This window comes from Sprattus sprattus, assembly GCF_963457725.1.
Source record: "Sprattus sprattus genome assembly, chromosome: 9".
NCBI classification, from domain to species: domain Eukaryota; kingdom Metazoa; phylum Chordata; class Actinopteri; order Clupeiformes; family Clupeidae; genus Sprattus; species Sprattus sprattus.
In genome coordinates, this window is record NC_137928.1 from 18,835,163 (window position 1) to 18,907,251 (window position 72,089).

At 42.4% G+C, this 72,089-nt stretch overlaps 3 protein-coding genes across 4 annotated transcripts; 1 reads left to right on the top strand and 2 right to left on the bottom strand.

The window, feature by feature from the left end:
- The first annotated feature begins 11,668 nt into the window (after positions 1–11,668).
- Positions 11,669–34,044, top strand: fli1 (Fli-1 proto-oncogene, ETS transcription factor). 2 transcript variants are annotated; one of them, XM_080844433.1, is made up of 9 exons: positions 11,669–11,797; positions 15,354–15,565; positions 16,293–16,444; positions 17,477–17,680; positions 23,853–23,921; positions 30,000–30,059; positions 30,542–30,604; positions 31,043–31,090; positions 31,397–34,044. In XM_080844433.1, exons 1-9 carry the CDS (start codon positions 11,780–11,782, stop codon positions 31,924–31,926), a joined length of 1,356 nt encoding a protein of 451 aa, XP_080700559.1. In that variant the 5' UTR covers positions 11,669–11,779; the 3' UTR covers positions 31,927–34,044. The 2 variants fall into 2 exon arrangements, with proteins under 2 accessions (XP_080700559.1, XP_080700560.1); XM_080844434.1 differs by lacking the exon at positions 11,669–11,797 and adding an exon at positions 12,066–12,137.
- A 4,581-nt stretch (positions 34,045–38,625) lies between these two features.
- LOC308370563 (ATP-sensitive inward rectifier potassium channel 1-like) lies at positions 38,626–39,750 on the bottom strand (the record flags this gene model as incomplete). Its single annotated transcript, XM_080845226.1, has 1 exon — positions 38,626–39,750. The coding sequence occupies one exon, from the start codon at positions 39,748–39,750 to the stop codon at positions 38,626–38,628; it is 1,125 nt and encodes a 374-aa protein (XP_080701352.1).
- Positions 39,751–53,934: 14,184 nt separating this feature from the next.
- On the bottom strand, positions 53,935–55,056 carry LOC308370354 (ATP-sensitive inward rectifier potassium channel 1-like; the record flags this gene model as incomplete). The annotated part of the gene is made up of 1 exon (XM_080845008.1): positions 53,935–55,056. The coding sequence occupies one exon, from the start codon at positions 55,054–55,056 to the stop codon at positions 53,935–53,937; it is 1,122 nt and encodes a 373-aa protein (XP_080701134.1).
- Between the last annotated feature and the right edge of the window lie 17,033 nt (positions 55,057–72,089).

Consider the following 72,089-nt stretch of genomic DNA (forward strand, 5'->3'; position numbering starts at 1 on the left):
AAAACACCACAAAACATCTCAGTTCATGCAAGAACTCCACCTTACTGATGCTAAAGTCATATTAAGTTGTTGCACCAGCAACATCTGGTGAAGATTGGAGAACATCCCTCACACAGAAGCATCCTCTTTAATCACACACATACACACACACACACACTCTGTTGTTCTGCCTACTGTACACACACACAGCAAGCTCAGATGTGTTTGTCATCACACACACACTGTTGTTCAGTCAACTCTACACTCTCACACATAGGATGTCCAGATGTGTTCCTGGAGGATAATCTGATAATCTGAGGGAGCGACTTTATGAGGGACTGTTCACCACAGTGTCGTCATCGCTGCCTGTTGTATTAGTGTTGCTCCCCACACACGCGATGAGTGGCGACGCATCAGGTGGCTCGGCGACCTCCTGTTAATTTACAAGGATGCCATTACCTTCATAAATGGCAAGCCCATAAAATAACTAGGGCGGTCTAATTTAATACTTCCCTCTGTAAATTATTACAACACACATGAGCAGACTAGCTCTTCACACAACCAGGGATTCTTTTCCAGGAGCCTTTAATAGACCTGTCTGTGGATTTACATTCCATACTATGAATCTTTGGGGCTCTTTTTCTCTCTCGCTCCCTCTTACTGTCTCTCTCTACAGTCTTCTGCCAGCTCTTCTTCCATTATTGTTTTCTCTCTATCTAGATCTGTCTATTTATGTATTGATCTATCTATCTGTCTGTTTGTCTGTCTGTCTGTCTGTCTGTCTGTCTGTCTGTCTGTCTGTCTGTCTGTCTGTCTGTCTGTCTGTCTGTCTGTCAGTCAGTCAGTCTGTCTGTCTGTCTGTCTGTCTGTCTGTCTGTCTGTCTGTCTGTCTGTCTGTCTGTCTGTCTGTCTGTCTGTCTGTCTGTCTGTCTGTCTGTCTATCTGTCTTTGCTTTTTTCTATCACTCTAACCTTACTGTAACGTATTCATATATCTCTGTAGCTTCCTTCTTATGTTTTTAAAGCCTTTTTTTAAAGCTATTTTGAAGGGTTTTAAAAAAGAAACAAAGACAAGCAGACTCCAATTCTACCATACTGATAGACCAGCAGCTCTCCCTGTAGAGTAATGCTGTCCCTGAGAAAGAACCTTTCTTCCCCTCCTCCACAGGGCTTGGCTATTACAGCAGTGTTTGGGTGGCAAGAGGGTTGACGTGGCTACATGCGGGCCTTGACGTGTTGGCGTGAAAAAAGATGCCGCCCTGCCCTGCCTTGGTGCCGCCAGCTCATTTTCCGTTGTCCCAAGAGGGCAGAGAAAAAAGGCTTTAGTGAAGGAGCTATCTCCATCTTCTCTCTATGTCTCTCTGGGTCGCTCTCCTCCAGTTAAATAAATAACAATTACAGTGAAGTGGTCCAGGCCTTCATTACTCAAGCAGTCGATGCCATCAGAGATGTCTGTAAGTTCCCTCAACTTTGTAAATAATGTTCTTAGGGGGAGTTTTATCTTTTCTTTTTTTTCTCCGGAACCCCAAAGGAGAACTTTTTGAAAAATATTTGGGCGAATGTTGATGTTTGAAATTAGCTTTCTGCTTGCATTAGCTAGATGTTTATGGCAGTGACATCCTGATTAGAGCAAAAGTTCTAACAATCTATAGATAAGGTTTAACAAAGACATGATATTACTGTAAAAGCATTACTGGTAGCTTCATCCTTGTGCACTGAAGCAGGGTCATACTTTGTGAAACAGTGAAACAGAACCTTCCCTCTAGCATCAGGTCTGTTGATATCTCGTCAGCACTGATGTTGATGTAGGTAATGGCTATGAAGACATGCAATTTGTTACGGTCTGCTGCCTTGTAAAGCCATTGTCACAGATGTGTTGCTTTCCTTTACTGGTTTCCCTCTAGGACCTACTAAATGTGTACGCTTCATCAATCAGGATTGGTCCCTGGTTCGGCTATAAAACCATTTACTTACTGGGCCACTGATTAGCTTGTGTCCGCCCAAAAACACTTCAGTGTCTCAGCAATGTTCTGCCAGTGTTTCTGAAAAACACCAGCTAGGTCATTGCACACTGAGCTTAAAGTAATTGAATGTCACCGTAAGCAAACACACTGCGGAGTCAACAATTATCGGACAGCCTTCCTGTCTGACTTGGGCTGCGATTTCCGGTCATTGTTCGTGGGAAATCACGTGGCTGTGCAAGTTCAAACGCAAAACATCTTTTGATTAATGAAAAGTGGTCGTGTTAATCTAAAGAATTTGCACAGAAGTTTCCTAAGGAGTGGCAGAGCACATGTCAAACCCATGGGCTCCCTTTGTTTAATATACGAATAAGAAGGACATACTATGAACTGTAGTCCGTGAATCCATTGAATATTTACCCTTTCCAATAAACATGACTATTAATGCTGTATATGTGCCCTAGCCAAAGAAAGCCCCTGAAGACCAGCCCAGAGTCTGACATATATAACTCAACAATGCATCTGAGTGCTTCATCTTGGCCTAACCTTTGAGATGACGTCTCTACAGCATAATGCAAAGAAAAAGAAGGGATTTTTAGTGTATTGGCATTAACCCCATCTGTTGGTTCCACTTTTGAATTCATAGCAGAACATGATTAAGTAACCTGTCTCTGATTCACAGAATAATACTACCATTACTGTATGATTTGGAAGTGATAATTGATGGTCCACAGCATTTTTAGTTGGGTAAGGCTGGTTTGTCACTTTACAGGGCAGCTGTAGGCTAGATGTTACTCATAAAAAAGGCTAATTAATTGATACCGATGTATTTACTTTTTATTTAATAAAGCACACGTATCTTGGTCTGACGTCGCAGTCAATGCATGTCCAGAGACTCACTTAATATTTTAGGCTCTAAAACGTTTGTTTCATCTGAAAACTGTGTTCAGGTAGAGAAAGGAGTGGTCTAGACCCATCTTACGAAAATATCTCTTACTGAATGTAGGTCTATGTATATTTCGTTAAAAACCTTCTGCTCGAAATAAGAACCATGTCTCTGCTCGAAACGTTTAGGTAGCCAATAGTTTAAGGTTTAACTTAAGAATGACGTAGCGTTGAGGGGGCTTTGGGAAACCCGGCCCACTGCCCAGAGTTTTTTTTTCCACCGGGGGTAGGTCCCAAACATGTAGGTAGACTATGAACATAACTCGAGTTTTGAACTCCAAAACAAAAAGGTGTATCTTTTGCATTATTTTTTTATTAAGGGTTATTTATGATTTTATTCGTGTTTTTTTTAACTTAACTGAAATAATGTCTTTTAGTATACAGTCCATGTTATCAATTATTTTGTAATCTACATAGGTCATTGTGGCATTGCCTTCCATTAAATACATGCAAAATGGCCAGGGCACCTAGATATATTCCAGTAGGCTATAATCTGCTTTATGAATCCAAAAACACTGTAAGATGCTTAACTGTGTGGTCTCAGAAGTTAGGTGAAGTCGACTAGGCCATGTTTAAGTCTAAAATCTCATGCTTGGGTAACTTCATTCACTGTAAATTGGTCGGTTTCCTTCGAAGGAACTCTGCAGTCGAGGATATGGGTACTGCGTCGGAAATGGAGTTAGTGAACTGAACAGGGTCAGGCGAACAGGAAAGGAAAGCTCACAGGAGACGCGTGTCTTCGTCACGAGGCCATGAAGTGGGGATCCTGTTGAAACTGCCGAGTCCTTGGGGATCCATCACGACGAAAAGGGATCGTGAAAAGAACTTCTAAGTGCTTTATCTGGCTTTTGTGATAAGACTGATGGTGAAGGTCCCATACAAAGCGTCAATATAGTTGAAATCGCTTCGCCCTGAAAGTAATTAAGTAGCCAAAACAAATACATTTAAGGTGCAACTTAATGAAAAGTGAACAATATAAACAAATTGCAACTTGTTGCCTTAATGTGCGTCTGTATAATACATTATTGCAATATTTTGCTAGATATCTAATCCGCCATGAGCAAAAATGGGAATCTTACTAAAAAACTAAAATAATTGATCCCGACCCATCACTGTTAAAAAGGCCTTTCCATTTTTTCTGACAGCTGAGAACTGACATCTTATTCTGATTTGAACGTTTAATCCCATTTTAAATCCATGCCAATATGACCTTTAGAATAGGTGTTTTAGCACTTAGAATAGACTGCAGATTATCTTACCATGGGAAACAAGGGGCCTCATGGTTTTTTTTATGGTGCTGTTACCATTTATGTTAGATTTCCCTTATTTCATGGTTCAATGGACTTGCAGCCTGGTCTGCCTCTTTACACTAGATGCAGGGGGAGGCTTGTCCCTCGTTCCTCATTGGTTGCCGACTGCTTGCTCTGTCATCGCTTAAGCATTCCCATTCATACATCCTCCTCTCCATACGGCTTCTCAAAATAACTTACTGTCATCCATGGTAACGACTTTTGTATACGGGACTTATTCTGAAATTTGGGACTAATTAAAGCAAAAGACTCGCGTGACAAGTAGGGGCAGGTGAGTGTCAAAACAAACGGTTTATGTCAACACGCTTCTAGTGTCCGGTATTGTGGGTTACAGTGAATGAATGAACTGCACAGAGAAAGTTTTGTTTTTAACATGTCATAGATGAAACGTTATGTTTTGCGTAGAACAAAGAACGTGCCTGTGCAGAGTGGCAATATGTTACACTGTATGTGTCGTTTTCTAGGTTATATCCTAGTCCTCTCCGGAAAAAATGTTGGTAGATGTTGTTTCAACATTCGTTGTATCTGGAAGGCAAAGGCACGGCATAATGTAGGCAATTTATTCGAAATAATCGCTTCGGTCTCGTTTATGATGGATAGCAGCACTCTGTCGTGAGAGGTAGGATGCTTAAAATGTAACACTAGAGGCTCGCGGCCCACGGTCTGTCTCGGAGGAAAGTCGGCGCAGTTATTTAACCGTCCTCCCGAGCCTCGAGCCGCCTAATTGGGTACAGCTGCGGAATTCTATGCTCTTTTACCGTTTAGAAATTGGATGCATTTGGAAAAGTTTATGAGGCGAACCCTGCCTATGCCTGCAGGAGCCCAAAGTCTAACACAGTGCCTCTCTGCAATATATATATATATATATATTATGTACCTTATAAGCCTCTAGAATCGTTTGTTTATGTTACAGGTTGGATGGCAGAAATGCAGAGGCTTGGGTTTTGCAATAATATTTGCAACAGTGACAAGTATTTTTTTTTTAAATTGGGGGTGGGACTAGGTGGGTTGGTGGAATGGTTGAAATGAGAAATGTGAACATATGTTTAGTCTGAACAAAGTTAGACTATAAGATCTCTTAAGGTTTTGAAAATCGACATATTTTCGATTGCTAAAATATCACTATGAGTGCATAATTCCCATTTTTATTGTCATTGCATTGGGAAAGGTGTATTAAGAGCATACATTTGAATATTGTTTTGTGACCATTAAATATATTATAGTTGTGTGGCATAACCCAAAACAAACTTAGTCTTCTGTATTTCAAAGTTGGCTGATTTAATCCTCTGAAAGGTTCTGAAGTTAAAATGGTGAAATCCTGTCATTACATTGTTATCAGTTGTAAAAGGGTGCCTCGTTTACAAGCATTGGTCTTTTTCCCATTGTGTTAAAATAAGGCCACTCGTGTCTTGTAGTCGTATCTCAAAGACACCTCATGAATTTAATACTGGGGCTTTCATGATCATTGTTTGGAAATTAAAAACGGTTTGTAGCACTGACCGACCCTGTGAAGCTGACGAATCAGTTCCACACTGCTCAGTCTGTTTTGCAAAAACTTGCCTATACGCCAGTACCGTGCAACCAGTGTAGTAGTTGTGGTAAAGTTAAGCCACAGCAGCAAATAAAACGTCCGTTCTTTTACATGATTCATTTCGTTGTGTTTTGTCAAGCAAAGATGTTATTTTCGTTTCCCTGGCCTTGTACGGAATGTTAAATACTGCTAGTGCCAGCCTGTTCATAACTGCAAAGCGAAGGAAGGGCTAAAGACACCGTCCCCGAGGTGCCCTTTCACCCCAGACTTTGTAAGCTGCGCTTATTAAAGCGAAAAGTGCTTCAATATGTGCTTACCCTCAGGACTAACAGAACAGGGAGCTGGAGCTAGTACTGCTCGTTTTTACTTTAGTTATGCAGTGAAATCGACCAATCCTACCACTGCACTGTTAGGAAAGAATGATCATAACCAGTGATGATTCAAGTTATTACTACTGTTAACACAGTTGTAATAAAGTAAAACTCATGATAGTTGTAAAAGAAAAAGAAAAATTGATATAACTATCATTGTGCCCACTTAAGTGATCTTTGAATCTTATCTTGCAATGTAGTGTCTTCAAATTTCAATCAAATTTAAGAGCAGAGAAAAGGGTCTATTAAACTGCTAGAAAGGGCGAGTAGGCTACAGCCTGTGAGTGCGTGTCTTTAATACTCTTTAGCCCAACAGTCTATGAACCAAAGATGACCCTTACGCTCTATTTTGATGGAAGTGGTCGCGTTGGATGGAACGCAAGGTGTTCCCGGTGCGTTCTTATTGCTCCCTTTGGCAGTGGATAGGCAGACAGTTATGGTTTGGAATTCAACTGTTTGCTATTAGGACAGGAAGAGTGCAAAATATTGCAAGGGAATACCAGTTTGTTGTGCACCGTTATGAAATAGAACTTGAATTGTGCACAAGCAGCAATCACAAAAAAATGCAGAGCTACAGGAAATTGCCAGGAAAGCCAGACATCCAATGGAGAGGAGATAGCCTACGCCCATCAATGAATGAATAAAAGCATGAATGAATGGAGGAATTAATACTCCCATATAATTTCATATTATTTTATATGAATGTGCAGTTTGTTTGATTATCCTATCCAATGATCTTTAAGATGACCCGCACGATTATATCCAACAAATGTGTAGAGTAGCCTAACTTATGCCGACTTAGTTGGAGGAGTAATGGCAAAACTGATATGGCCAGTGTGTGTGGTGACAATACATGCCTGCGTCTTTAAACAAGAGGAAGTAAAAGACGGTTAATCTCATATAGGACTCCAATACAGGCGGCAAAGCTCTATGAAATGAAAACATGATCCTTGCTTTTAACTGCTAAATATCTTTTGAGTAGCCAGCCATGTTGATATACCTATGTGTTTATGTGAGATGAAGCTCAAACACAGCGACATTGTTTATGATACCTTACAGGCCAGTGAAACTATTCTAATTGATTATCATTTCTTTTCAGGGCCGTTAATTGAAAACGTCACATTTCCGGCCTTTAGTCCAATGACAATGTTTCAGACCGTCCCTGATACTTCGTCTTACGTCAAGGTAAGACAGCATCGTCCCTACGACCAGGTAACGTTGAATAACAAGTTGGGGCATCAAAATATGTTTTGTTGCTTACACTGGCTTTTCGTTATTTAACTGATATGAAATTACTCAGGCATTTTGCTGCGTTTAACTGCATCACTGTGCTCTTGACAGTAGGCCTACCACGCAAAGTTTTGCATCTAAATGTATTTAAAAGGGCAACCTTTGACAGAGACTGTTTTGCATATGTTAGAAATCATTGTGAAATTAAAGTCTGATTGTGAAATCATCCATTGGACGTGGCCTTTGGACAAGGTGCATTTTTTCTTTCAAGTTCTCCACTGTCCTCATCTTTCCAACCTGATGAAAAGAAAATACTGAAATTAAAGGCTAGATAACCCTAACCCAGTATTCCCTCAAATGATCATTTATCAGGTGACAACCTTACCTTTGCCACTCTCGATGTCTTCGGTATTGTAATTTTTTACATTTTCATTTGCTTTAAACCAGGTAGGTTTATTTAGCAACAGGTCATATTTACACAGTCTATTTATGTCAGAGACAACACTGTTATGCAATATCCCATATCAAACTTCTTCTGGGCTAACCTACTCGCGTGCGTGTGGACTGCTCCATGAAAATGGACTATTGTGCATGGCAAAGCCATTCATTATATCTTTACAATCAACATATTTTCCAGCAGTGACTTGTTATGTTATGGAGACTTATTGCCCTCTGCATAAGGGATCTTTTCATGCAGTCATATCGTTTGTGTTGCTCTGCAGAAAGACTGAGTTTCAGTTTGGGCACAGCTTTTGAAACTCGCGAACAGTGTCTTATTTGTTTCGGGGGACACTGGGCCGCTAAGGAAAGTTTTAGAAGCGAATTTTCATTGAAATCATCTTTAACCACCCTATGAAAAGCCAACTGAATGACTTCAGTCAGCATAAATTAAGAAGTAAACAAAGCACAACTGTTCTTGAGATAATTATTTTGATTGGAAATAAATATATATATACAAGTAGAAATGCTCGATATATGTTTCACCGTGCCACATTTAAAAATTATACAAAAAGAAACTGAATTCACCAGAAACAGTCCCGTGTATGTGAAAACCATCTTAATCATATTCTTCTTTGTCTTGTATAGAGAGAGGGATATTGGTCAGAATGTGACCCAAGCACGCCTCAAGTCCAGTTTTAGAGAAATATTCTGCTTCATTCAAGCGAATCCACGGTCTAGCTGTGGTTTTGTTTGGTTAAGGCCAGGCGAGACTCGAGCTCTCCAATAAAAATAAATCTCAAATTAATTATGGCCTCGAGCAAGGGGCCAGACAGTTTGGACTTGTGTGCAGCAGTCTCCGTTTTTGCCTTCGGTATTTTTTACTTTGGCTCTGTCTGTGCCCAGGAGAGGGGAAGGGGCTTACTATAACTCTCAAGTCTAATGAACAATCTTAAAGGCGTGATCCGTATCAGTACTGTGTCGTGGTTAAAATAATACGTCTAAAAACGTTTGTCACAAAAGTGAATTTATTAGACGTCATTGTTGTGTTTTAGTTTGTCACCATCAGGCTTATTTTAATGTGGTCCAAGTAACAAACACAAATATTTGTATTGGATGGTTCACAAACAACAACAACAACAACAACAACAACAATAATAATAATACGTGTATTTCTATGGGTCTTTGTTGCAAGTTTGAAGTCGGCCTGGAAGCCTTTGTTGGCCTTGTCGCGAGCTCTTGCGGGTGACGAAGAGTAATCATTTTACATTTTAAAACCCAGCCCAACCCCAGCGGATTCCACCCACTTCACTGCGTTTCCAATAGTGTGGGGCTACTGGCTTCCCACAGGTCGTGGTTGGAAGAAATGTCTGGCTGTCAAATTCCAGCGTCGAGCCAGATGTTCTGTGGCTCGCTGTATAAACCAACGTGCATCTGTTTATTGGCCTTCGAAAATGTTTGTTACCAGTGCATTCATCATGACCTGCAATTGTGTACGGATTAAAACCTATGTAGTACCTGGAATTTAGGTTTATCCCATCAGGCTTTTTTTTTCAAAATCATATAACATGTAGTTCATACAAAGTACCTCAGTTTTACACAGTTTTATCATTATCTTCTCAATTAGTCTGTTTCGACTGAGGATAAAAAACTACTGGGCATCTATGAAAGCGCTCCTAAATCTAATAAGTGATTATCCTCTAGTGGGGTTGACTGCAGTTCACTTCAGCTGTGTATGTCAGAAGACTGTCAGATCAATAGCCTATAATTAATATGGTTGATTATGGTTGTTTTTTTGGTGGCTGGATGTCAAGCCACATAATCACAAGAGACCATGGTCAATCAAAACATTGGTTCCATTCAAAAAAGTAGGTAGGTCTGACGGCGTTTTATTTTTTTAAAAATCCCAATATTTTATGGTTTGAATATCCATGCCTGTCATGTGCTATTGAAATCATAATCAACATCTGCCACAATGGACAGAGATACAACGACTGACGTGCTGAAGTACCACTACTTTGAATCGTTTTCATTGGAGTAGCCTATAACTAAAGATGCGAATCGTAATAAGGTCATTGGTCACAGCAACTCTTTCATCGCCCGACCTTTCTTCTATGTAGAACCCGTCGCGCCATTTGGTCCGAGATAATGTCGTTTTAATTAAAACAATAGTGCACTCTCAGCTCCCCCTCTAGGGAAACACATGTTTCGACCGTTAAGACCTCCCCTCCATGAAATGGTATCACTTTTTCACAAATATACGTGCCCACAAAGGATAAACTTGTTGCCCAGGATGCAAAATTAAATAAGTATGTAAAAATGAACTGAATACAATAAAGGTAGATTTGATCTCAACAACCACTGATAATTTCTTAAGAATCCTTTTGGACATTCAGTTTATACGGATAGGAATTCAACAAGGCACCTATGTTTTTTTTTTTAAGTACAATGTAGATGAATAGACCTTTATGAAAGTTGGATTATTAAAATATTTTGAAAAGAGGAATGTACTCAGAGAAAAGAGACTGACTCTAAATGGTTAAACAAGGTGTCTCCCTTAATTACGCTGCGCTGCGCTGGCCTCAGGCAGGAGAAGCCTTGACCCCTAGCAGGATCCAGATGTGGTGGTCTCGGGGGGGCCTCTCCCCCAACAGACCCCCAAGTCGTGAGCAGACAGGCCGGGCCGTCTGTCAGTCGCGGCGGCGCAAGCTCTGTTTCGCCGAAGTGCAGCCGCTCCCTCAGGCACGGCCCTCTTGGTCTGGGGTCTGGTCACGTTCCGCGCTGGCTCCATGTCTAGCATCTGCGCTGAAATAATGTGCCTGAATTGATGAGGGCTATTTGAGAAGGTAGAGAGAACGCATGGGGGTGGGGTCTATGGACATATAAGACTTGCTTGTGAGAGGCTGGAAGTTTTTCTGTGTGAGTTAAGAAATCCTTTCTATATTACCCCATCGACATATTACATTTCTGCACACCACTAACTGAAAGTAACGGCAATGAGTTTCATAACAGTAATACAAACAGTGGTAGAGACATCTCCAATAATATAGACTGATAATAATTATTAGATGAATACTTTCATTTTGTTGATAGGTGGTTGCAGCTGCCACATAAAACCGTAATAGAAGGTGAGCATAGTTTTTCAGCCGACGTGCCGTTTTCCCATGCAAACCCTAGAGCATAAATCTTGGAAGTATACACTCCATCATATTTCACCTCCGTGCTTAATAGCAGACGCACACGTGTAGTGCAGATCTGTGCTCTTCTGTGTCTGGGGAGCTGCGTGCTTGGCTTTTATTAATGGTATTTCAAGGGAACTACTGAGCATTGGACGTCCTCTATAAAGGCTAGATCGCCAAAGTCTCCGCCACAGGTACCCTACATTTGTATTTCTCGTCTTTGATTTACGGGTCTTTAATCTACACAGTCAAGGAAGACATCTGTTGGTCTTGAAAGTTATATCTCTATCTTATCGTTCAGTTGTCGAGGAAACTGAGGAGAAAATACAATTCAGAAACATTAAAGGTCTGTAAACTAATGGGAAAATAACGAACCGTAACAAAATAGTAATACAATTTAATACAATCTTTGATTGAATCATGGAAGTGTTTCCGCGAAATAAAAAATAAAAAATATAATTAAAGTGAGAACTCAGAAACGGAATTCCTGATAGTTGACTCAAAACAAACAAGCGACTGTTCAAAATGCAAGGGAATGGCAAGCATCCAGTAAATATTTCCAAGTAAAAACATCTAAAGAGGAAAGCAACTCCATTGTTTTCGCCGCTTATCTCCTTGGGACAAGTATCCTGCTTTTTGGTGCCGTAATGAAGGCAGGGCTTGCAGTGACACACATTGCTTCCTACTCAAGAGCAGTGACTTCACTTCCCAAATTTAGAGGAAAAAAACCATCCGGTTAACTGTCTCTTTCTCTCCGCGACATACCGGGGGCTGGAATTAATTCAGGATCGTGTCATGTTTGGAATATTGTTGGGGTCCACTGAAAATTGCCCAAAATGGACGGAACTATTAAGGTAAGGGTGGAGGACGGGGTGTTCGATTTTGTGGGGGCTTTCTTTTCGGGAGTTGCGCCTCCCGACTGTACGGGGTTCTCTGTCGGCTAGCAGCGCAAAGCTCGCCAGTCGACTTTACTTTTACTCCTCACGCTACCGCCACATTTCCTCCCTTTTTCCTCTTTCTTCCATGTTTCCTTTTCCTTAACAACGAAACTCTGATGAAAGTTTGAAAAGCTGCGAAGAGATGCCGGACCGTTAGACAGGATCTACTCTCGAATTTGGATCAAGCGCACGGTGACGGTAGACGCACGTCTGGGATTAAGTGGGAAAAAAATGCTATTTTGCTGGAGAAATGGATGTACGTTCTTCACCGCCAGACATACACTTAAGTTACTGCAAAACATGGAGTAGCCTATGGGATGAAGCAGAAATATGCGTTGTGGCTTAAGTGATGTAGCCTAGATATATGCGTGGGTTTGTAAAGCTATGTAGCGTGGGCACAGAGATGTGGCTGCGCAATAGTGGTGGCACCGCGCCCGGGATCTGTTCACCATTCACGGGTCAAAACGCAGACGATCACGCCGAGCCCACCCACAATAAGCTAAATAAGATATTTGTCGGACATGACAAGGATAGGATTTTGATCCGAGACAACGTGTGCGTGTCTGCATGGTAGAAGTGCTTTGGGTGTCCTTAATGTAAAGCAGCCGTGTTTTGATGATTGTGGCGGTATTTCATGAGGGTAAGGACAAGACGTCTTGCGGTTGACAAATCATCATATTTTGGATTGAGAGGTGCGAATAGCGCTTTACCCTTATTTTATGAGGAAAGTTAGCTCCGCAGTTTTCAGATAGGGTACAAAACTTGTAAACGTGTATGAATAGTACAGACCGTGGTATTATAGCAAGGTATTACAGTGAATGGCCAGGTGAGACATGGGTCCAGACAACTTCGTTAAGGGAATACGCACTGTTAGCCTATTGGAATAAGTTGTTTCGATATCTATTATCTACTTGAGGTTGGCCTGCATCAGTCTTTAAGAAGTACATTGTGGCAGTTTAGAATTTCGTATAAAAAATACAACCAAACGTGTTTGCTTCAAGACAAGCGAGTTCCTGTGGTTAGAAGATATTTGACTCTTGGTGCAGTGTGTGTTAGGGGAGTGTGCATGGGCTTATTGGTCTAGTGTATCTACAATATATTATTTCCAACCACCTGTTGTGATTTAGTTGTAAACGTGTAACGATGTAATAGATATCACTGAGTACATTTATCAAACCACCTGAGGATAAGAATTCCTCAAATCAATCAATCTGTACCAACAACAATATTATTATTATTCATATTATAAACAATAATAATAATAACAGATTAAAACATGTGGTCAGTAAGAACATTATATTTTGAGGTAGTTTCTTTATGCTGTACTTTGCGCAGAGGCCACTCATGAAAAGGAGGGGGGTATCACGCCATTGAGGGTTTCCTGCTCAGCACAATCTAGTTTCCTGTCAGGTTTCCCTTTCCTCCCCAAACAAAAGACAGGAATGCCTCCTGCATCACCACTTGCATGCGTCCTGGGTGGAAAGGATGAATCCACCCTAACCTGCCCATATGACTCACTGGAAGTGCCTCTGTCAGGATTGGCAGCAGTCTAGAGGTAGGTATATATATTAGGTATATATATATACCTACCTCTAGACTGCAGAAATGTTTGCACAAGCCCTCCTTATTTCACGGGGACATAATATATTAGTAGACTTATAAGAAGATAAACCTTCCATTTCCTGGACCAATAGCTACACAAATGTTTATGACAGCAGGCGAGTTATATTTTTAAGAATTCTTCATTTTGCAGTTCCATAATGTTTAATCGGTCTTTTCATGTTCAAATATGTTTATGGAAGAAAATATGTGTGTGCCATCGCAATATTTTGGTAGGAAATACTCTGACACTCCAGGCTGTGATGTCTCTTCTTCTACTCACCCAGCCTTCTGGTTTTATAGTTTCATCAGCAAGTAGTCAATCACAGGATCAGACATCACACATCAGACAATCCCAGGACGCAGCAGTACAGAATGTGAGCCTGGCATGCGGGCCTTGTCTGAGCCATGCCAACGTTCAGCAGTTCTCCTTTCGGCCGTTGTTTTGCTACAGTGTGCATGTATGGAATTAGATTTTCCTATTTTTAAAAGCCACTGTAATCTTGGGAAAGCATGACTGCCAATCATGAATTACATGGTGGTGGCTGATATGTCTCTGAAAAGTAACGTGCAACAGTCATAATAGCAGTGTTGCCCTTATCTGGCACAGCCGAGGCATTCCTACACTTCTCCATACTTATCATGGACCAGCTTTCTGGCGTGGGCCACTGTGATAGTGGAGATGAGTTCTAATGTACCGGCAGGGTTGGCTCTGCCATTCAAATCAATGTAGTTAGTTGGAAAGTGAAGACGTTCCTAGACCAGACTGGATCACAAACAGTCTTCTGATTCAGCCAGAATGTTGACGATAAAGGGTGAAGACAAAGGACTAAGCCACTAACTTCATGAGTAGTGTTTCCATGGAACAGCGAACAAGATGAAAACTAAGGTTGAGTAAATAATGTTGTTGCCACCACTACTGCTAGAAAAGATAATTATGAATCGCTGAGTAAACATTTAAGTGTGTTGAGCTCCTTTGTACATGTTTGTATCTAATGCTGGAGTTAGCATGTATGTCTTTCTCCTGTTGATCACTGGTGGTGGTGTCTTTCAATAATGTCTGATGGATGAAAGTAGTTGGTGTACTCTGATGCCTCTCTTATTTGCACGACATGGAGAGAGTTATGGGCCGGTATCAGTCGGTAGATATGAGCAGGTGCAGGTTCTTGGCAGGTGGTTCTGACACAGAGCTATCAAGCGAGAGGAAATCTATTTCATTCTGTCTGGCTTCGGAGGGCTTCAGCAAGGAAAGCAGGTTCATGGAGAGAAGGGAAGAGGAATCGGCCAAAAGTTGTGAATGGGGTGGGGTGGGGGGGCTAAAAACCAAAAAGGAAAAAAAAACAGAAAATGGCCAGTTTCCCCAGGCAGTGGCAAGTACCCACGCACACGCGCGCGTGTGTGTGTGTGTGTGTGTGTGTGTGAAGATGGCATGGCACGGTTACAGCATGATCGGAAATCAGAGGGGGGAGAGCGTTGGGTCCGGAGGGGGCCTGTCTGTGCGTTTGTTTTCTTTAATAAAGCTACATCATTCCAGCTGAGCTCCTGCTATACAGGGGTCATCACACGGATGACCTCTGATGAGTCATCAGGACTCTGTTGTCTTTTCTGTCTTCGATTTATTTTTTTAGGTCAAAAACTGATCCGATGTTCAAGGTCTCTGTGAAAGCAGCCAGACCAATAGTTCATTACCACATGTAGAACAGACAGACAGACACAACAGAAGCCAGAATCAAAGGCTTTTGATCATGAATTTCTCTTTCTTGTGGTCTTTGTTCACTTTACAATAGCAAGCCAGAAACTTAGGATGTGTTTGATATTGTTTTTTTTCCTTCCCTGCTTTGCAGTCACTAACATTTCCATCTTCTGTCCCTAGGAGGCGCTGTCAGTGGTAAGTGAAGACCAGTCCTTGTTTGAGCCTCCTTACACTGCTGCTGCTCCCCTACCCAAGACAGACATGACTGCATCCAATGCACAGGACTACGGACAGCCACACAAAATCAACCCCTTACCCCCCCAGCAAGAGTGGATCAACCAGCCAGCCCGAGTCAACGTCAAACGCGAATATGACCATATTAACGGATCCAGGTAGGACTCGAGGGATGTTCATGTCATGTGTGTCAACAGCTTGAACCAATCAGTTTTCAGCTTTTTAGTTTGAGACTGCCAGTTTGAACGAGCATATGCCCACGTCGACAGCAGCCTCTGACCTATCTTTTTTTCTCACATTTGTGGTTAACCTGGCCATTTTGGTTCTTGTTTCTTTCTGCTTAAAGTCAAATAAAACACTGATCCAAAAGAGAATCACTGCCTTGTTATGCATGAGCTAATTAAATAAATAGGCTAGTATATTTTGGTCATGTTGTAAAGCAATTGTGTGGCTATTACGTAGTCACGTAGGGCCGATATATTGTCTAGATGCTACTTAGTGCTTTCTTTCTGACTCAGTTCTTGTTGAAATAGTGCTGAGCTTTAAATTCTTAAGTCCTCCTGACAAATCCCTATAGTCAAACTCTACCCCTTTTTAGGGGCCTAGGGTGTGTGTGTGTATGTGTGTGTGTGTGTGTGTGTGTGTGTGTGTGTGTGTGTGTGTGTGTGTGTGTGTGTGTGTGTGTGTGTGTGTGTCTGATGCACAGCAGTCATACCATTAGCAAACATCAGTCTTTGTATAGCGCTTGTACAATGTCAGAGCTCTGTGGCTTTAGTTCTCAGAGTTCCTACGGTAGGTATCTGTCTGGTTTTGATAAGTGTATATTATTGTGGTTAGTTATGCATCCACATGGCTGCCTGTAACCCTGTGGTATCCGTGTGTCAGGGAGTCCCCGGTGGACTGCAGCGTGGGCAAATGCAATAAGATGGTGGGCGGCTCAGACGCTACTCAGATGGGCTACGGGAGTTACATGGACGAGAAGAACGCTCCCCCACCAAATATGACCACCAACGAGAGGAGAGTTATAGTCCCAGCAGGTAATAACTATTTGATCATTTGTGTTTTATATAAACTTCAAAAAAATCTTAGACATTTTAGTCTTTATTTACTCTTTGTTTTATATGCTTAGCTATTAAACTTCATTCATGGATTTTAGTACCCTCTTTTCAGCAGCTCACCTCCAAACATGTCTAATCATCAGAAATGTGTTAATTTTCTATAAATGCTTTTATAACCCCAGCTTTGCTTTAGCAGGGTCGTGGGTTAATATTGTGTGATGCTTTAGCTAGTTTAATTTGCCTCTGGCTGACTCGTAACAGATTGGCTGAACAAACACACAACACAGCTTCAGTAATGTAGACCAAATGACACAACACACAGCAGGCCTCAGATGTTCATGTGTGATGTTTTGGGTTATATATTTGGATATCGTTGCTGTTGAAAGCCAACACTGAGAGAAACAAGAGCAGTTTGTTTGTAAAAAGTGATTTTGAGGCAAACTGTTACATTTGTAAGCTGCGTTAAAGCAAAGTGTTTTCGTTATCAGTATTGACTTTGGTGTCATAGGCCACAGTGCCCCAAAGAATGTGTTCTTTGTGGACTGTTTTTAGTGTGTCTGACCATCATTCCTATTCTTAGCGAGTCTGTTTTGGTACCATTTATGTTTTGGTACTATTCTCCTGCTTCGTTCAACCATCTAGAAATCTTTCCCTATATTCTTAGTTTAAACAAACAGCCTGCCTCCCAAGTCAAAAAGATACAATTTATAGATTGAAATGCTTTTCCCAACCATAGTGAAAACACAGCGGCACTTCAGAGATATTCAGGGCAGGAGCAGAGGTGTGGGGGCTTTCTGAAATAAACCCCTCCCTTCATAGACTTCAGCATGAACAATGGCTGATTCAGTAAATGCACTATGTATTCAGTACAGTTACTGTTCAGAAACAGACGCAGAACCTAGATTCATCCTCCATCTGCAAAACTCTCCATGACCAAAATGTGTGTTCATGTCAGTGCCTTGACCAAATACTCTAAGATAAATATATGTTGTTTGTTTGTTTGTTTCTCAGATCCATCGCTGTGGTCCCCGGACCACGTGCGGCAGTGGCTGGAGTGGGCCATTAAGGAATATGGCCTGGTGGAGATCGACACGGCCATGTTTCAGACCACGGATGGCAAGGAGTTGTGCAAGATGAGCAAGGAGGATTTCCTGAGGCTCACCACAGCCTACAACGCCGAGGTCCTGCTCTCACATCTCAATTACCTCAGGGACAGTAAGTGTGAATCATCATCTCTGCCCCCCCAATCACCACTGTTTAAGATTACTGGGAGTGTTTTCATTTAGGGTTATGACTCGGACTCAGACTCAGACTCAATGGAATACAATGGGTGGACCATTAGTAGTGGCAGTTTTTCGAGGAGATCTTCGAGGTTCTGACAGCGTTCCTCCTCAGAGAGAGTTACTGGCCTTCAGGGGTGTCTGTGCAGCATCGAGTCAAAGACACATTTTATAGTGTCTTGTAAGTTATCATGGATTCTTTGTCTTGCTCGAGTTACGCACTAGGAAGTGTCCGTTTTACATCCCGACTGATTCCTGCTTCTTTCGTCGGGAGGTTTTGCTTTCTTTGGCAAAGCAGACACAACCATGAAGAATTTACCCCCCTCCGCCTCCTCCGCCTCATGCTCATGCTAACCCCCCCCCCCCCCCCCCTTTAGATAACCATCCTGTCCAAGCTCTCTCCCCATCCGAGTGCCCGCAACCACATACTGCTCTGCACGAGGGGGCCCAGGTGCATAGCCTCAGGAGTGCAGTGAGGCCCTCGTCCTTGCTAGGCACGGGAAAGTTTATCCCTAATTTACAGTGGAGGCAACTCCACCAATTTCAACTTTTTTCTCATCTTCTCTTTTTCTTCTCCTTTTTCTTCCACTTTTTTTTTGTCCTTCATTTTTTTCTCTTTTTTTCTCCTTGTTCTGGCTCTTGTTCTACCTCTCTCTCTCTTCGTCTTCTTTTCTCCAATTTCTTGCGAATTCTTCTTCCAGAGTCTGCTCTTGCTATTACGGCTATTTCGTGACATTCAACAAAGAGTCTCCGGCCGGAGGAAAGCAGCCTCGGTCCAGCTCAGCATGCTAATGCAGTCTGTAAGCAAAACATCCAGGAGACGCGGTGCATCTGTGCGTATGTGTGACCGTTTTCTGGGAGCGACATGAAAAAGGAGCGCTGATGCGCTGCCAAAAGCTGACCCACGGCCCTCACCAGTCACAGCGGATTTGTGTTTGCATTAAAACGCAGGCATCGAGATTTGTTTGCATTAAAACGCAGGCAACGTGGGAGAAGCTCCAGAAGCTTGCGCTTAGGCTACGCCTGGGCCAGCGACTGTGTACTGTATGCCTGTGAAGGTCAACCTCTGACGCCACGCACTTCAGACAGGCACAGGCTGCAGCTGGCTGCCTCAAACATTATGACATACACTTAGCACGGGTGGAGTCCCAACTTCAGCTGACGATTCTAGCTGGCTCCGATGAGAGAAGAAGCAGGAGAATAAGGAGAAGGAGGAAGAAAAAAAACATTGATGGGCAGGGCTGTGATGTAATGGGAACTTTATTCCGTGGGTGTCAACGGTTTTCTGCCGGTGGCATGGGCCAAGAGCGTGTGGAAGCGCTGCACGCATAACGGGCCCATTGTGAGGAGTCAGAAGAAGGTTTGGTGTCTCTGACTACCATCCTCCTCTTGCTTTTTGGAGGAGAAGGAGGGGGGAGGCGAGTTTTCATTAGGGACGGTTGCCGCAGGACTTACGCCGGCTTAGGTGCAGTGCATTGTGGCTCCCGCTGCCACTCTCCCTTTGATTTAGTTATTGTGTGTTTTGGACAGAGAAGAAGTGGCTCGGAATCCTCCATTCTGCGATTGAAATTGCCTTGGACTGCAGCCCAAGTGGAATGAAATAAAAAGAAGGGAGGAGAAGGAGAAAAAAAAAGCTTTTCTCTTGTCTCATGCCTTGCTGGCCAGGCACTCTGTTTTGGAGGAATATTTAGGTTCGTTGGCTGAATGTTCCTGTGTGTGTGTGCGTGTGTGTTTATGCGTGTGTGTGTGTGTATATATGAATGTGCGTGTATGAGAGTGTGTGTGTGTTGTGGGCATGTTAATGTGGATGTATGTGTATGTGTGTGTGTGTCTGTGTGTGTTGTGGGCATGTTTATGTGTGTGTGAATGTGTGTGTGTGTGTGTGTGTGTGTGTGTGTGTCTGTCTGTGTGTGTGTGTCTGTGTGTGTGTGTGTGTGTGTGTGTGTGTGTGTGTGTGTGTGTGTGTGTGTGTGTGTGTGTGTGTCTGTGTGTGTCACTGTGAGTGAGTGAGTGAGTGAGTGAGTGAGTGCGTGCGTGCGTGTCGGGGTGGGGTCTGCACTTGGACCCCGGGGATTGCGATTTGAAACCGAAGCCGATCTCTTTTTCCTCCCGTAACACAAACAAACACAATCAGAGACAAGCAGCAGAGCGTCCAGAGCAAAGACCTCTGGCTTTGCTCATGTGGGGCTGGAGCTGCTCCTAGCTTACTCGCTGAGACACCGCTAGGCCGACCCTGGAAGTATTTAGTGATTACCGGCCCTGCAAAGTGTCTGGTCCTGAGGCTCCCACTTGACGCAGGCCTGTGTGAGTGTGTATCTGCGCTGGGCTGTGTGTGTGTGTGTGTGTGAGTGTGTGTGTGTGTGTGTGTGTGTGTGTGTGTGTGTGTGTGTGTGTGTGTGTGTTTGTGTGTGTTTGTGTGTGTGTGTATGAGTGTGGGTGTATATTAGCATATGTGTTAGCAGTGTGTGACTAATCTGTGTGTGTGTGTGTATTTGTGTGTCTAGAGCGCAATCATGTCACACACATCTGTGTACATTATGCGCGTTTACTTGTGTTTATTCAAAGTCTGATTATCATTCCTGAGTGTCATTAAGCTTGTACACACTGGAGCAGGGCAGGGTCGTTCCCCCACCTTCCCCCCCTAACCCCCTCAGCCCCACCTTGAGCCTCAGGCCATACTACCAGCAGCCTGGTCTGTGCTGACTCACGCGCCAACTGAAGGTGGAAATATGAAAGCGATGTGAACAGCAGGCTTTTCCCTGCTTTTTGTTTCCAGCTGCAAACAGTAAGGTGGGGGGAAGGGGGAGAGAGAGCGAGAGAGGAGAGAGCAGCGGTTACACTTTTGCTCGAGTGTGTGTGTGTGTGTGTGTGTGTGTGTGTGTGATTTTGCCTTCATTGCCGGTCACTTATCCAGATTTTTATAAGCGATCGCCGCCCACTCGCCAATGTGCTTTCAATTTGGCCGCAATTTGAGAATTTGCTCAAATTAGTCTGTCGGGGAGAAGGCGGAGGACTATGGGTTTATCGCGCCCGAGCGAAAGTCCGGGGTTTGATACCACATGTGCTGGTTCGCACAGCAGAGCCCCGTCAGGGAGCCAGAGAAGGGCGAGGGTGCGGGCGCGGGCGTTTTTGCGGCTTTAGACGATGTGGAGGACCTGCGGAGGGAGGGAGTGAGGTGTGTTTTATGGCAGGAGGTGGCCGTGATGAAGGGGCCGAGAGCCCTGCCGAGCACTCGGTTTTCCATGGCGCGGCAGCGGCCCACCGGCTGGCCTTTCGGGAAGCAGCGACTGGGGACGTTGGGAGTCCCTCGATAGTTTATGCAGACCATAAACATGTGTGCTAAGGGGGCTCTGCTGTTCCCTCCCTCCCACTCCTTCACTCTCTCCGCTCCCTCTCTCCACTTCTCTCCCCCCTCCAACTCCTCTAGCCACTCTGTCTTTCTTCCACCCTCTTCCACGTCTGCCATTGCTCTCTCTTTCTCTCACTCTCTCCTCGGTTCCTCCCTTTCCCTCTCTGCTCGTAAGGAGTTGAGGCTCCCCAACTGGCAGATTAGCACCAGAGTGTGGGGGCTTTGCTCCACTGGCCTGTTGCTGATAGATATTCTGCTACTAGGCTGTGCTTTCTCTCAGTGCATGTTTGTGTGTGTGTTTGTGTGTGTGCAAGTTAATATATATCATATGTGTGTGATTGTATCACATTTATATGTGTGTGTGTGTGTGTGTGTGTGTGTGTGTGTGTGTGTGTGTGTGTGTGTGTGTGTGTGTGTGTGTGTATGTGTGTGTGTGTGTGTGTGTGTGTGTAAGTGAATATATATCATATGAATATGTGTGTGTTTGTGTGTCTGTGTGTGTGTGTGTGTGTGTGTGTGTGTGTGTGTGTGTGTGTGTGTGGGTGTGGGTGTGTGGGTGTGTTTGTTAATATAGTTTTAGCACCAGGCGTGTGGGTCTTCTTGACTTCCATTTAGTCTGCATGTGGTGTGCAAGTGTTGAGAACAGCCTCCCGACCTGGTTCCGCAGAGTGTGAATGGTATGCTCTGCATATTCTAAGAGGTTGCGGTTTTGGTCTGTGCCTCCCCACTGTCTAGAGAGTGATGACAGGGCTACCCAGCCCAACAGTAGGCACTGGGCTGATCCCACTCCAAAATCAAAGGTTCTCTCCCATTACTATGACTATTATCCAAAACATGTATTTCTCTTATAGTTTCAGAGTGTTTCTTATAAGAAGGAAGAGCTATCCGAGAGGCCATCATTCACAGAGAGGCGCAGTGGAAGAGAGGGGGGTGGGGGGTGCAGATGGATGTGTTATGTAATGAAACAGACTGCGTGCAGATGTGAGGGATGGAAGGAAGAGCAGCCGCATCTCTCTCTCTCTCTCTCTCGCAGTATCGCTCGCTCCCGTCACATCACCCAGATCTGTTTGTTATTTTTGAGGGAGAGCGTGTCCAAACAAACAGGCGAAAAGGCCAAATCTTCCCCCCAAACACACATGCCGAGACACAAGGGTGTGCATATACACACACATAAACACACAGGCGCACACACACACACACACACACACACACGCAGAAACATATATAGATATAGATATAGATATGTAGATATAAAAGTAGACACAGATGCATACAGATGTACAGTATGTATTTCTAAGCTTACACTGTTCACACACACAGGCACAGCAATGAGGAACAAACAGGTGTACATTCATATCCAGTAATCACGCGGTTTGGTGTGACAGTTGCAAAATGGGTTTCTCTGTCCAACTTAATAAAACACCGCTAGTGAAAGGCAGAGAAAAGGGGAAGTTTCTTTCAACTCCTTTCCACATACCACATTTCATCTTCTCCGTTACTCCTTCCTTTACTTTTTGGCACTTTTTCACTCTTTCTCTCTCCCTCTCTCACTCTCTCCATCCCTCTCTCTCTTTCTCTCTCTCTCTCTCTCTCTCTCTCTCTCTCTCCCTCTCACGCGTTGGGTGTGTGGTATTATTCTTGTATGGGGGTGGGGGGGCAGCAGCAGCAGCATTTGATTGCCGTGTGGGGAAGGCGTCTAACACAATGCTTGCCCTGTTCACTGGCCTCTGGTCGGCAGCTCTGGGGGCGTGGGGGCTGGAGGTTAAAATATGTGTGCTGTGGAACACCCCCCTCTCCCCCGCTCCCCCCCTCCCTCCAGCCCTTCTCCCTAACCCCCCACCCCAAAACAAAATACAAAAAAAAGCGAAAACAGACCATTGGCCTGCCGAGGGGCTCCCCTCACTTCCCCAAAATCAGGTCCTGAAGTGGAAGGAAAAGAAACTCCTCCAACTCTTACCTTATTATTCATCCTCTCCCATTCAGAAAAACACGGCCCTCCTTCCCACCTCCCGTTCCCCAAATCCCCGTCGTGTTGCGTCTCGCACTCCCCTCATAGTAGAGAGACTGATGTTTTCCCAGTGCATTTTTGCGCTCTGTTTTCTTTGCGAGCCGACATAAGCCTCGCAGCAGCTCCAATTGAGACATGGCGGCCAGACTGCAGCCGTAGGTGCCCATGTCTGACGTCTGAGGCAGGGACTGTGGAGTCACGGTCCATATATTTAAATGAATGTCTGTCCATTTGGAGAGATTTTTTAGGGGGATCTTGATGGAGCCCAGTTGGGATCCTGAAAAATGCTGTGCTGTTACAACAGTCTGATCTGCCTTTTTTCAAGAGTGTATTTTGGAGGGCAAGCTAAGCTCCGGTGATTTATTGTCACTGATATGGTTATGTCTTATAAAATCTCTTAAAAGAAAACAACTGGGTTCTTTTTTACCTATGGAATTTTGCAGTGCCACCTCCTGGGTGTTTTGTGAACTGCTCTTGTGAACAGATTAGATGTTCTCCATTATTGCTATAAAAGCAAAATATATTTTACACCACTAAAACGCTAAATAATGTATAGAAATAATATTTGTAAGATAGGCAATAGAAATAGAGGTGAGAATGGTAATGCAATTGAGACACTGAGCTGATACGTACAATTAGTCAGTTGTCAGTTTGGTAGAATTGTTTGTTAATGTACACATTAGAGTTGTACAGTTTTGGTATATATTCCCATGAACAAATCTAACAGTATGCTGTCCTTGTGTATTTCAGGTAGCTCATCTTTATCCTACAATACACCATCTCACACAGATCAGTCTCCAAGACTCGCAGCCAAAGAAGGTAAGATGGCTTCATCATCAAGCATTTATATAGCAGCAGAAGCCACATGGTGGACTCGTTTCATTTGTAAGGGATAATGTATAGTCCGCCGGTCGTTATCAAAGAAATGAATCCTGACAGGACAAATAGGACCCCGACACGCAGCAGAGCCGTATAATAAATAAGCTTTGGATGGCAGTACTGATGCTGATGTTACTTACACAGCAGTGAGCAGACTTCCTATTATTGTGTAATGATTTAAACGCAAGCTGTATGAAGGTTAACGGTTGGTATGGAATAACCGTGATAGAATAATACACTACAGATTTGTAATTGGTTACGCTTGAACGCCTTGGCTATCTGTCTCTCACACTCTCTTTTTCTCTTTCTCTCTCTCTCACACACACTCTCTCTCTCTCTCACACACACTCTCTCTCTCTCACACCTTGTTGTATTTCCATGTGTTTGTTATGGCATCTGGGCTTTTGCCAGACACGGACTGCTTGGCAGGTGTTGTCTTTGTGTGTGGGAATAATAACATCCATTCTCCGCTGGCCTATTCAGTGCCTACCTGAGTGTGGGCACAGCACACGGGGGGAAGGAGAATGAAGGGAATTAGCAATATAAAAGACACGCGCCGGCCAGCCAGCCTCTAGGCCAGCGAGGAAATAAAGGAGGACAAGCCAGGTTAGGCTTTCCCTGGCCAAGAGGAGAACGTGGAGGGCCTTGTTGGAGAAACAGGTGTTTCACAGAATAATGCCTCAAGAGGGGGGACTGGGAGAATAGGGGAACATTTGGGTTTCATTGTTATAAATTAGCCTTATCGGTTATATTATGGGAAAAGGAAAAGTGTGTGTGTGTGTGTGAATAATACTCCATAGGGCATGCTTTAAAGAAAAAAATATGCCTGAAACAGAATTCAGAAAAAAGCAGTTTTGTTTTAAACTCATCCATTTGTGATGGAAACAGTCCATTTGTGAGAGCACCGACCTGTGTCCAAGGTCCTTTACATTTCACACCGCCATCTCTTCACCATCTGACCCTGTTCCCACTGGACATGTCCGTCTGAAGTGCCACTCAGCTCCGCCTCAGTCTGCTCTACTCCCTCCAGACCCTCGTCTACCCCCCCACCGGATCAAGGAAGGGCTCGCTGCGCCACACACTTAATAGGCTGGAATAACACTGATAGGGCTCCTAAGAGGTCCTGAGAGCGAGCCTATCAAGGCGGGGTGGCAGTTAGAAGAAAAGCTGCCCAGATAGGTGCCTGCTGAAAAAGCCCGATCTGTCCGCACAGCTCGGAGGACTCGCAGTGTCCATTAGCTCCATTAGTACCAGTGGGAGCAGCCAGATAAGATAGAGAAGCTTAGGACATTTTGACCTTTGACCTGGCTTGTAGTGGGATCAGTGCTTCTGTGCGAGCTACCAGAGCTACCGTGTGGCTAACAGATTGATGGGCTGATGCAATTTGTGTTTAAATGGTTGGACGTTGTTGGGGAGCTAAACAAAGGGTTCGTTCAGCTCTTCTCTGCTGTGTGTGGGTTTTTTTGAGGAAAGTGCTGAGTCTGATATGCTGGGAAGAGTAGGACCACAACTAATGCAGGGGAATAAAACAGTTATGGATATCTACCGTGAGACCTGAAAAATGCTTTCCAGACTGTCTGGTGTCTAGGACTGGGAAGGTTATACAGCAATAGGTAGAGCAATATTGTGTGGAAAAATGTGGAGAGATGTGTTAGGTCACTCAGGTGTGTATGTTCATGTCTGGTCTGGTGTGTGTGTGTGTGTGTGTGTGTGTGTGTGTGTGTGTGTGTGTTATGAATGTGGGTTCTTTTTTCAAGTTTATTTCCCTGATGTGTATTCACGCTAGGGATACAGAGGCTTTGTTTCATGTGCCGACTATGTGTGCGTGTGTGTGTGTTTGTGTGTGTATGTCTGTGTGGCATGAATCCGAATGTTTTTCAAGTTTATGTGTGTTATTTGTCTTCATTATAGAGCCTTTATTCTGTGTATAGAATGTGTGAGTTAGAGTCAGTGTGTGTGTGTGTGTGTGTGTGTGTGTGTGTGTGTGTGTGTGTGTGTGTGTGTGTGTGTGTGTGTGTGTGTGTGTGTGTGTGTGTGTGTGTGTGTGTGTGTGTGTGTGTATCTGGCGTGTGGAGCCATCACAGGGATCTAGAGCTAGTGCTTTAGCACATGGGTGTTCAGTAGCTTGCGGGTGGAACACTGTGAGATTGATGGGCTGTGCTGTCTCCTCTCCCCAGTCTTTTATCTCAGCTCAGCGCTCTGTGGCCTCCCAGGTGGAGCACTGCAGATTTATCCTGTGTGTGTCTGTGTGTGTAAGTGTGTGTGTGTGTTTGTATGTGTGTGTGTGTGTGTGTGTGTTTGTGTGTGTGTGTGTGTGTGTGTGTGTGTGTGTGTGTGTGTGTGTGTTTGTGTGTGTGTGTGTGTGTGTGTGTGTGTGTGTGTGTGAGCGAGATAGAGGGGAGAGGAGAGCCAGTGTGTTTGTGTGGTTTAGATGTTCTTGTGTGTGTATGTTTGCGTCAGTGAATCTGAATATGAACGCACATATAAACCTCTGATGAAATGGTGAAGATGCATAGTTGTGCAGACTATGCATTTATGGAATAGCTATTGTCCATCATCACTTCTTTTCCTCTCAGCTCATATGATTTTTCCAGTGTATCTGTAACTCTGATACAGTAATTCACTTTACTTCAATTTACTTTCTAAACTGATTTTACTGGGTGGCCCACCCTCTGTGACGATGTCTACACAATCATGTGAAGGTTGACATTGGTTCAGACATTCCGAAGTTTGACAATATTTGTCACTCACACCCTTAACTCACAGCCTTACTGGCCTGATCACATCATAAGCAAACATAATAGAAGTGCTACACTGCACTGTATGTCCCCTCCGCATACACCCTGTGAGAGAAAGTGATACTGAGGAGTCATCGTCCGGGCCGTTCCCCCTCAGGCAGGGTTTGTTGTTGGAGCGCCGCGCTGGTCTAGACTGGCGGTACAGCTCCGCTCTTGTTTTGACTAGCCGCTCCGCAGTCGGGTCTCGGAGGAGCAGGCACCACACCCAGCCTGGAGTGGAAACTCACTGCCGAGCTCGAAAAGAGTGGGCTGGAGTGAAAAAAACGTGAAAGAGAAACGAAAAAAAAAGAGAAAAAAATGAAACAACACACAGAGAGGGATTCAGGCTTCATGCTTGTGTCTGCGTTTTTCAGAGAATTTGGCCCCCGAGTCAGACCTGATCTACGTGTGCCTGTTCTGCGCCCACCTGCCGATTCCCACCGGGGTCTACGCAACCGACCCATCTGGTCGAGGAGATGCTCTGAGTTTTGGCTGGGTCACCCCTTTTGTTGCTTTCTCAGGCTGATTTAGCGTGATTGGATTAGGGATAGCAGCCTAACTCTTCTTATGGCCGGAGGTCTCCAGAAAAAGAGAGCGACAGCAGCAGCTACGTGCTTTAGTGTTGTGTCTCGAACGAAGAAAAGTTTATTCTTCCTCTTCCTCTTCCTCCCTGGTATGACAGTAGCAAGATCAGCCACCACTGTTGTTTTTGCTCCACTCCCCCCACCCAAGTCCCAAAAAAGAACAAATTCCAAAGTTGTGTTTCGTCTGTGCGGGCCTCACTTTTTTTTCTTCCCTCAACTCACTCTCGCTCTTTCTTCCCCCCACCCCCAACTCGACTCTCTCCTTCTCCCCCAGTTTTTGGTTTGTGACCTTTCTTCTCCTCTTGGAAGGAGGTAGCCCCGTGTGTGTTTTTTCACAGTGGAAGGGGGTGAAAAAAGCGGGGGGAAAAGGGCCAGTAAAACAAAGAGAGGTTGTCTGCAGGCGAGGCGGGCAGGAAACGCTCCTCTCCCAGGACTAACCCCCCACCCCCCCAACGTTTAACCCCCCCAAACTCAACCCCCACCCCCATCACCAGGCCCTACTCCTTGGCTGTCCTGCAGCGCTGCTTCAGATTGGAGCTGACAGGCTCCATGGCGCTCAACTCTAGAACCACCACCAAGACACACACACACAAGTATACAAATGCTAGCCCCCCCCCCCCAAAAAAGAAAAGAAAAATAGAGAGAGCGAGAGAGAACGATGGGGGAGGGTACCCTTCTTGTCTCCCTTTTGAGTAGTGCATCCAGTCGTTTGGCAGTCATCACCGAAATCTGTCTGACTTTGACGAAAATTCCTCGTCTCAGCACCCCTGATTTTGTGCCACTGCCGCACTCCTACCTGTGTGCCACCCGGGTGCAACAGCAGCAGTCTCTCTGGCTGGCGTCTGTCCTCAGGAGCCTGGGTAAAAACACACAGCCACAAAATGCTCTTGCAGCAGCATATTTATGTGCTTGCAAAGCAGAAAAAAAGGGAGGGGAAAGATTTTAAAATGAACGATAATTCAGGCCTGATTGTTACATTGCCAAATGACAAAATTCACTTTCTTCTTTTTCAAACCAAAGCTGCTGTAGAGGGACTTCATATCTGGCAGAGCTCCTCTTCCTCCAGATTTATTTAGGCCTCCGACATGTTATGATACAAAAACACATGAGCCGTGTCGTTTTGTTTTATGACAGCGCTCCAAAAGCCTGTCCAAGCTCAACATTTTTCTTTGTTGTTGATGGTAAATGTGTCATAAATCCACATTAACAGGGTTTCCGGGAACGTGAGTGTCTTTTCCAGAGGGGGGCAGTGTTGATTCACGTTTCTGGGCCCCGCTCATGGCCTGTCGCTGGCAGTTAGTTGAGATTGGTTAATGTGACGACACCGGATCCCTGTGAAAACACGTAAAACGCCACTGAGGAATTCAATAAACCTGTAACCAGAGAAGTGAGAAGCTGCTCCAATCTGGACCATACAGCATAATTACAGATCACATCTTCAGTTTCCCTGTCTCTGTTCAGAGATCTTTATATAAATAGAAGAGAAAGCCAGACGGAATGCCAGACAAATCTAACACTGAAGAGGTTTTTGTCACTTTCTCCTTAAAAACCCAGTCGTCCGCCACTGATTATATCATATGCAAGTTGGAAAGAAACATTGAGAAAATATTCAGAAAAAAAACCTAAAAACAGCAGAGCTTAGTTTCATCACTTCTTGTCTCTGTAATGGGGAGCCATGGACTTTAGTGGGCGTCCCGGTGGGTCAACCAGTCAACCGTAGTTGCCCAGAGTGTCCCCCCAGTGACCCTAATTAGGGTCAACGGGTCAGCTCCACATACTGGAACATAAGTAAAATCATATTTAGCTCCATGGAAGTTGCAGTAATTTCCGTATGGGAGAAGGGGATCAGTGTGGTGCTTGGAGGCATGATGGCGTGATTATAAGAGCGAGCATGAGAGCATGGTATGTCGTATAGAATGCATGGGAAAAATGCTCCTGTTCAAATAGCTTGTGGCTTTCCGGGTGCGCGGGGACTTGTTTAAATGCCCTGTTTTGCCTTTCGACAAGGATTCTGCACTTGAGTGAGTTGTGCTTGTTGTAGCGCTGATTTACACGACAGTAACCAACATTTATTTGTGTGTGTTGATTGCGAATGATCTGCAGATGGTTGAACATGATTGACTGCTACTGGTGTTGCTGGAGACCACAGTCAATCAGCATGCGGGTGTGAAGCAAGAGAGACAAACGCCTCGCATCTCTCGCATCGCCAGTGACTATGCACTGGCCCGGGTATTGCAACCTGCTCTCGACAACTGTAATTTTATTGAAACCATCTTGTGGGCCCCCCCCCCCCTTCTGCCTGAGACATGCGTGCCTGCCAGCAGAAAACCGCACTGCTTGGCCAGATATCCTGCTCAGGTTCTGTGGGGACGGCGCAAAGACAGACAGACATGCAGACAAGCAGACAGGCAGGCAGATGGACAGTTTTTAGGGTTGTCTGCTGGCAGTTATCTTTGGCACTGAGGTCTCTGAGGCCTACATTTAATAGGCAAATAGGTTGATTTATGGATGATAAACTGAATTCAAGAATACCTGAAAAGCAGTCCTTCGGCTCTGTGATGCGATTTGAGACAATGTATATTGTTAATGGTGTTATAAATCATTACTGTTAAATTGAAATATATAACCAAATATATGCATTTGTTTGTCATCCACAGACCCGTCTTATGATGCTGTGCGGCGGTCAGGCTGGTCGAACAACATGCACAGCAGCAAAGGTGAGTGAAGACTCGAGCCGTCAGTCCTGCCTGCCTGCGGTTAATAAGTCAACACACCACTGTTTATGGGTGGAGTGACAGAGTAATATTAATGTGTTCTGCAGATATTCAGCTTATTCGTGTTTGAGGACAGAAGTTCTGTCTCCCTTTATTCTGTGCGTTTTGGCCCGCATTCTTGTGAAACCAATACACAGGTAGAGAAAGGACACGGCAAAAGCCAAAACCCAGGCCCCAGGGCAGGTGTCCAACGGTAGAGAACTCAGAGAAGGGACACAGAGAGCTTTAGAGCCCCATTAAACACTTAGTGGCGCAACCAGCTACTGCAGCTGTTTTCTTTGGACTGGGCCCGGCGTGTTGGGGGGAAAGTGTACTTGATGTCTGCCTGCTTGCCTGCCTGGCCTGGCCTGGCCTACTTTACTTTTTTTCCCTCTCTAACTAAATGTTCCCTTCGTTTTTCCCTCGCTCTTTTTCACTTGTCTCAGGCTCTCCAGCCGTGGTCACACAGAATGTGTCCAAGACCACGGAGCAACCACGGCCTCAGCCTGGTAAGCAAGAGCTCCTCAGCCCGTCGTGAAACACACAAACAAGCAAACAAACCAACAAACCAACACCACACCTCTGACCATCTCACATCCATATGCCATCCATCATTTTTTGCATTTGGACATTGCTAAAGTTAAATTAAAAACACTAAAATATCCAACTTGTACTTGCAAAATATACAAAGGGACCATGCATGCATATTTGACTTATTCAAAGGACGTTAGCCTATTTACTGTGTCGTATCTTTTGAGTGTGTTTGATGCCTATGCTTAGTATCATGTGATGTGTGCTGTGTTATCATTACTGTGCCCCAGCCATTGTAACTCCAAGCAGCTGTTAACAACTTTGCTCAGATCTTGTGAGCAACTCAGGTGAAAAGTTGAATTCAGTCCAGCCCTTTTAGTGACTAATTCAGTAATTGTCTCTGCCCTATTTTACAGATCCATACCAGATCCTGGGGCCGACAAGTAGTCGACTAGCCAACCCAGGTAATGAACAATTTCAGTGTTCTTTCAAGGGCCCGGCAGGCTCCTGGGTTTTGAACCAGCGCCATAAAGCACTTAGCATAAAAATGACTCTGAGTAAAATGCAGCAGGTCCTAATAAAAGCATCTAATGTACGTGCAAATGAAAACTTGGCTGGAAGTCAGGTCTCACCGCAGTGATTTTATTCCATCCTGAGGGGATTAATCATCCATATGTTTAAATGAGATTTTAATTGCCTCGTTGTTTATGTGTGGGGCGAATGCCTCTGATTAACATGCCTTTTTTATTCGCCTCACCCTCACCCCCCAGGCTCCGGACAGATCCAGCTGTGGCAGTTCCTGCTGGAGCTTCTGTCGGACAGCGCCAATGCCGGCTGCATCACCTGGGAGGGAACCAACGGCGAGTTCAAGATGACGGACCCAGACGAGGTAGCCCGGCGCTGGGGCGAGCGCAAGAGCAAGCCCAACATGAACTACGACAAGCTGAGCCGCGCGCTGCGCTACTACTACGACAAGAACATCATGACCAAGGTGCACGGCAAGCGTTACGCCTACAAGTTTGACTTCCACGGCATTGCCCAGGCACTGCAGCCCCACCCCACTGAGTCCACCATGTACAAGTATCCGTCCGACCTGGCCTACGTGCCGTCCTACCACAGTCACCAGCAGAAGGTCAACTTCGTGTCGCCGCACCCACAGTCCATGCCCGTCACCTCCTCCAACTTCTTCGGACCCACTGCCCCCTACTGGAGCTCCCCCACCGGGGGCATCTACCCGAGTCCCAGCGTCCCGCGTCATCCAAACTCCCACGTGCCCTCGCACCTGGGGAGTTACTACTAAGGCCTTTCATTTCACTCAAGCCTAAAGGAGTGGCCTGGCTGCACTTGCAAGGAAAACCAAAATGAGGGAAAAAAGGAGAGGCAAAGGAAAGGAAGTGCGATTCCCTCGTTCTCTTTAAGCTTCTGATCTGAACTTACCAAAACGATGGAAGGATATTACTAAATGAAGAAAAAAAACTGGATTTGTCAATCCACTTAGAATGGAGTACTACTTATTCACAAGACAAAGGACTGTTTCATTCTTCTGTTTTTTGTTTTATAATGGTATGTGTCTGTGTTAATCAATGTTTTTGGGCTCTCCTTTCTCCACAAAGCTGCACAGCTAACCTGAGAGCCCCCTCCCCAAAGAAACACACAAAGAGATGCTTGAGACCTTGGAAGGACCCAATAAGAACACTATGATCACCTCTGAGGGTGATGCCACACCCAATATGGACTCTGGGTCCGTAGGTCTCAATCTCAATCTCTTCCCAAAGTTATCACAGGTGCCTCCTTCAGATTTATCCTATCTGGAACTTGTGATGTCTGACTCCCCCTCACGTCTGTCTACGTCTTTCGTGTTTGTCAAAACCCCGTTGATCTGCGGGGGACTGACTGCCTTATAGAAGGGAATGTCTCAATGCTGACCAAAATCTGGCAACTGGAACGTAGTGTTCACACTTCACTTTTCCTCCTAACTGGAACAAAGAAAGGTGAAAAACAGAGTCTGAAGAACCTAACAGAACATGCTCATAGGGTGAAAAAACAGAGTCTGAAGAACCTTACAGAACATGCCAGAGGGTCCTGTGGTCAGAGTCATTGTTTCTCCCCAGCCAAAGCACATATAAAATAGGTAAGCTTTATGAGAGTATCGATGTGAAAGCTCTGTGGTCCCAATTTGACACTTCTCTTTTATTTTGCTTTAATGGAGTTACATCTCACAGTGGTCTATCTTTACTCCTTTAGACAGATATATACAGTATATATCTGTGTACGTTGAGGTCTAGCTTGTGAATATCCTAGGTCTTCCTCTTAACCAATCTCAGAAAAAGTGACTTCACAGAAACTGCCTGCAGTCATTAATGTTAAACTGAACATACATTCTTTCACACTCCAACACAATACATTAATGCAAGAAATGTAGATTATTGCACAGCTGAATGTCAACATTGTGCTAAGTACCTCTTAGGAAAAAAGAAGAGATAAATTTAAAATAAGTGAACAAAAAAAAAAACAGTTTAATGACATAAAAGGTTGAAACCGGAGAAATCCTCAGATTCGCGAACGCTGTGCGTTTGTCAGACCTATTTGCTATTATTTTTTAATCAACGGTCAACTAGGCATTAAAAGCATCTTACTGTATAAATTATGCAGATTTATTTTCATATGTGACAGTATTGAAAGACCAATAAGATTAATACGAGTTGACCTCGGTCAAATGCAGACTTTTTTAAAGCCGTTAATGAAGGTAATTTGTACAACCGTAAAGTGTTTTGTATCTGTACATTTGGGCAATAACTTTATGAATGTTTCGTTTTGTACTCTGAATACATTTTCTCATGGCCTGACTGTCTTGCCACAGCAACGAGTTATTTTTAAAACAAAGGATTTTTTTAAACGACTTTATTACCATATAAACCCACAACCACCTGTTTAAACGTCAAATTTCATGAATGAGTTTTCAGTTTTGACACACCAAGATTGTTGTGTTTTTGTACTGTTTTAACAAAAAAAATCCCATTACTTAAAATCGTTCAAGCAAAGCCAAGCATGGCATTGGCAGCTTTTGCTCGAACCTCTGCATTGGCAGGAAGTTATATGCAAAGTTGAAAGGTCATTATACTGAGGTCAAGTAGTCAGCTTGATTCAGATGAAACCTGTTATGTGTAGCATAAACATTCCAAGCAGTAATCTAAAACATCCCCTTCCTTACCTCTAAGAAGCATTACAATCAAATTAGGGGAAATGTGCTACTTTATATATGCAATGTATTTTGGATATTGAATATATGAATCTATATATAATTTTGCAATTAATCATTTTGTTATTATTGTCATTCCTGCAATGTATTAAGTATTATGTTTTGTAAAAGGGTTGTATAGGAAAATGTGACAAAATAAATGTTTTTACTTCAAAACCGCATTTTTGTGTGGTATTTCTCTACTGACTGTTTAAGGAAAGCATGCAAGAGACACGTACCTAGAGTCGTACAGCCTTACTGGAAGTTTTGGGGGATGGTGTGGAAGGAAACATGCATTGTACTGGGAACACAGGTGTTGGTTAACAAAGATGTTATCAGACCCATAGCTCTCAAAGAAATACACGTCAGTGCAGTGTTGCATGGGGTAGATTAGTTGCTTTTCTGCTCTTTGCTTGACCTTTCACACTTTCTTGTTCCAACCTTTTCCTTCCTGCTTTCTTCTGGGAATTATGTCACTGTGTGTCTTTGTGAAAAGTTTGTCTCTGTGTGTGTGTGTGTGTGTGTGTGTGTGTGTGTGTGTGTGTGTGTGTGTGTGTGTGTGTGTGTGTGTGTGTGTGTGTGTGGTGTGTGGTGTGTGTGTGCGTGTGTGTGTGTGTGTGTGTGTGTGGCTAAGAGAGAGGGGTAGGGAAGGGTAAGAGTGTGTGAGAGAGATGTCTGTTAGAAAGAATGAAGCTGAATCACCTTGTGTCTTGTAAACTGAGACAGAGACCAGTGGCTTCAAACAAAAGCATTGCACCAGTCGCCTTCCTCACTCACTTACATGGTGACCTGCACCCTTTCCAATCAGACATGCTATTTATGTTGCTTCTGTGATGGACAAAGACACAATATTTATCTTTTGCAAACACAAGGGTATTGTTTGTGCACTGGCTGAGTAGAATCCGGTCAGAGATCCCACAATCAGAGCACATGCTAAATGGCATGCCAATGACTGTTTATGTTTTACTGGCAGCCATCAGGTTAAGTTATCCCCTTTCGCATATTTCTAAGTTTTTAATGAAAACGGACTACTAAATGCAAGTGACTTTATTCAATATCAAATTATTTAGGACAAGAATCAAGAATGACAGGCTTTTAACTTCAACTATGAAGGTTAATTTAATTTTAAGGCACAATGCCCATTTTGCTGCTTTTGCTAATTTTTACCTCCGTCAAGGAGCTGATGTTTTTCGCTGCCATTTGTTTGTCAGGATTCAGCAAAAACGATCAGGCCGATTTTCATGAAATTTGGTGAAAGGGTGTAGCATGAGCCAAGGAAGACCCTATTAAATTATAAGAGGTGAATGCATACATTTTGTTTTCCACTTTCTTTAACATTGCAAGACAGGGCATTTTCCACATATACTGTCCATGGCGCCATCTGCTGGCCTTGGTGCATCATTGGCTTCAGCAGAGGTCTGTGCCATTCCAGTTAAAGATTGCTGTATATCAAGTATTTCAATGCATTTCAATGTCATACATCTGATAAGGATACATAAGAACATGCTCTATTATCACCCATTTACAAGCTACATACAGGTACATTTAGAAAGAACATTTAGAGAAAAAAAAAATACTTATGGTGTTTTGTTTGCCTTTTTTAAATATAGAAGAGAATAGAGAGAATATGGATTGAATATATACATATATGAATATATATAGCAGTTGTTAACTGAATGAAACTGGAGTGGTAACATAATAGGCCTATATTCTGCATAGATTATATGAACTTGGTCATACGGGCCATCTGTGAGCTATACTTACTTTCAATGTAAGAATTAATTGCTCCAAAATAATTAAGGAACATCTCAGTAGGTTCAGTTTGATTCATGGCAATTTTTTTGGAAGTTTCTCTGGCTTGGCAGGACACATAATAACTGACCAATTGAATATATATTTAATATCATTTTCTGACAGCAGAACCTCTTACAGTTCTTAAGGTTATACCTGTAGGTTTTATTTGAAGCACACAATTTAAAACAAACAAATAAAAGTATTTTGGTAGGCATTCCGGACATTTTGCCTTGATGGCTGTTCAAACAAATTCGCCTACTTATAACATATAATCTAAAAACAGATAACTGCTATTTATAACTTCTTGTTATGCCAGTTAGGATGTAGGTCTACATAATTGATTCATTTGGAAATAGAATATTGGGATATTGTATGGCTAATTTATTACCAGTCAAACTAAGCTCAGTTTATGTTGGTGTGTGATTGTAGGCTAGTGGTTATGGCAGCACTGTTGATCCAAATATAAAAGGGCAGGCAATAAGATATAATCAACCCGACCAGCCTATTGCTCCAAATATTAACAAAATGGAGGTGAGGACTTGGGGGTGTCAACCCCCTTGGTATCATCCAATATCCTGCTTTTACCAAAATTGTGTGGCAGGAAGAGACTTCATAAACTGCAGACCCAGCGTTGTTCTTGTGAGCACTAATTATATTATTATAATATATGTTATTATTTGCATTTTGACAACTAATATTCACAATGAAGCAAAACTAGCCACTGCTATGAGTCTCTTAATGTTTTACAAAGCATTAAAATGGACAATTCTGTATTAATTCTGTATTAATGGCCTTTAAATGTCATGAATACTCAGCCTGATAGGACATTCTAGCAGAAAAAAAGTAGCTTGGCAATATGTATTGTAACAAAGCTGTGTTTCTTTGCTAAACCCCAAGCGGCAAGCAGCCGCCCTCCAGCTAACAGTTATTTATGTATTTGTTATTCGGTTCATTGGGAAAGTGTTTTAATTGAATGTGCAGATGGCTATGTTACATTGTGCTTAGTAGACAAGCATTTCAAATGTTTAGATTCTGGGCAGAACCCACATTTGAACAAAATGCATATGTCTAATAGGTGTACAAAATCACAGTTATTCACTACTCATTTTAAGACATTTTGGCATTATTTTGATGAGTACTTTTACTTTTACTGTATTATTATATAGTAATGATACTTTCACTTGAGTACAGCTTTTGCTTACTCTACCCACCTCTGGTTTCTACTCTATTCGATATAAATGCAACACAGCCAAACCTTTCGAAAAGCCTGGCTTTCATCCAGTGGCTGAGATAAGAGTGGTGAGAGCGGTCATCAAGAGTCAATCAAACTGCAGTGGAGCCAATAAACTCATGTGCTAAGTCACAAAAAACTAACTTACACAGGCATTTACAAGCCGAAAAGTGGAACACAAATGTTTTTTATTCAGTAAGATAGACATTATATCAACGTTTTATGTTTCCTCTCAGCCTTGGTATCATGTCCCACACAAACGTACTACTCGTCCAACATTTGGTTTGCATCTAGTCACCCTAATATTAACATTTCTGTGATCTTTATATGTCAACGTGAAACTTCCACTGCTATAATTTGTAGGCAACTGTCAATAGTAGAACATCTATTTTTCTGTCAGATGTGACTAAAATGTTGTAAGACGGTGTCACACTGTATTTTTCCCACTCCTGTGATACACACTGATTTAAAGTACTGATTTGTTGGAGAAAGTCAGAAGGTGCGAGGAGTGAATGATGACTAACACGAGAGAGGCAGAGAGCACAGTGTCTTGATTAACAAGCGTTTTGAGCAGAGTAGAATCACTGACCCTTTGGCTGTTTTGTAGGAAACCTTGTGTTAATCAGAGCATGTCACAGATCATTTCACAAATAGATGTGACACATTCTTTACAGCTAGGAGGACCTAGTTAGTTACCAAAATAATGGTAACAGGGCCAGTTAAAGCTTTTTCCTGAAATCAAGCCTGAATGTTGATACTGAGCGGGAGGACAGAGTAACATCATAGTGAATTATAAGTTTGGCCATCTCATATCTTAGGTCAGTGCATTGTTTTCCGCCTCCTCCTGTCTTAGTAATACTATAGAAGAAAGAAAATCGTGTCACTGGGTCAGAGATCTACTTTTTTATATACTTTTTTAATTTAAAACAAAAATATTGAGAAGACACTATGTGGCACACCCACGCTGGTCTCTTCAGTTAATAAGAGCTACTTCAAACACAGAAAACAAAACAGACAACTCCCTGTGTTATTAATGGATTTCACCATGCAATTTTCTCAATGTAAGGGAAAGGTGAACATATTTAAGTATTTTAAAACAAACAAAAGAACTGCAGGAGAAACGGGATGGCAATGTTCCAACAATCCTTTAGTTACACAGAATTACATTGATTTGATCAATATTTGTTATGTAAAAATATATAATAAATAAAACCTCATATTCTTCATTTATTCCCTTCTCAAAATAGTGCTTACGTAGATTTGCCTAAGATAAATAGGTAAGAGAATTTCAGAACATGGACAACATTGTCTAGAACTGCTCAAGATTGAATCCTACAGCATCAGTATCTAGTTTTAATACAAATGTTTATAAAAATCTGCACTAAACTATCACCAGCTCTCACAGTGAACACTAAACAAGCTGGCAGTAATATTCTTGTATCATCAATGGGATATTTCTTGAGACTAGTTCATCTAGTTTGACAAACTATTCTTCTTATGTTTCAACATGGCATATACACAGACCACAGACCACAGTCTTTATTGTTCTTGAATCTAACAATTGATGATCTTTCATTCCTCAAAACAAAAATAGGTATTTTTAATCTAATACAAAAGATTTAAGTTAAATCAGAGTGTTTGATGCAACTGCATTAGAGATATTATCCAACCATAAGATGCAGCAGATTGTAGTTCAAGTCAGCAATAGGTCCATGTTTTTGGTACAGTAGTATAGTCTACATTTTGGTGGCACTGGCTGGGTCATTGATGTCTCTAATGACTTCAAATCCCTGGTTGTCAGTTCCATTAATCACATGGTGATGGTGGCCTTTCTCATTGTGAAAGCAGTAAGCACAGTGAGCAGTTGGCACGGGTACCACCTTGGAAAAGTTGGAGAAGTTCACACGATACTTCCCTTCCTTTCTACGGGAGATGATGGATTGGAACTTGTAGCCCCACATGATCTCCTGTGGGATGTATGAGGTCCTGACCTGGCAAGATGAGCTTGTAGACTCTGCTGTTCCATCCAAGAAGACGACCAGCTCAAACTCCTGCTGATGCAGGGTGTCCACTGCCATCTCAAAGAATGGGCTGGACTTGTCAATGACGTGATACAGAGTCAGGGGACAGATAAAAAACAGGTTGTCCTTTCCAGACTCAACCAAGAACTCTATGTTGACCTGGTCCAAAATAATGGCTTCATTTTCAGGCGTTATGGTTGTACGCAGTAACTTGCCATAGATCTGGCTTCCGATCATGAGGGTCTTCCTGAGATTAGCCACACGGATTTGAAGACATAGTGTACCATTCCTAGGACAAATGACAGCTGCTTCACTGAAGCTAATAGTTTTGGCCCTCTTCTTGGGAAGTGAGATCTTAGTCATGACAACACCACACCAGAAGCAGTTGATAAGAGCACCTATAAGGGACTGAATTATGATTAAGGCAACAGCTCCTGCACACTGTGGAGTTATGGCACGGCCTCCGTACCCTATGGTCGTTTGGGTCTCAAGTGAGTAAAGGAAGGCTGTGGTCAGACCATATACGTTATCCACACATAGTGTGTGGTTCCCTGGTGGGTTCTGCCAGGACAAATCTCCATTGTCTCGAGCAATCCAGTACCATATCAGACCAAAGATGAACCAGCTCATTGTGAAAGAGGCCACAAAGAAGAAGATAACGAAACGCCAACGGATCTCCACAAGCGTTGTCCAGAAGTCGAGAATGTAGGCAAAATGGTTTTGATATTTAATGTTTCCATATTCAATATTGCAGTGTCCGTCCTTTGTCACCAGACGGGTACTGCGAATCCGGCGCTCTGCCAGGTAGTCATTCAGACACTTCCGTAAAGAGCGGACCATTTTCCACATGTGGGAACTAATCTGGTGGAACACAAAATAGTCTTAGTGAGAAGGTGAAATCTATCAATCAAATACAAGTCTGATCTATTTAGAGTAAAACCAAGTAAAAACTCCAGCGTTCAATAAGAATATGTACGCACAACTGCATTTTTTTCATACAAAACCACACATTCAAACATACTGTGGAAGCTGAGTGACCAAAAAAATTACATCTCAAAGTTTCCACTATAAGAACATCTCAAATCTTGACACCAAAACTAATTAGAATTGTTAACATGCAATTCTCAACACAGTACATGATGTTACCAAAACTACACTGATAGTGAAATCTGTATGTATGCATCTGTCTCCAGGTAACTGCCCTCCAGTACACAATAGCCGTGACATTGAGAGGCTGTCTAGTTACTATAAACAAACTGTAATTCTAACTGAAAGTCACCCTGATTGTCTCAGTGCTCCATGGAAGCTCTCTTTTAACATGATCTAAAATTAAAACAAATATGTCACTCATCATTTTGTGGTTTTGTTTGGCTCTGCAAAATTTTGAATTGATAATTTCCTGATTTATGTTACTTTGGTTGGCTGCCAAAACTGTTCTTTGAAATACTGTGGTCACTTTGCTTGATGACCTATAACTTCGGGTGGACATCTTAAGCTTTTGTGCCATACTGGGAGTTAAAAGGCTTGTATATTTTAAGCAGCATTCTATTACTTGAAATGTGGAATTGTGGATCTTTTCTCTACATTAAAAAAACCATATAGTATATATGATTATATACTATTGGCTATCTAGTTATGCCTTATAAACACTTACGAACACTGTTCTTTAAATTATGTTTTCCAACTGTGACCGATGTAAACACCTATTTATCTCACATTCAGACAAAGACAGTATAAAACAAAAGCACTTAAGACCTGTTTAAGACCTCTCTCTGTGGAGCAAATACCCTTAAAGTGTTCCTGCGTCTTCCATGCGACAATTCTGCATACATTCATCCATAAAGCCAACTTCTATGACATTGGCTGCTATGAACCACTAAATTCACTGAGTAAAAAACTATAGGCTGATTAAAAGAAATCAAGCAAAAAGTATGATGTGTTTTCTTCAAGCATAAAATAAATTAATACTTAAATACATACGGTACTTCTCCCATATTACTAAAAGATTAATAGATTATTGTGTTTAGCAGAGTTATGGTGAGAAACAATGATAATATTAAATATCAGTGGTCCAACTATAACATCATAATTAGGAGAGAAAGTGTAAAACTCAGGAGCTCAGGAACTTACCTGTCAGAGAAGGGCCTTTCAGAAAAACCCTGAACTTCCTTTCTCTCTCTCCTTTAGTCCATGTCACTGTGACTACCCCTCCCGCAGATTCACACACTTACTCTCTCTCTCCCTTACTCTCTCTCTTGCTCTCTCTCCCTTACTCTCTCTTTTGCTCCCCCTCACTTTCTCTCTCTCTCTCTCTTGCACTCTCACTCTCTCTGTGTGAAAGATGTGTCAGTGGCACCTTGCATCTCTTTGATGTGAATGTTGACAGCAGGGTTGTCACCACAACATAGACCTGTATTGGAGTTGATAACTGTGATAGGTCTTCTTCCTGATTCAGACTGAAGTACGGGCTGTCTGGTCTAGGACTGTGTACCATTAAAACACACTGTTTGTGTTGGTTACAGATCAGGGAAATGAGGGCAGTGAACCATTGCTTTACTCTCTGAAGAGATAACCAGCACTATAACCTTTTGACCAGCTTGTCGTGAAGTAATGACTTATAGGTACACTTCTACAATTTGCAATAAATTATTTTTGCTTTAAATAAAATCTCTATGCAGGAACTCTTGAGTAATCATGGCACGTGGGGTTTTCAGCATTTATAATTGTATCCCTCTCAATCAAAGCTATTAAAGCGTTGGCCAAATAAAGTTGGGCATGTCTATATAATTCACAATATTACTCTCAGACATGAGGACATATTTATGTGAGACTATGCACCTGCCTCTCAGAAAGACACTCACCTTGAACTATCACCAGAAATACTAGGTGTGCCACTACTGGTTATCCATTGTTATGAAAGGATTAATACCTGATACTGTGTTATTTTAAAAGGCTCCCATATTTAAAACCCTATTGGCTGAAACAAAAGTAGAAGGGTGGGAAGTAAAGTTCTCATCTGGATAAGCTAACTGACACATGCTGAAGATGGAAAGTGTAGGGAAAGTTCCTGGGTCCACTCCATAGTAGGACCAGAGTATGGCAGAACCTTTCCTTTTAAAAACCTGTCTCTCCATTCGCAAAGACAAACGTGTGGGAACTCCAGCAACACAAAGGTGTCTTGAGTTGACTGAATGACAGAGAGCATACAGAACATTATCTGCAAACCAGCCATTTTCCACTAGCCGTTATTGACCAAAACCCTATAACCCTATATTTTTTTTTTGCAGTTAGCCATCTCCAAAGCATGCTTTCAACCAATATATGACCACAGTTCAAACAGACAGTGAAAGTGTGTTCATTTATCTTCAACCAATACTCACATAGCCAGGAAAATCTAGAACTTTGGGGGTAATTGTGTTGACTTTGGCTGCCTCAGTATTGCTGCCTCATTCCTGGAATAGATGACAAGAACATACCATTTCAATGAAGACATCTCCCAAGGGTGTAACAAATGTACTGAGGTGCCATCAACATGTAACCTTTCCAACATGAGGGGAAAACATGCTGGACTATGTTTGTGCTCCATACGGCATGCCTACAAAGCCTGCCTCTGCCCAGCCTTCGGTAAATCAGGTCATGCCTCGGTCCAGCTGCTGCCTACAAAGCCTGACTGAAATACAAGCAGCCTGTGACATGGACCAATCAGGCCCTGTGCCTCTGTTTCTGTACTACAGACTGGGATGTTTTCTGAAACACCGCTAATAACATCAACAGGTACACTGAGCATGTGACAAGAGTATGTATTGATGATGATGATGTACGGCGGGTGACCACACAGGCTTATCCAAACCAGAAGCCATGGGTTAACGGTGAGGTCTGCCTCTCTTCCAGAGGAGCTGAACTACTTCTATGCCCACTTTGAGAACCACATCAAGTCAAAGTTTATTTTAGAACAGGATAATTACCCATTATTAATGTGTTTTAAATCTTTTAAAAAGAAAACTGCACACAAAGCTCCTAGACCAGATATCCTGTGCCATACTCTCAAAGCATGCACCTATGAACTGGCAGAGACATCTTTAACCTCATCCTGCTCCTGTCCGTAGTCCCCAAATGATTCAAGAAGACCACCATTATCGCAACCCACAGAAACCAAACATGAGTTGCCTAAATGGCTATTGCCCATTAGCACTCACATCTTTTGTTATGATGTGTTTTGAGCGGATAGTCAAAGCTCACATTACATCCTCCCAGCCCACCACACTAGACCCACAGGTCAAACCATAGACCAGATAGTATTCACACTGTACTGTACACTGCCCTCTCCCACCTAGACCAGAAAAAAACACTTACACACAGATGCTGTTCATTGACTACAGCTCAGCTTTTACAGCAGGTGCCCAAATTCTTTCTTGTCAGTCAGGGGCCAAATATTAATCGGAGTGGAGGGCCGAGGGCCAAAACCCAAGTTTTCATGTGAGGTCATGCCCCATTACATTGAAATGTATTCAATTTGTACCCAATTAAAATGAACACTAATATACATACCTGCAAACTCAGAATGAGGTAACAAACCAAACCCCTGTAGGGGTCTTTTTTTGTGAGTTTAACATGTAAATTAAGCATTCTGGTATACTGCAGGAAAAAAATAATGGGGAAAGATAACAATTGCTTCAGGTAAAAAAATTAACATTTATTAACATAACATACTAATTGAATATAATCAATTTTGGACATACACAGGGAAGATGTTAAAATCCCTGTGCTGTAGGTATATAATGGCCAATCAACAAACAGCCATTAACATAAGGCTCATAAACATGATGGCAGGCAACAAGAGTGACCACTGATGTTTCGATAGATGGAAATACTCCCATTATTTTCTATTTGTATCCGTAAAAGTGAAAAATATAACAGTTACGTGTAAGCTGTGCCCTGGAGACAAGCGCCTCACTACTGCACTTGACTCCACAAGCAACCTCCACAAACATTTGTTACTCCAACACAAACAGGTGAAACTTTTAGCGAGAGAGCGTCATGCCTCGACCTCAACTGAAGGACAGACTGCCCCAACTCAGATAGAGTGTCTTAAATCACCATTCAATTGGAAGCTTGCACATTAACTACTGGTTGTTTTCATATTTCATATCAACACTCTTTACACATACATAGGTAAGGTAGTTACAGTTGGCAGCTGCTAGCTATGAACTCGTGTTGTGATTTTGAACTCGTGAATATGAACTAGTTCATACGAAGTTGCACAGGCATCCTGAGGGTTTCTACCTTTTCCCATTATAAATGTATAAGGTAAATCGAGGAGACTACAACATCAGCTAGATAACAAGCTATCATTTCATGCAAACGGAACTATTCCATTTAAATCGTTTCCTTAGCTGGTTAGTTAGCTAGCATAGCAACTAGATAACCATATGGATCTGTATTGACAAAAGGACAATAGACCCATCTAAAACAATGTTAAAACTGTGGCCAAGCAGTGAACTGCAACCAGTCTGGATTAAATATGACGTTGAAACAGGGAACCTGTTCAAAATGGGTTCAAATGCTGTCTAACGCTAGCCTGGATACCAGCCCAAACCCCGCCCACAAAAATTTTTGTCAGGGAGATTTGGTCTGGCTCTGGGTTAATTGGGAGAGAGTTTCATCGGTAGGATCAAACCGGACCAATCAAATTGGCAGGGCGGGCTTTATACGTTGATGGACAGATACCAACGCTTGAGTTGAATTAACCGGTAGATTCGAACTCCGACCAAGATGGCCGCGTCTCGGGTGCTTAGTGGGGAATATTTTATGTGAATTAAGCTATCTACACGACTTTTTAATGTCTACATTGACTCGGTTAGTTGTGCATGTGCAACACGAATGTTACAGAGTATTGTTTGTCTTAACTAAAGTTCTCTAGACCATTATTGTTATATCATTGCTAACGTGTACACAAAAAACCCATCGAAATAAACTGTAGCTTGTAGCCTTAATGCTAATTAATTAACGTGAGCAGGCATATCTCAACAGACATTGACAGCGCATTCATTTTGAAAGAGGAACAGAGAAACGCGATTAAGGCATTTGTCATTGAAAAAATGTTTTTGCCGTCCTTCCTAGGGATCAGGTAAAAGTTTAATCTATCAGATGGTAATAGGCTACTACGTTGCTCTGATTGGTTCTAGGTATCCAATTCAGCGAATAGGCATTTTCTTTCCTGGTTCGTTGAAACACGCCCCATAATCACAGCCCAAAGGTCCGGTATCAGACTCATATTCTGACTAGAATCATGAGTATGACATCGTCAGGCTAGTCTAACGCATGACGTTCTGACTTTATTCTGACCGGGCCAAAAAAAAATCCAGCGCGGGCAACATTTGGCCCACGGGCCCCAAATTGGGCAGCCCTGTTTAACAGTAATACCATAGTGCTATCCAGACTCGTCATGAAGCTCAGAGATCTGCGCATCAGTTCCTCCCTGTGCAGCTGCCTGACAGGCAGACCACAGGCGGTATGGATTAGCAATGCCAACTCCTCAACAGTGACCCTCCGGGAGGGCTGCATGCCTCCATCCACATCAAGTGTACAGAAGTGGAGAAGGTCAGCTGCTTCAAATAACTGAGGATTAATATCAGTGAAGATCTGAGCTGGTCATGCCACGTAGGTGCGGCCATGTATCCTGACTGGCAGCATCACAGCCTGGTACAGTAGCTGCACTGCCCTCGACTGCAAAGCTCTGCAGAGGATGGTCATATCAGCCCAAACAGATTCCGCCATCCGGGTCAGATCACCAGGACTGAGCTGCCAGCCTTTTCATGACCTCTACAGTCAGTGCTGCAGAAGGAAGGCACAGCGGATTCTCTCCAACCCCAGCCATCTGGCTGGCAGAGCAAGAGCATCCGGCCCTGTACCAGCATGTTCAGAGACAGTTTACACTCGCAAGCTATCAGGCTACTGAACTGCTGATACTTTCACACACACCACATACATGCACTACAGTTTTACACGGTATACACAGTCCACAATGATTGGATCCTCCCACTCCACCCAGCTCTTAGCTGTTTGAATTGTTTCCATTTATTTGTTTATTTTACCGTCTACCCCCATCCCCCACCCCTTACCCTGAAAAGCCTGTGGCATGCCATAGTATAATGAATTTGATGTTTAAATAATTGAGAGTGCATTGTTTATTTATTTATTTTGTCTATGACACATTTATTGATGTTCTAGTTCTAACCTGTCTCTGTTCTCTTCCATATAGTAGGACCTTTTGAGTTGGCTCTGAATACAAGAATTTCAGTTCTGGTAATGTTGATGCATTGCCATCAAGTATGACAATGAAAGTGAAACTTGTAAAGTCCTTTGTTGAAATGCAATATGCAATTTGCTGGAAGCAGTGTCTTCAGAAGCCAATGAAACTCAGATGAAACACAATGGTTACTGTTTTAGGCATTTTTGATGTGCTCCCCGGGGTGCCATCCTTCATCACGGTTCTTATGGAACAAGAGGTTGTTCTGACTGCAGTATTTGGTGGCTTCCCATTCATTCCTGTTCTATTCATGTAAATGGCCACCCAACCGTTGCCTAGTTCTTTTGCGTGTGTCACTTATTCAGGATGTAACAGATACCTTCCATGGAGTTACTTTCTCATGTCCGTCAGTCTGGTTTGAAAAATGTGTTTAGAACAAAGATGGGATTTTACATAGGTCATCCTACCTGCCGCTTGCCTATTACGTTCTGCCTCTGCCTCTGCCATAGGTTAGGCCTACTGGGATTTTTTTAGTGGGATGTATCTTTGTACCTTTACCCACCATATATTGTCCACTGAAAGTTATCCAAGTATCATTTCATAAATTATAGCATAGGCTATGCTAGACATTATGTACTCGATAGCTAGTTAGAGATTATACCGTCCAGAGTTACCGCCATTACACCAAATCCGACTTTTCAAAGATATTTTAGTGCAGCAACACTTTTTTTCATTGTGCTTGGCAAACCAAAACTGTGGTCATAGCAATACTTAGAAACTCAATTAGAACATTATAAAACAACATGATGCATGTCAGATGTAGCTTAGCCTGCACTGGAACAAAGGTGATTTCATCCAACTGGGCATCATCAAAGGATAGGCTACATACACATGTTGGTAGTCTTTAACATTTTCATGTATCAATTTGATCTATAAACTGACAATTAAGCACTCTGATAAGCTATTCATTGTAGCGAGATTTTATTTTCAGTTGTCAAAAGTGGTGGGGACAAAATTGGGGCCTGCAAAAATTGGTGTCCCTCCCCATTGACGCCTATTTCTTTCTATCTTATTATCCTGCTGTATAAATGAAGTTAGCATCCTGTAGGACGTGAAATTCCTCTGAGATATAAAAATCTTTTGCATTTGTCAGCCATGAGAAATATTAGGCACAAGACCTGTAAAGGCATTACATAACCATCTCTCAAGGCATGATGTTTCCTTTAGGAAGGTTTTCAAATATCGATATATTGATCAGCACGTTCTTTTCTCGAAGAATGTAAGAATGTGGTCTTTGTATCTACACAGGGAGCAGGTCCTCTTCCACAGAGTCCGCCATGTTTCAACTGTATTCCAGAATGAACAAACCAAAACACTGGTACCAGAGAGGGCCTTTCGTGTGAATGGCACCTACCAACACGATAGCTTCTCCTACACGCTTGGAAACAGGGAATTATTCAGTTGGTTGCAAGCTGCAGCCTCACACCTAGATGCAACTAAATCCTACATATTGTACCTTTATTTTGAAGCCTAATAAGCTGTGTGCTTTCCAATTGATTCAGTTGGCCTTCCGTTTAATGTAGTCTGGAATAACATCTTCCGAAGACAAGGGGATGATTTAAAATCTAGGCCTCCTATGGTAACTGTCACAGACGTCAAGACTCTGGAATATGACAGAGTTTATTCGGAAACAGCCAGTAACAAGGGGAACAGGTGAATAAACGGGAATATCTCCCTCTGGAACGAAATACTGTTTTCTGATTGGCTAATGGGGTGTACATTAAGTTCATACAGATGGACACCTTGGACGTAGTCCCAGTAGAAAAGTTAAATCGCCGTTCCATATCAATGCTCTTGAATGGTTACCATTGACAACCAACGTAACGTTTATTTTTTGACAGCTAGGATAATTTGAACCAAGATGGCGGCGTGTTGGGACAAGTTAGTGGGCAATGTTTTATGTCAATTAAGCTATCTACACGACTTTTTATATGTCTAAATTTACTCGGTTAGTTGTTTATGTTCTACACGAATGTTGCAGAGTATAGGAATTCTTAACTGAAAGTCTCGAATATTATTTGTAGGCGGCTGTTAGTGCTTAGAAAAAAAAACATTGAAACAGATGGTAGCTCACACGGCTAACTAGCCGGCTCGATTGTGAGCCTTCGACCAAAATTACTAAACTTGACCTCCCTGTTGCTCTGTCCAACTTCACCATCAACGGAAACGTGGAGTTCAACTGTAAATAGTAAAACCTTATGAACAATACCTGTGTCCGTGTGTCCGTTTACTTTACAGAGGTGAGCTCATGAGTGTCACTTTGCAGCAACGCCCGGGGAAACTAAAGGTCCAGTTCCACGCACTACTTTCTCACTACTTTCTCTAACGGGAGCACTAGGCTTCAAATCAAGAATTCATCAGGTTATTATGCATATTAAATTTCCTAAAGATAAAGGAAATTCTAAATAATAATAAAAATAAAAATAAAAAACTTTTTGGATGTTGTAAACGGGAGATAAGCGGGATAACGGCCGACGAGCTGTCCAGTTATACGAAGTTAATGGACTTCTGCGGAGCAACACCACTCCGCTCCGCGTCGTGGTGTTCTTTGCCCCGCAGCGTCCATTAACTTCGTATAACTGGACAGCTCGTCGGCCGTTATCCCTTACATAAACCACAACGCTGAGAAGTTATACTAGGGAGAATTAGAGCGTACGAGCTCGGAACAGAGAGAGCAATAACAAACGACCTGGAAGTCGGGGAACGTGTCTGGAATGATCGCGGGAAATGGGGGCATGGGGTTGTGTTGATAACGGAGACGTTACAGTGAGATTGACAGGTAAATAAACCAATCACACCACTAGCGAGCTGTTTACCTTGTGGGTAGTAGCTGAAAGAGGAGATGAAAACCAGACCTTTAAGCTAGGCTACCCTGTTGCTCACACTTCAGTAATGTTGTGTTGAGAAATATGTACAAAGTTACCAGCAATGTGCAGTCAGGCCCTTGAAAGCCTTCCGAGAAGGGGTGACGAACATGTAAAACATAATAAAAACGTCAATGTTGTATCCGTTATATAAACACCTGCTTATCCAAACAGACTATGTTACACCGTCTCTTCTGACTCATTGAGCACAAAGGGTGATAGATGAATATGGTGCAGAAGATTATTCATGCAATTTACTAATAAATAAGTATTCTATTAATATGATACTGTATATGTGTTGTGAGACTGTTTATGTGATTCAGCCTGCATCAGTCTTGACAAGTTGGGATAATTAACATTATCATGTTTGGTTAACTGTTGAGAAAAGACAGATTTTATGTTGGCCTTTCAAAATGTTTTCATACTGTTTACATAATGTTTATCATATGTGTCAGCTATTGTTTTATGTAGCCTACACTGAATATCTCTCATGGGAATGTGCATTAATAAACAATCTTATTTTCATTCAAGGTGCCTAATTTTATGATTAGCTGAAATTAATAGCTTTTTATTTTGCTACGATGAATCAATCTGACCTGACAATTGCACAGCTCGTTCACAAACAGGCAGGCACATATGGCTTCATCTAATGGTTCTTCCTTACATGTCACCAAAAATGATCAGTGAGCCACAGCTTGATGCATCACAATGAAAGGTTTATAATAGTATACATATTGACAATACTGCATGTTTGTACTGTGCCTACTCGAACAAGGGCCAGACTGAGACACAATGTGCCCCCCCCCCCTTGTCATTCACCTGTGCCAGATGCATAATGCCACACTTCAGGTGCGGTGCTGGAATGTTAATGAGAAATTTAGTTCCAGTGAAATGCAGCGGCTGGCCTGAACATGCCCCGAGGCTCTCATTGTGCCCTTCCAGGCCTGGTCTTATTTCTGGGTAGAGGCTGCGGAGTCCCTTGGTTCCCAGCTGCTTCAGTGCACCAGGGTGTGCTTAAAGGGCAGAAACAAGTGCTGCTGGAAAATGCAAAATTTCACCTGGAAGCACCTCACCTTCTTTGCTGTACCTTGAATAAAGAATCTTGAATCTTTTGTGTCTCTTATAATATTTGATATTATTCATTGACATACACATGTAATGTAATGTATAGCACACAGTTCAGTATGAAGTGAGAGTAGGGACAAGCTGATTCTTCAGTCCCTTAATGGTAAAACAACAGCTTTCAAAGCTTTGCAAAAGACTCAATTCAGTAATATTCAATAAAAGCTTAGCTGGAACTACATTGCACCACTCTAGAAGAAAAATACTTCCAAATTATAGTGTAATTGAAAGGCAGAGATTTGTTTTTCTTTGTTTGTTTTTCTTCCAAGACCCTGCATCTATCCATTCTTATGGTGAAATATTATACTACTGTTAGTGGGAGAGTATACGGGTCGCTTGTCTTTACACAAAGAAATTTAACACCAAAGGAATTGGCTTGTGGATAGGAAGGGTGTAAACGTACGTGGCAACTTTTTTTTGTCCACTCATTTGGTCCAGATGGTCTCATGTTACTGAACGCTCAGCTGCAGCATGATTTGGGTTTCCTCTGGCTGGTCACATATCCGCTCCTGCCAATGGGTGTGTGCGGCATTTAGTTTGGTATTTCAGAACCATTTTACTGCCTTACTTAGAAAAAGCCTCTGAAATAGCTTTTCTTACAACCACAGGCAGTGATCAGGAGTGAGCCATTATGCCACACAGCCGAGGTGCGAAGGTCTGGTGAAGATTATGTCATATATCAAGTGTTTTTCTTTAAATTAAGCATTTCATACTGTATTCTATAGATATTAAATGGAGTTTGGCATCGCCTATCAAGCCTTATCTGGAACAACATTAGAGTGCTTTGTTTGAAATGTGGGTATTTTAGGTGGGCTAAAACTCTTGCTTGATTGAATATTTTGTGTATGAGGGGTGACATGCACTTAGCATTTGTGTACAGCACGGATACATATCTGACACTCTGCATCTCACTAGGAAGTACTGTGACCATGGGGCCTAATTTCATTGATGGCCTGAAAAATCATACTGCTAATTTCGTACCAAGACCAACATCCTAAGCACAAACATGGGTGGGTTGCGAAATGCTGTGGATGATATTAAATGGCTTCACATAGACATTAAACAATCCTGAGAGAAATAATGGAACATTAGTGGGGCAAGGGGCTTACCTTGATTCCAATGTAGTGAAAGAAGCGGGTGAAGCTCCCCCTCCCCTTTGCCCTTCCTGAACACGTAAATTCAGTGGTTGCCAGGAGATCTATTAATGATTCAACTCAAACATGACGCTAAGTAAATGCTTAATAAATGCATGGTTTTCACTGTGAGTAGGGAATGAGGTAGCCTGTATGTGTGTGCATACATATGAGGAGAGGGTGTAGCATTTTTGCCTAAAATGTCCCTCCCATACAACTTTTAAATGGGTAGTAGTGCTCGCACCGCAACAAGATGGTATTTGATTTTACCTGACAGAATGCAAAACTTTGAATAAACTGGTTAATACACCGGTGTGGTCAATATAAACTTACATAAAATATATAAATAAATCCAATATAAAATCCAGGGTGGACATTAACAAAGTACATTTACTTTTTGTGACATTACATTTTTCGAGTATCTGTACTTTACTTGAAAGACATTGTACATTTGACCTTCTATGAAGGTTCCTGTTACTTTGAAGCAAAGGTTTGAAATCAGTGGATTAAGTTTATTTTCTTTAAGAAAATGCCATACGCTGTGTTTGTCAGAAGTAAAAATAATAATAAGCATTGCTGTCTCTATAAAGCCCTATTGGTTTAGGTGAAATTATTGCAAAACAGCACTTTCAGTTAGCAGGCAAATCTATAAACAAATTTATAAAAATGGCCTCCTGAAACGCTTCTGAATTTATATATATATTTCCATGTGAGGTATTAGTGAATGTCCATGTCCACAGGTCATGGAATACATTTAAGCACATGAGGCGTAAGCACAGGAGAGGGTGGCCCAGTTGCACTGCTCATTCATGGACCTCACTGAGCAGGACTGCCAGAGACATCTCCACCTACCTACCAATGCTGTTAATTACATCGGCCGTCTAACTGGTCCTCACCTGATAAACACCACGGAGGTATGAGCCCCCTTCTTGTTGCTGTGAAAGTAACAGCATCCTTCCAGCATCCCCTGGCCACCATGGTTAGGGTGTCCCAGTCGGCAGGTGTTCCTGCAGCCTTCCAGAGTTTATCACGCTGTACATTATGCCAACCACTCAGCATGTTGTGAATACCACTCACAGCATTACCTGAAATATCAAATTGGATGCCGCCAAAGCTTGCCGCACTGCTGGAGGGACCCCCCTCCTGTTGCCCTGCTCTCTCTCATATTAGAATCAAGCTTTTGCTTCCTTCTCTGCCTTACATCATTGAACCGCCCTTTTCTCAGAATTCCAAAGCCACTTACATTGATGCATTCAGTGACTTGGTCTCAGGGTGTCTTTACCTGGCTGGCGGTTCCAAAATTGTCGGGCGTGGACCTCCAGCACAAGAACTTCTGTTCCCTCTAGTCTAAAATGTTCCTTTCGCAACCTGAAATCTGTTCTTTGCTGTTTTCCAATAAATTGAATAACAGAAAAAGTCTAAAGATATGTAATATTGCTACAGTGACTTTGCACACTATTCTACTGTGATTCACTACATAAACACACTGAAGCTTGTAATATTTTATTATTGTGTCGATTTATTTTTTCTATACTTATCTGTCTGATCCCCTTCAACTGTCTTTCGTAGTTTAGATGAAGTGGTATATCAGTTAACTAATTCATATATGAATACCAGTGTGAAAAAGGTGGTCCCATTGTTTCGCCTGTGTAGTGTTCCGTTTAATCTAATTTTGGTGGCGTTATGTTTCACATGACTTCACATGAAATGTGACTTGTCAGGTCAAATTACTCAGCCAGAACACATTTCATCCACTTGAGGACATCGTTTTATAAATGCCACCTCCAGGCTTGTTGCACTGTCCCAACAATCCATGAATGATGGCCTGTTTGCTGTCACAAACGAAATTGTTCCTGGGCAGAGGGCTACGAGTGTAGAACCAGGATAAATGGAGTTGGACCTGTGCCTTGTTCCCCTGATGTTACAGATCTTTACTGAGCCCAAGATAAATCTGACAATAAAAATATACTTTCTTGTATTAGTGTAAAAAGTTGTAAAAGTAAATATTAATGAATCTGTAAGTGCGTGTTTTATACAATAGGTTAACGGAATATAAGCAAAGGCCCTCTTATCTACAGTGCTTTTATACATATACAGTGCTTATCAACCAGTGAACACTAAATCAAGTAATATATCTTTATTATGTACACATTTTTACAAAGAGTTGAAAGTAGAAAACCCCGCAAAGTTCATTGCGTTCGTAATTTTGTAGTACTTGGTTCATTTTCTTGATAAACACTCCTAATATTAAATTGACAAGTAAGAAACAGTTGATTTTCGGAAGACCATGATAAAACCAGCGCGGCTGGAAATTCTGACATATCAAAACATATTGCATCAGTATTAAAAAGGAACAAAAAATAAAAGCCTAATTGTTCTTTGGATCTCCAGTTTTGTAAAAGTGTAGCCCTTGTATTCTTTGGAATGACAATGGATAATTTCCTTGTGTGATAGGTGTGGTTTTTCAAAAGTAAGGCATACATTAGTCCAATAGCTCATAGCAATTGACACAACTCCATTAGACACATTACATGGTGACACAGTGGCATGGTCTGCTGTTACTGTTAATAATAACCATCTAGGCCATCCATGAAGTTTACTTCTTGGGGGCAGGGGCTGGGTCATAGATGTCTATGACTTCAAATCCCTGGTTGTCAGTTCCATTCCTTGCATGGTGATGATGGCCTTTCTCATTGTGAAAGCAGTAAGCACAGTGAGCAGTTGGCACAGGTACCACCTTGGAAAAGTTGGAGAAGTCCACACGATACTTCCCTTCCTTGCTACGGGAGATGATGGATTGGAACTTGTAGCCCCACATGATCTCCTGTGGGATGTATGAGGTCCTGACCTGGCAAGAGGAGCTTGTAGACTCTGCTGTTCCATCCAAGAAGACGACCAGCTCAAACTCCTGCTGATGCAGGGTGTCCACTGCCATCTCAAAGAATGGGCTGGACTTGTCAATGACGTGATACAGAGTCAGGGGACAGATAAAAAACAGGTTGTCCTTTCCAGACTCAACCAAGAAATCTATGTTGACCTGGTCCATAATAATGGCTTCACCTTCAGGCGTTATGGTTGTACGCAGCAATTTGCCATAGATCTGGCTTCCGATCATGAGGGTCTTCCTGAGATTACCCACACGGATTTGAAGACATAGTGTACCATTCTTAGGACAAATTACAGCTGCTTCACTGAAGCTAATAGTTTTAGCCCTCTTCTTGGGAAGGGAGATCTTAGTCATGACAACACCACACCAGAAGCAGTTGATAAAAGCACCTATAAGGGACTGAATGATGATTAAGGCAACAGCTCCTGCACACCGTGGAGTGATGGCACGTCCTCCGTACCCTATGGTCGTTTGGGTCTCAAGTGAGTAGAGGAAGGCTGTGGTCAGACCAAAGACATTATCCACACATGGTGTGTGGTCATCTGCTTGTTTCTGCCAGTACAAATCTCCATTGTCTCGAGCAATCCAGTACCATATCAGACCAAAGATGAACCAGCTCAATGTGAAAGAGGCCACAAATAATAAGATAACGAAACGCCAACGGATCTCCACAAGCGTTGTCCAGAAATCGAGAATGTAGGAAAAATGGTTTTGATATTTAATGTTTCCATATTCAATATTGCAGTGGCCATCTTTGGTCACCAGACGGGTTCGGCGAATCTGGCGCTCTGCCAGGTAGTCATTCAGACACTTCCGTAAAGAGCGGACCATTTTCCAAATGTGGGATTGCACCTGGGGATACAATGGAGATTATCAAAATAAATTAAACACAGACTCACAGTTTAGACACATCCTGACAAAAATAGATAAATAAAACTCTGATTCTGTTATAATGTTAGCAGGACCATCAGTGCAGATCTTTTAAGATGTTTTTCATCTCAGTCAGGGTTAGTTTTAGTTTTAAGATTTTTAACCCTTTTGGAGGTCCTTGCGCCCTTTTATTCGAGATACCACAGTAGCCAGACCCATTACTACCATTTGGAACTCATACTTAACAATGTTGGTACACCTGGAATTTGTTCATTGTGTGATTTCATCAGGAACGTATGTAAACAGTCAGCACCTCTGATCAAATCAATGTTACTGTAGCCTGATGCCACCTGAACTAAGCCCCTTGATCCAGTGAACACAACCCCAAGTCACCTAGAGCAAGGGTTCCCAACCTTTTCGACTCCGAGGCCCAACTTTTTGTATTTTCAACAGGTTTATTTTAGCTCATCTATATTCCATTAAGCTAATTGAATCTATAATCCATTCATTCTAATTAATAAGCGATTGTTGTGACAAAAAGCAACATCAGCACCTGCTACAGGTGGAAGCCTAGAAATTAATAAAAGAAAATCTAAGATCTCTAGATCTTCTTATATTGCATCAAAATTGTATTGTGCACTACAAATCAACATAAAACCACACAGAGAACTTTTTTGCAGTAGGCATAGGCCTATTTGTGCACAGCAAACAAGCAAGGAAATAAACCAGAAAAGACCCAAAAGATAACATATACTCAAAAAAATTGATGAAACATGCAAACAAGACCAGTCAGCTAGGCCTAATTAAAATAGCTGATGCTTCAGACATGCAAACAAATATGTTCAAATAATGTTCAAATAAATAGGTTCAAATAGGTCAATATGACGTATGCGAGACACAATGGTGCACCTCAACGGTAAATCGTAAGAATTGTCCCGTGAAGCAATTCGGAACACCTCAGTCAGCCCACCGTCTTCAACTATGTTGCTGGGCCGACAATCACCGGCAAACCAAACTGCTACAGCCTTGGTAACCTTTTCACAAACTGGTCTAGTTATTTTCCTAGAGAAGGCGTGGAATGTTGGTTGGCGACCATCTAACCTGGGACTTCTGTCGAATGGTTTGCATTAAGGTGATAACTTAAAGACGAGCTGCTTCTGTGATAGCTAAATTAAGCTTGACAAATGCTACATATCACTTTAGTTTTGTCGATTGTTCCGTCATTTTGCCTTTTAAACAGACATTTCCCGCCCAACAATCCCTCAGCTCTCTACATCGTCCACCGTCCCGGTCTCTCCTGTCTAACAGACTGCAGGCACGCGTAGCAGCGGTCAACGCACACCGGAAGTAAACAAAGATGCGTTAACTGGGTTAACATATTTTATCACATTAATCTCGGCCACAATAATCTCATAGATTAGCGTTAATTTTGACAGCCCATGTTAATATTGTTCTCAACTAAAAATCAGTTCTTCTTGAAAAATGTGTTGGAAAAAAAAAAAACCTGAACTACAGCTCCCTGTTTTCACGGAGCAGGCCCCTGACATAGGGACATCAAATTCTGCATATGTATCCTACAGCAACCAATCTGTTGTGTGGATATGTTTTTAAACTGTGTATATATTTGACGATTCGTTCGAATAAATGCTATCACTGATAAATTATCACCCTATCACTCTTGTGATAATTTTCCCAGTTTTTTCAGGGGTCTACCATATTTACCCTTTTTATCCTAAAACTTATTTACTTATTTAGAACAAAAATTATGCAATGACCTTGGTGTGGGTATTACTGTTACAATTAAGCTCTAGGAATCGCTGTAATTCTGTTGGAGAAGTATTCTTCACAATTTCGGCCTGGAAAGATGCCACTTGCTGTAACTCCTTTTATTTCACCAACTAAATTTAAGAAATGTTGGTCAATGTCCATGCTAAGTCAGTAGGCTAGCCACTAAAAGTATAAAAGTGAAATACTCTGGCCACCATGCTTGCTAACCTATTCCTTGGGGCTGAGCTCAAAAGCTTTTGTTTTGATGGAGATTTGTGCGGATAGTGTGTACACAGCAGTATTGTATCACAACAGTTATGACCTCCCTTCTCGAGATCTTTTGATGACCAACAAAATGTTATGCCACAAAGGAATACTTTTCACAATAGCTTCACAATTAAAGGTGCTCACGGAAAATTTTGACCTAAATGGTTGATATTAAGCTCTAATCACAAGTAGGTCAATACTATTCCAGCAACCGTTTTTGTTTCCTGTTTACCAGGTTTTCCTCCTCAGTGCAAAAAATAGTAGTAAGTTTTTGATGCCAAACATTATTTATGTTTTAGTTAGGTCCTTGATCAAATTCCCTTTATCATTGTTTACAGTCTCACTAACTAAATGCAGCCTACCCTATGGACAGGCTCTCCACATAAGAAGAGTACAATTAAGGTTGGGCAATATTAACTACTTACTAACCAAGAGTGAGGTCATGCAGGTAAATATCAGACTGAGGCCGTATCGTATCGACCGAGCGTTAACGAGTTCACAAATAATGTTCACAGATAATTTCATAATAAGAGTCCTGATTCTATCAGTTCTAAACATTACATGAATTTCTTTATGGCTGTTGGTGTCTATTAATACCGCCAATTTTTAAGATGACGTCATTAGAGGGCAATAATAATACTCATCAGACCGGCAGACCGGTGAGGAGGTCAATACGTGGCTTGCATGACTACCCATTAGCCAATCAGAATGCTCGTACTGTCGTTGCCATATAATAAGACGGTATATATCTTGCAATGGTAGAAAGGTATTAACCAGTTGAGCAATACCGTTTCAACGGGAGACTCTTATTTTGAAATATATTTTACACAGATGTTGCCACCGAACTATACATTATCCCGCTTATACGGTTACTTGCCAAAACGAAAGAAGACATTCCTCCAAAATACCTCTTTAATGATTTTGTTGCCTTTTCATGATTTCCACTTAGAAAAACTGTTATTCAGGCAAATAGAACTTTAAAGTTCCAGGTGTTGTGTAGCTTGCTGACTTGAAGTTACAATGACTGTCTGTTAAGTAAAATGACCAGACTATTTGCGGAATGATATGAAAGATGTGAATTAGAAGCACAAAACCTGTTGCCAATGACAGCGGTCATTACTTTTTTGCAGTGGTGAATATAAAGAAATTACAGACTGCGAACGTTGGGGTGGCCCATTCAAATCAACTGAACTTTTTTGAACATTTTGAAGAACCGTATAATAAACTGTAGTACATACCGTAACCCAAGGGCGCAGGTTTGGGCTCAGCATTGGAAGGGACACTGCCCGCAATCCCCCCCCCCCATATAAAAAAACACGTAGTTGATATTATGTTGAACAGGCTCACTTTATTAAAATATATTAACATTTGTGTACTAACTTGTGGAACTTGGAGCTGAGTTAAACATAATAAGATAATAAAACCTTGGTTTAAATACCAAATAGTATTCTGTACCGAAACAAAATATTAAAATAAATGAATACAAAATGTTCTCCTTTTTTGGATATCCCAAACATGAGTAAGACCTCACCTGAAGCCCTGACGGTCCAGCTGCTGCTTCCTCAACCTGCACTACATCTGCACTGGATTTCTGAGTTTCCTGAATGCATATCAAAATAATGCCTTACTGAACAAAATTACCTAATTAGAAGTACATGCAATCTATTTGTTTTTTCTGAAATGATTTTCAATATGTAGGTAATTGGTTCAGGTTTTATGGAGCTGTACTAGGCCTACATCATCTGTACTGGATTTCTGAGCAATAAAATAATTTATTAATGAAATATTTGATGGATACATTTAGGCCACGGTTTCCGGGGACAGTCCCCGTTTATCATCCCAATTTATAGCACCTTTTTACTACCTACGAGTAAAGCAGTTATTATCAATATAGCTAGTGTAAATGATAACATTCATGGGTTACATTGTCTAAACATCCTTGAAAAAAACAACAATTTAATGCAATCTTTACCAAAATGGACAATTTAACGTCTCACCTGAACCCCTGATGTTGATTCATCATCACCCTGCTTTACAACTGTAGATTCTGGCCGCTGTTTTTTCTAACTTTTTAATACAGATATCAACTATGCTTCGTTGACGGTTGTTATTGGTCGAGAGATTTATAGCCTTATTTCTATCCAAGAGATCATATAGGCCTACTTATCACCAGTTAATATCACTTTAGAGTTGCTAGCCTTCTGGTACAAGGCTACACTAGCATAGTCCCATTATATGGGCAGATAGCTTTATCCTTCTGGCTTCAACAAGACCAGCTGCTGCTAACACACTAGTCGAAAGATTGCAGATGCTAGGGATAAATACCGGTATAATACAAGCAAAAGTTACATGCTCTACACTAACAACTTTCCAAACATGTTTCCATTGTAGAATTGGTGGCGATGTTAGGCTAGCAGGTTTGTACTGTGTGGGTAGTTAGCCTAGGCTGGATACCAGCCTGAACCCCGCCCACAACATTTTTGGTCTGGGAGATTCGGTCTGGCTTTGATCTAGTTGGGAGAGAGTATCATCGGTCGGATTATGCCGTAACAATCGTCCAATTGTCAGGGCGGGCTTTATGCGATGATGGACAGATGATCAAGCGGTAGATTCGAAATTCTCCCAAGATGGCGGCGTATCGGGAGCTTGTTAGTGGGACATATTTTATGTAAATGATGCTATCTACACGACTTTTTTATGCCTACCTTGACTCGGTTAGTTGTGTATGTGCAACACGAATGTTGCCGCGGATTGTATGTCTTAACTGAAGCGCTCTAGACCATTATTGTTAGGTCATTGCTAACACTTACACCAAAAATCCATTGAAACACATAGAAGCTAGCTAGCTTTGCTGCTAATAAGTAACGTGAGCAGGCATATCTCAACAGATATTGACAGCGCATTCATTTTGAAAGAGGAACAGAGAAACGCGATCAAGGCATTTGTCGATCGAAAAATGTTTTTGCCGTCCTTCCTACGGGATCAGGTTAAAGTTTTAATGTATCAGATGGTAATACTACGTTGCTCTGATTGGTTCTAGGTATCCAATTGAGCGAAGAAGCATTTTTTTCCCCCGGGTTCGTTGAAACACGCCCCATCATCACAGCCCAATGGGTCAGTATCAGACTCATATTCTGACTAGAATTATGAGTATGACATCGTCAGGCTAGTTAGCCTACTAGATAGCTAACTAACATCGAGCTGGGCTTCTTGATAGCTACTTACACTCTGGGTGGTGAAAAAACTTTGAATGTCTCTTTTCTTTTTTTGGTGGCATTTTACTATCTACAAAGAACAAAAGGGTAGCAAAAAAATAACAATGCTGGACCAAATGAAATACGTGTATGAGGCTTTATTATTTCCAGGCATATTTAGTAGATTTGAGTAGTGCTGAGTACGTGAGCCTCTTCAGCCAATGAAATGACAGCATATTGTCTCGCAGGCTCGAGGGCGCATTGGAAAACTTGGACATTTATTTTTTCATTTTTCTGGACGACAAGCATAGTTTAGATAATTATACGAGTGAGTTTGCAAATATATTGTGCAAAAGTATTTTTTCTAACAGGCAATTAAAATTAACAACATTTTGATGGGGACAAATGTTTCCAAACTTTGGTCGTGACTAGTCCCTATGGACCATATGCAACCTACGCCCTTGCCGTAACCGTGATAAAATGACAGAAGATTTTGGCTATAAGAGTTTGTTTACTTGTTAACTTGTTAAGTTGAAGCAGAAATGCTGAACAATTGAAATAACTTGACAGTAACCTAAAACGCAAAAGGATGCCCAGTCTGGACTTGTCGAGCTGAAACTCGAACTGGCACAACAGAAAAAAGCAACAGGTAGCCTAACTGATTTTGATCTGTGCACCATTTTAAGAGAGACAGTGAACATGCATCCACACATTCACAGTATAATTCAAGTTATGCTGACTATGCCTGTCTCGACTGCTTCGGCAATAAGGTCATTCAGCTGCTGCAGACGTTTCAAGACACCCGAGGAACAGCGTGACAGACATTGGCTCTCATAACGTCATTGGTTCTATTGAGTATTGGTCGAGACTCTGAGAGCGTGTAAATCCAGTGTTGGGTTTATGTTGGCGCACAAAATGTGCTCACGATCAAGAAGCATATTTGCTTCAGAAGGCCTGCGTATCTTATCCACGTTTATTCTTTCTTTCAAAAAATGAAAAAAATGTAATCCGTGTATGCCAGCCCTCTGCAGTGGGTTCAGTGCCCATCAAGTTAGTTAGCTGGCATCCAGGTGATCTAATAGGCTAGAGAAAGAAAACGTTTTGCTTTGTTTATCAACTCAAAACTACGGTAAAATGACAGCCAAGTCATGTTAAGTCTGGGTAAGGCCGTTACACTACCACAATGAAGGCTAATATATTTAATAAGATGTTGTTCCAATCAACCCTTTAGTTTCGCTTTTCTTTTCTTTTCAAACGTGGCTTGTTTCGCAGTGCAGTCTTTGCCACACTGCCCCATGCTCAAAGCACTCTCATTTACTGTTGGATACGACAATAGATAGTATAAATATATTTAAAATATAAATATATATTTTTAAATCAATAAACACAAATCTGTTGACACTAGGGATATCAGGTAGCAAATATTCTCTAAAGTGTGTTCATATATTTAGTGTCCAGTTTATTTAGATAGACTGTGAAAAACTTTTTTTTAAATCTGTTATCAGCTGTTGAATTAACATCAAGGGCAGTCGATTATCAAAAGGGCCAAACTGACATAGCCTATTTGTGGAAAAAGATTGGATTAAAATTGCAAATAAATCTTGAAATGATCCTTGGTTCAGTGAGGTTCAGGCCAACAGCATGCTCTCAGACACAGGCATATCTGTCCAAGTGTAGACATCCTTATAATCCAGTACTGAAATGGTCAGATCATTGATGCATACCAGATAAGAAACATTTTGAACAGGAGCATGAACAAGGGACTTGGACCCCCAGGTACACAACACAGGTACTGCCATAATTATTTTAACAGGTGGCACATTTCATGGAGGAAATAGCTTTACCTTGCTGAACTTCTGGAAGTTTCAAAACCTGGTCCACAGCCAGCTCGTTCTCCTTTCCCTCTTTTGCTCAGTCAAGTATATCTTTCCTTCCCTCTCTCTCTCTTGTGGCCCCATTCAGCACACATGCACACTAACTCTCACTCTGAAGGGTGTGTCTCTAACACCTTGCGTCTTTTTTGTATGGCTCCAGTAAGAAAAAGGGGGATGAGATCAGTATGGGTGATGTTGACACCCAAAAATCCTGTTTGTTTACCCCTCAACATGCAGAGAGTCAGTATCTGCATCGCCTCCCTTTCACAATGCTGAATGATGCGCATGCCAACTGTTTAGCATTTACACATGCTGTTGGTTACTGAAAACAGGACTCAGATAGCATCTCACTCTGCTATAGCCAGGCCTAGTTTTGTTCCAGTCTGGACTGATAGCCATGAACCCTTAACATAAATGTAATATTTATGTGTTGATGATAGACACTCAAGGTTAAAGCGGGTAACTGTCCTCTCAAACCTCTTTAATCTGGTAACTGGGTCCTGTAAATGCAAAAAGCCCTGGCTTTGACGATGGTTGGAATCGCTTTAAAGCAAGGTGTACTTGGAATGAAATTTATAATTTGATTTCCTTTTGTGCCACAATGTATTTTAAAATAAATCCAAGCAGGAGGTAAGCCAACCTGAGAGCAGCTTACTGGTTTTCTTTGGACATCATCCAGACTTGTAACTGAAGTTTCTTGGGTGGAATTGTTGTAAAGTTTTCCTTGTATAGTAGCATCTGTCTTTTGATGTGAAATGGTATTGCCCATTCATTTTTTAACGAAGTTAAAGCTCAAAGCGAATACTAAAATAACAACTGTTTATGTCAAGGACACAACTTTAAAAACAAGGGGGAACATCCGGAATATTCAAAGATGTGTTGACAGAAACAACGTATGCGTTCATAGTAACAAATTCTGCTGAGTGAAAATCAGAAATTTTGTGGGAGATAAGAAATCATTTAATTTCCCTTGATGAATGGTCATTTCTCATGCAAATCATTTTTCTCTCAAATCTTTTTCAGAAAGACCTTTCAGCTTTATGCATTCCTTTGGGCAAAATCACCCAAATGTACAGCCTATGCATTGTTGGCCTAGGACTGAGGGTGAAGTAAAGTGTGTGTGTTTTTGTGTGTGTGTGTGTGTGTGTGTGTGTGTGTGTGTGTGTGTGTGTGTGTGTGTGTGTGTGTGTGTGTGTGTGTGTGTGTGTGTGTGTGTGTGTGTGTGTGTCTGTGTGTGTGTGTGTGTGTGTGTGTGTGTGTTTGTGTGTGTGTGTGTGTCTGTGTGTGTGTGTGTGTGTGTGTGTGTGTGTGTGTGTTTGTGTATGTGTGTGTGTTCCAGAATGAATGGTTTCAGACTTTTTGCAAATGCTTGCCTGGGCTCTTTTGAAAGCATCTGTGCCTACCTGCAACAAGGGCTAGACGGAGACACAATGTGCCCCCCCTCCCCCTCCCCCCTTTGTCATTCTAATTCACCTGTGCCAGATGCATAATGCCACACTTCAGGTGCGGTGCTGGAATGTTAATGAGAAATTAAGTTCCAGTGAAATGCAGCGGCTGGCCTGAACATGCCCCGAGGCTCTCATTGTGCCCTTCCAGGCCTGGTCTTATTTCTGGGTAGAGGCTGCGGAGTCCCTTGGTTCCCAGCTGCTTCAGTGCACCAGGGTGTGCTTAAAGGGCAGAAACAAGTGCTGTTGTTCCATGACAAATGCAGAATTTCGACTGGTAGCATCTGCGTAACTCACCCTCTGACTGGTCCTAACATTGTACCTTCCATGATGTCTGTGTGGAAAATGGAAACACATTTGGAAAAGTATTCCCACTTTTATTGCGGTTTTATTATTATTTTATTCATGTGTCTTTTTATTTACATATACACATGTATTTAGTGCCTTGGAGCTGCACATCCACTCAAAGCCTTTTAGGAAACCAACAGAAAAGTAATAGATTAAATTACAATGCAGTTTAAAGATCAGTTGAGGAACTGACCTTTTTCTTTCTTTGTCACAACACTCGGTCACGCTAGCAAGCTGAATGAATTCATCTGTGCTATTAAGTATCCTGGTATTCTAAGGATTGTAGTGTACTAGTGTGCTAGTTTTAGACAGAGAAGAATAGGGAATAAGAGTACAAGGTGTTTTTCCGTGGTGTTTTTCCACTCATTTGATCCAATCTGGTTTCATATGACAGAGCACCCTGTAAAAGAGTTGTGTTGTGTGTCATGCTGCCATGTTTGTGTGTGTGTGAGAGTGAGAGAGAGAGATGTGTTGTGTGTCATGTCTCAATGTTTGTGTGTGTGAGAGTGTGAGAGAAAGAGATGTTGGTATTAGAGGACCTTCAGGATCAGAATCCTTTCAGGAACAGTCCAACTCTTTAATGTCAAGACTCTGCAGTCTGTTGTGACATTGCAATTTTTTTCCAATCCAATCCAAGGAAACTGGTTTGTCAACCAGTACAACAATGAAATGGCCTCTTGTCCCTTTCATGTCATTCATTTCAACATACTGCATTTTCCCTGACAGACTGACCAGTTAATCAGGAGGCATTTAAGCTATTTGAAGAAATATCTACTGCATTATCACAGTGCCTAAACATCATGTGGATTCAAACTAATGTGGTTTTTCATGATTCTCATTCGTATTAAAACGGTTCTACCCATATAGGGAATATACCGTACTTTTCCACAGGCATAATGGCTTTGGAAAGCCTTAGGACATTGATGAGAAGCCAACACCATTGGCATAAGGCCAACGGAAGTCCATTGATACTGTTTTTATTGAGTGACCACAGCAATCTGGCTTCAACACTCATGCACAACTGACTGCAGACACAAGCGATTAACTATCATGTTATTCAGTCGGTCAGTGTGAATTGTACAGTTGTACATAAACTGAAGACGTGTTTATAACATTTAGGCTGTTATTAAGTTGGTCTCTTCTGTTACTTGCATCTGTATCATGGAAAACCTGAATGTCAAAAAGAGTCTTTGATGAGATGAGACAAGGAATGGAACCTCTGCTATAACAGTAGCAGTGAATAGGTGCTGCAGTGTGTTTTGCATCAGCACATTGCTATTCATGTTTTCTCCACACTGTGTCACCGTGATGTTCCTCTGCCTGGATCTGGCCTGTTCTGAAACACCACTGCAGCTGCAGAGTAAGATCTGGGTTCCCTAACACAACACCTCCCGACTGCCATGCTCATTTGAAGTAGGAGGGAGAGCAGTCATGGTAATACGTACATTTTCTGTTTAAAAACAACTCGTCAGCTGAGAATCAACGAGGTACAAGTGCACTTTTGAGACAAATGTGATTGAAAATCCAGAATCAAATAACTATACGATTCTATGAAATCTATTTTCATATTATTTTATATTGTTATTACAGATAATATAATCTTTTTGCCCCAAATCATATTATCTTCTATGATTTGCATACATATGTAGCTCAAATTTGTGGACATGTCAGATAGACCTTTATAATTATTGTTTGACCAACTGTAAACAAGAAAATCCTTAAACCTGTTTTTTGTCATCTTTACTACGCAGTATTTACAGTTGAGACAAAAAAAGACTTGCTCCTGGTACTGTTTGAAACATCCAATTTTATCCCCATAATGTTTTGAAATCTGAACACGTTACCATAGCTAAATGGGCCCTATTTCTCCTCAGCTCTTTTCAGCACAATGTGACGCCCATCCAGTTTTCATGTAAACGAGCATGATTGATTGCTGCACAGGGAGACTATCACTGCATCTGACACAACAGTGGAAGGTAATCCTGTCCAGTTTTTTGGGTTTGTCCATTACAATATTAGAATATTGGAACGCTGCGCGTTGTGGTTCTGTTCGTCCTGTCGAGATCATTTTTTTGATAATTACTGCCGGACTATACATTACCCCTTAGATACAGTATGAAGCATAAACTCAGATTGTTTTGAATGACTCTAATGCTGGTTAGGTACTGTGGTCAAGACCATGCTGCTCTTGGCCCTAAATGTGAGCCTTCTGTTGTGATGTATTGTTACAGAGGATGGTACAGAGGCATTAAGTTAGGGGTGTCTGTGTTTAATAATGCATTTACATGAAGAAGGGAATTTAATTCATAATTTACTAGTATTAGACACTTACAGATTGTTCTAGAAGCGTGAACAAATTATAAAATACTAAACAAATGGGCAGATGTATGTTTATAAAGTTTTTACTTAAATATTCAGTAACCAAAACATTCTTCATTTTGACCAAGTCTACTGAAGCTGAACAAATATGTGCCCATTCCCAGGCCACTAATTGAGAGAAACATCTGCTATAGTCAGATGTGATCGCTGCTTTTTGTGCTATTTTGAATCTTTATTGGATGTTTATTGCTAGGAGGGTAAACGTACCTTTTTATCCAGTTTATCTCTCCTGGACTGTTTGTGTCTCTGCCCACTTTCAGACCAATGACACTATTCCAATACTAAATTCCTATGCTGTGTATGGATTTAAATTTAGAAGGTGCAAAAAGTATAAAGAGCTCTCTTTCCTTTTAAAGCCTTTTGAAGCCGAAACCGATGGCGAGTATAATTAGCAAAAAGGAACAAAAATGAATTTAGTGACACACTTTCTATGAGACAAAAGGCATATCTTAAGTCTCTCACTCCCTCTCTTATTCATTTGGCGTGACTAGATTATTCTGGTTGGAGTCCTTGGCACACTGGTCTTCAGGCCCTGTCCTCCTTGTTTCTGGGCGCCTGTAACATTTCAGTTCATTGAGGTGTCATGCGCCTTGACAAGAAGATCAATCAGAGCTAATGAACCCTGCATAAAGTGAAAGAGAATGAAAGGGGGCAGTGAGAAAGACAAGAGAAGGGGAGGATACCAGACAAATACGCTACTGACCCCTCTGTGTCATATTTTATAGATTAATATGTACGTCTATCAATTAATATATTATATCATTAATATATTCATTGCCTAAAGGTCTCACAGAGTTAGCTTGCTTCAAAGGATACCAGCAAATTGCATTAATGGACTGCTTTGCCACAGAAAAGGCACTTTGCTTACCCAGCCATAACTACATTTGCTAGCATCTGCATGTGTATATGTGGGTTCTGTAGTGTGTGTGTGTTTGCGTGTGTGTTTACTTATTCCCAATGACCTATCATCTAATATGAATTGTTAATTTATTAATACAGTGGACCATTTATAATATGAGTAACATGCCGATTGATTCTGTGCAGGGGGAAAAATGGATGAATGTGGATTAAATAATTCCATCAGCAGGTTCTGGACAAGCCCACTCATACTGCAACACTCTTCTCCCCAGTGTGGTAAGTACAGTTTGCCGTACAAATGAGCCTTTAAATAGATTAATTCCCGCGTCCTCATCCACATACTCACAAAACAGTGTAGATAAACAACCATAAAGATGGCTCGGGTGAGATCAATATCCTTACCCTGGCCCCTGATTACCGAATAGGACCTCCTCTAGAGAGGAGCTGGGACTGTGCTTCACACGTGCACACATATCTATCCAACACACACACACACACACACACAGAGACACACACACACCAACACACCCCCACCACCCATCTTATTAGGCACGTTGTCTGATTCGGTCTATCTCTTTCTCTCTCTGCCTCGATCCAGTGATGCTCACTTGGACAGAAAATCTCAACTGGCCCTGCATGAGCGGAGTGTGTGATCCTGCTCGGTAACAAAGGCGCTGCAGAGCCATAAATCTCTGCCTGATTTCCATGTGAAAAGCCTGTGAAGGAAGAGATGCGTAGAGCCCGCCTGCATACCTCTCCCTCCCTGCTTAACCTCGCTTGACATGTTTCTCTCCGAGCTGTGGAGGAGACCGCTCAGCTCTCTTGACCTTGCTATGGAGAGAAAGAAAGAAAGAAAAAACACACACACGCACATTAGGAATAAAAACAATAGCGTTGTGCATGCTCTTCTTCTCTGTGCCTACTTTCTAACACAATCCGCTCACAATCCTGACATTTCTTCTTCCTCTGTCTCTCCATCTCTCTGTCTCTCCTCTCCTCTCTCTCTCACTCTCTCCTCTCCTCTCTCTATCTCCTCTCCTCTTCTCTCTTTCTTTCCTCTCCGATCACTCTCTCTCTGTTTTTCTCGCTCTCCCTCTTACTCTCACCCTCAGGGCCTTTGCTCAGCTGCAGTATTAGAGCAATTGATTATCCAACATACCTCTCCACTGCTTCTAGCTGTACTTTTCTCTGCCATGCACATTCCTCCATGCTTTTGCCCACAGAAAGAAATGAGCCATGTGTGTGTGTGTGTGTGTGTCTCTCTCTCTCTCTCTCTCTCTCTCGCTCTCTCTCTCTCTCTCTCTCTTTCCTTCACTCACACACACACACACACACACACACTCACACACACACACACACACACACACACACATACACACACAGAGATACACACGCATTACAACAAGGTCACACACAAATCCTCTTAAACAAACACTCTCTCCTCCTCTTCCTTTCTGTCTTTCTCTCACACTCTTTTCCCATCACATTCTGTCTTGCTGTCAGTTTCTCCTCTCTCTCTGTCTCTCTCTCTCACACACACACACACACACACACACACACACACAAAGGACAAATCCTCAGAGACGAGAGCTCTGCATGGAAGAGAGGGAAAAGTGTAAGGGGGGTGGCTGGGGGAGGAAGCTCTCACTCCTCTGCACACACACACACACATGCTCCCTCTCTCCTGCTCTCTCTCTCTCTCTCTCTCTCTCTCCTGCTCTCTCTCTCTCTTGCTCCCTCTCTCACCCACTCACACACACGCACGCATGCAGGAGCGAGGAGGCAGAGTGGGGAGGCAGGACGGATCCTGAACAAAGCCGGAGAGACCGTGGTGGAGTACACACAGGGACGCGCTGCAGCTCTGAGATGCCTCGACGGGTGCCTGCCAGCTACTTCTGTGGCCAACTGAAGGTAAGTGCGAGACACGGAGGAGAGCGAGACCGAGATGGGTGAAAAAGGGGGAGTGTGAACGGGTGTGAGAGAGAGAGGAGAGAGAGAGTGAGGGGGAGAGACACGATGTTACCGAGCTATGCCCCCGTACTCTCCTTCCCATGCTGCAGCATCCTTATCGCCTGCCATCGCTTTTCTGATCATCATTGATTACACCGTAGCATCCTTACCAACCCCCCTCCCCACCATCACCATCACCCACCCACCCACTCCTAGTCCTTACCCACTTCGCATCAGACATCTTTCGTCCTGCATGGCTTGCAAAGAGTGTGCTGTGCTGAGAAGTGTGCTGGCATAGGTGAGCGTGTGAGTGCTGATGGGATCCGCTAGGAGACCTCTGTCCCATCAGAGATCACAGGCATCTGTGTCTAATCAGTAAATGTCATTGACGTGTTAGCCACTCCGTCTTGTTTGTGCACAGACGCAGCAGTTGCGGGAGACCCGCTGAAACTGAGATATTTATCATGTTTCTTGTAGTCTGTTTGTTTGTGTGTTTTAAGAGGATTGTTTAGCGATGCTTTAGTACTCCTTGTGCAATGCAGGAGTTTTGAGAGCATCTTATGTCAGCTTGGTATTGATTTGCATATAGAAACACAGCATAGTGGGTGATTGCTTGGATAGGTTTGTGTGTGAAGAGAGAGAGAGATTTGGTGTGTATATACATGCATGTTTTCATGCTTTCAGGGAGGTCAAAGAGAAAAGGTGTGAGAGGGTGATGAAGAGAGGGATAAACACACTGCACTAGTTGTGTAGTCTCGCTTGCGGCGATCTTGAGTATCGGAGAAGAAGCGGGGAAAAAGTGCAAGTGAACGGTTTACATCGACCCCCACCGTCACCCCCCATTGTACTTAGCATTGGTGGAAAGCTGCAATGCCCGAGGCTGTGGCACTGTGATGCCCTCCGTCACGCTGCTGTGCCACAGCTCACTGCCTCATAGATATTCTGAACGAAAGTTTCATAACAGTGGACCAGAGTATGCAGCCTAGCTAGGGCAGGACACACCATAGGAACGGCACACAAAGACGCTATGAGAATGTATGAATGTTTGATCATCACTTGCCTTGATAGGGTATTGTATCATATAGTTTTTATTTTCATTCATTCCCCTGGAGTCACCGAGATGTACAGCTTGACAGAAGACTTCTGCGAAAAACTGCTGAGTTGGTTAAAAAGGCGTGACAAACCAACAGTGGCCTTTTTTTCTCCTTTCGTGTACAAGCACCATGTACAATGACGGTATGCTCTTGTCCCCAAGGCTCTAATGTGGTATAGCTTTTGTGTGTCATTCCCGCAGGTGCTGGAAGTGAGCTTGGCCTGTGACGTGTAAATGTAATGAAGAGACTCAGCGAGAGAAGCCAGCAGAAGCTCGGCAGTGTGACCCCAACACACATGAAATTGCCCTTCAGTGTGCTGACCCCTGACCTTATCACACGCCTGGGTGTTGCCGCCATCGGTTGCAAAGTCAGCCATCCCTTGATGCATCCCTTACCCCTTTCAGGCATAGGCGAGCAGTTATTTTTGTGGACTGTATTTAAAAGTGAAATCCAAATGATATTAGTGTTTGAATAATTAATTGTGGGCATTTATTTAGCCAAGGAAGAATCTCAAGGGGGTGTGCAAAATGTACTTAAAATGCAGCCCTGGCTTCTGTTGCGGCAAAGCATTTGTTTCAAAGGCCAAAGAAAGTGTGAAACAGTTCTCTGAGAGAGAGAGACAGAGAGAGAGAGATCTGCCATTGCGAACTCTGACTGATCTTTGATGCAATGTTCTCCTTTGTGGATATTTCATTTTGCCTTTCGGCAAAAAAGGAAAGGAGGGGATGGAAAGAGGGAAAGGCCAAAACAATGCTGTGTGCATGGTCCATTTCCTTACAGTGGGGTGGTCTTTGCTGAAGCCCTCTATGGAACAGTGGCCTCCAGTAACACAACATAAAAACCCACAACCAGACCAAATAGGAAGCTCAATTACTTCAGCTCCCATAGTAAACAATCCAATCTCTTTTTGCGCATAAACAGTATCGTCATGGACTGTGTTCATGCAATTTAAAAGTGACAACCTGCACATTTATGCCTGTGATTTAGGGCTGAGTTCAGTAAAGGAGCGCTGTGTTTATCTGCTAGCTCTCCCACCAGTAAGGGGAAAGGGGGGAAGAAGGGGACAGAGAGAGCGAGAGAGAGAAGAAGAGGAAGAATATTGCATCCTGCACTCTGCCACACATAAATGTGATGCATGGAGGAGAAAAAGAGCGAACGCCACCACTGCATCCTGTAAAAAAAATGTGTCGTAAAACACCAGAGGAACACCCTCCAACCCCACACACACAACAGAATGCAGTCTTCTCTCTTGCTCACACACACATACACACAAAAACACACATATACACACACACACACACCAACAGCTCTCTTCACAATCCACCTCTGCCTTGTCGCTTCCGCCACTCACATTCTCATCCGTCTCCTCCTCATGGAGGAATGGGGACAGAGGTACTTGTTGGCCGGGCTAATTGGTCATTATCAGTATGGCTCAGCCATTATCAGTGTGCTGTGACTCCAGGCGCTGTGCGGGTAAGAAGGCTGCTGAGGACTAGGAGCTACTTCACTCAGGCTTTTCTGTGCCTTATTGTGACATATGGGGAGAGCAAAGAGCAGGGTGCTGTGGGTCACGCTCCACCTCGGCCCATCCATACGGAAAGGTCACAGTGCAGAGCGTGCTGGATCAATAGGACATCATGCATTGTGCCATAACGACAGAAATTCACTGAATAGCACAAAAGAGTGAATTATGTTTTTTTCGGCCATTGTAACAGCCACACATGGAAGACATTTGTGAAAATCCACAACACAGTGACAAAATGAACTGTTTGTCTGGGCTTCTGTCGAAATTACAGCAAGTGTTTCCATTTATTTTTT

What these genes read in the sequence shown, in the direction of transcription:
- fli1 (XM_080844433.1), top strand. An exon ending in TCTCAATTACCTCAGGGACA is followed by an intron (nt 17,681 to 23,852) that starts GTAAGTGTGAAT and finishes TGTGTATTTCAG; the next exon opens with GTAGCTCATCTTTATCCTAC. An exon ending in CAACATGCACAGCAGCAAAG is followed by an intron (nt 30,060 to 30,541) that starts GTGAGTGAAGAC and finishes CACTTGTCTCAG; the next exon opens with GCTCTCCAGCCGTGGTCACA.